Source organism: Schistocerca piceifrons, chromosome 7, assembly GCF_021461385.2.
Source record: "Schistocerca piceifrons isolate TAMUIC-IGC-003096 chromosome 7, iqSchPice1.1, whole genome shotgun sequence".
Classification (NCBI taxonomy): Eukaryota; Metazoa; Arthropoda; class Insecta; order Orthoptera; family Acrididae; genus Schistocerca; species Schistocerca piceifrons.
The window spans coordinates 546220593-546292681 of NC_060144.1; positions in this window are offsets into that span (position 1 = coordinate 546220593).

Consider the following 72089-nt stretch of genomic DNA (forward strand, 5'->3'; position numbering starts at 1 on the left):
TTAGCATTCTTTATAATACTACGTTTGGTCGCCGCGTTCACCTTTGAAGCCTTGACCGTGTTCCTATTAAGCTTATCGGATCTTCGTAATTTTCCAAAGTACACAGGTGGGCTTCAGTTATTGTAATTATTGTACTATTTGAAATAACAACTCACACGACCTTTCTGTTAATAAAACAATACTGTATTTTTCTAAACGGTGCACATATGAAATCCACACTCCTCACTTATTCATAGCGACCCCAACATGGCGGTCTACAATTACTCGCTACAAATTGACGTGCTTCTCACTCTTTCACTAGCTGAGCGCGAATCCCTCCTTCCTCCTACCGGTACCAGAAAAAATCCTCTGTTTATTAACAACTGAAAGTCAAAAAATACATGACGGTAGGCATAGGCTCTATGATGGGCTACCGCTTCATCTTGTCTCTTTGCCTTTAAGGAAGACGAAAACATAAAGGAAATGCAAAAGGTTTATCACAAGGCAACTGCTTCAGTGTCACTTTAAAGAGTGTTTTAATTGTTCTGAGACAACTAGAAGATTCGAAGGCGGACCTTTTACGTGAGTAGCATTAGTAGTCAGTGCTTCGACGACATAATGGCATGTGCGTGGGAACAGGCAAGCAGCATGTCCTTGCATCAGGCACTGCGTGAAGGTGATGATCGGATCTGTTTCAGACATTGGCACCAGTCTCTTGCACTTACTGTCATCGCTTGTGCCTAACACCAAAGTCATATAAAAGCGATGAGAGGATGGTGAAATACATTTAAGATCTCGCAGCAACATGTTCGACACGAGGAAACTATTTTACTTAAAGTCTTACAACATTTGCTTTGGTTGTGTCCTTATATCTCATTGGCTATCTCACGTTGTCTCAGGAATCAAATTATATGTCATCAACTTTCCTTGCTGCTGTGTTGTACCCCTTTCCCCAAATTAATAAACTTATTTATTAAGTATGTCTGTTTCTAAAAACATTTCTGTTTAGTATCTCAATTTTTTGCAAAGCCTGTGCTTTTAATCCAAAGTTTTGTTGGATCATTTCAACTGTCGTCTCCAACGTACTGTTATCGTACCGTCCTGGCCTATAGACGAAAATATTCACTGGCTTCTGCCGGCCGCGGTGGTCTCGCGGTTCTAGGCGCGCAGTCCGGAACCGTGCGACTGCTACGGTCGCAGGTTCGAATCCTGCCTCGGGTATGGATGTGTGTGATGTCCTTAGGTTAGTTATGTTTAAGTAGTTCTAAGTTCTAGGGGACTGATAACCACAGCAGTTGAGTCCCATAGTGCTCAGAGCCATTTTGAACTGGCTTCTACAGTACTGCTCGTCAGTGCCAGTCGCCAATCCTTACACTTTCTCTGTAATTCAGGTGGCTAAGGGTCACTTGTTGCACGTCAACGACACGTTGAAACCCAGATTTCCTTTTCCTAAACCAGGTCTACATAGAGACAAATACTACCTTGTTGTGCAAAACTTAAGGTCGAAAGTAACTTCGTATGATGAGTCACTGCCAAGTAACACAACTCGATAAAAGTGGACTATACACAGAGAGAACTGCTACAGTATACTACAGCACAGCACAGTACAGAAAGCAGCTGAAAGATACACGCAATGAGACGAACAGAAATTACACATTTAGTCAAAGACAATAATTACATATTGTCAACAATATTTACGAGGGACATTACAGAAGGTGGAAAATGGTCCTTATTAGGATGTGTGACAGACGGCAGTGCATGCTTTGCAATGTGTTACAGTGTTAGCCACGACTCTGGTAAAAAGTTTTTGCCGGAGAGCTGCCAATTTCTCCACTAGGACGGTTGACGACTGTTATTTAGTCGTTGATGCATGTGGACGTGCTATAATTCGTCTCCAAAACGCACACATGCTCAGTTGGATTTAAGTTGCGGGAACTTTCAGGCCAGTCCACTCGCCAAAGATCCTCTCATTCTAACAACTCCTCCAAGTACGCTGTTCGAAGTAGTCGCGCATTGCAGTCCATAAATATGATGTCAGGGGCAAAGCAAGCCCGCAACAGACGCACATGAGAAAGAAGTACTGAGTCATAATAACGTTAACCGGTGAGAGTATCGTATCCAGATATTTAGAAGTCAGCGCATGCATGCAACGCTATGCCTCCCCACACCGTAACACCTGGACCACCAAAACGATAATGTTCGATTGTCATGTTATACCAAAAATTGTATCAAATTTCCCATTACAACACTATTTTACAGCAAAATTCACTGAACGCCTACAAGCTGTTTTCGCGAGAGCTGCAGAACGGACCACAGGCCCAATATGACTAGTTGGTACAACTTCTGTGTCACCCACATACATCCGAGCGAGGTGGGGCAGTGGTTACTACACTGGACTAGCAGTCGGGAGGACGGCGGTTCAAACCCGCGTCAAGGCATCCTGTTTAGATTTTCCGCGATTTCTCTAAATCGTTTCAGGCCAATCCTGGGATGGTACTGCTAGGGATTTATCCTTGGTGGGAGCACTGACTTTGGGCACCTGGGACTGGGTTCTATTCTCACAAGGGAACCACCCCATCGCACCCCCCTCAGATTTAGTTATAAGTTGGCACAGTGGATAGGCCTTGAAAAACTGAACACAGATCAATTGAGAAAACATGATGAAGTTGTGTGAAACTGTGAAAAAATAAGCAAAATATACAAACTGAGTAGTTAATGGGAAGATAGGCAACACAAAGAGTTTGGAAATGCAGAAGCGCCGTGGTCTCGTGGTAACGCGAGCAGCTGCGGAACGAAAGGTCCTTGGTTCACATCTTCCATCGAGTGAAAAGTTTAATTTTTTATTTTCAGTTTATGTGACAAACTCTTATGTTTTCATCACTTTTTTGGGAGTGATTATCACATCCACAAGAAAACCTAAATCGGGCAAGGTAGAAGAATCTTTTTACCCATTCGTCAAGTGTACAAGTTAGGTGGGTCGACAACATATTCCTGTCATGTGACGCACATGCCGTCACCAGTGTCGTATAGAATATATCAGATGTGTTTTCCTGTGGAGGAATCGGTTGACCTATGACCTTGCGATCAAATGTTTTCGGTTCCCATTGGAGAGGCACGTCCTCTCGTCTACTAATCGCACGGTTTTGCGATGCGGTCGCAAAACACAGACACTAAACTTATTACAGTGAACAGAGACATCAATGAACGAACGGACAGATAATAACTATGCAAAAATAAAGAAAGTAAAACTTTCACTCGAGGGAAGATTTGAACCAAGGACCTCTCGTTCTGCAGCTGCTCTCGCTACCACGTGACCACAGCGCTCCTGAACTGAAATTGTCCATGATGTTGCCTATGTGGCCCATGGACTACTCAGTTTGTATATTTTGCTTATTTTTTCACAGTTCCACACAACTTCTTCCTGTTTTCTCAATTGATCTGTGTTCAGTTTATCAAGGCCTATCCACTGTGCCAACTTATAACTAAATCTGAGGGGGGTGCGACGGGGAGGTTCCCTTGTCAGTACTGCCAGGGATTTACATTGTTGTGAGTACTGGCTATTTGAAAAGGGGACTCTTTTTCTAGTACTGCCAAGGATTTGTTATTGGTGGGAGCACTTTCCATTGGGCAGGGGCTCCATGCCTGGCATTTATCGTTGTTGGGAGTTTTTCCCATGGGGGGGGGGGGGGGGAGAGCTCTATTCCTGGTATTCCGGTAGAGTGATCTTTGGTGGGAACACTAGTAGGGGGTCACTCAGCCTCATGAGACCAAGTGAGGCGATACTTCACACACTGGTAGTGGTTCTTTGGTGGAGGAATCCAACATTGACCAAGAGAGAGGTGTGGTCGCCACACGCCTTTCCATATTGCATCTGCTGACGCAATTGGCTAAAGGTTACACGGCAGTCGTTCGGCCGTTTACTTCTGAGTGCAATGACGACTTCATTTATGAATATTATACGTCTATATAATACATTGTTACTGGTAGTACATGTACTCGTTTGTAAAAAATGATGAAAGCAATGGAGGTCAGTAAAAGAAAAACTACGAAATTAAATAGATGACGATAAATTTGGTTAGTAAGTAGCGCTGTATTAGTACTTATAGAATTAATCGCAAAACATTATTACTCTGAAAGCATATTATAGATAAATTTATAGAATAATATTTGTTATAAACAGATAAGATATGACGATCTTATTTAGCGTCTATCAAGCGGTCATATTACTATCTCAGCAATAAACAGTAGTTGTGCGATAATACAGTGACCTTTTATTTGTTATGTTGCATTCTGTACTTATTTACGAACTACTGAACTAAACTCCGTCCGAATAGGCCTTGGGAGGCCCAACGGTACCGACCGGCCGTCGTGTCATCCTCAGCGCACAGGCGTCAGTGGATGCGAGGAGCATGTGATCAGCACACTGCTCTCCCGGCCGTATGTCAGTTTCTGAGACAGGATCCGCTACTTCTCAATCAGGTAGCTCCTCAGGTTGGCTCACAAGGGCTGAGTGCACCCCGCTTGCCAGCAGCGCTTAGCCGACCGGATGGTCATCCATCCAAGTGCTAGCCCAGCCCGACCGCGCTTATCTTCGGTGATCTGAGGGGAACCGGTGTTGCCAATGCAGCAAGGCCGTTGGCTTACAAAACTACACCACAGCCACTTTTTAAAATGGAAATCGTTATTGTCATTGTCAGCCATTTTTCATTGCAAAGATTCCCTCTCCAAAATTCACACATCACGATCTTCAATATTTTGTACGTCTTACCTGTTCCCTGAGTTTGCTTAGGTGCCTACCATTAACCAGAAGTCAGCAATAAAATATAAGAGATACTGAAAAATCGTTAACAATCTTGTAATGGTCCTCGCTTTGTAAATTAACCTGTTCTCTGCACAGACATCAAAAATTAAATAGTCGCTCTTTCAGCCGAATCTGGCATAGTTAAATATATTTCAGTTTCAGGGGTTCGATGTCGTTCATAACGATAATTTTTACTAAGGAGCTACTTTACGATTAAATGATTTTGCTTTAAAATAGACTGTACTGAATTAATCGATGGTAAGTTCAAGATCAACTGTTGTGTCTTGTGCATATTAGCCGACCACAACGTTGCTGCCCCTAGGAGCGAGGAAGCTTCTGTCAACTTACCATGAGTCTTTATCGTGATACTCCACGTGGAACACTGAACCACTTGATAGCACATGCAAGACTGTCTTGAAATCAACCGCAATGCTATACTCTTTCCTTAGTCACCACTGTGCTTGTTTATTGTAATGTCATCAGTGTTTCTTGTAACAGCTACGGGAGTCCAAATGCAATAATATCGTGGTCGGCTAGTAGAATCTCATGACATTTAGAGTGTGTGACGGGACATCCTCGTGCAGCATTACTTTCCTGAACAGTAGTTGTCGATACTAGTATTATTTTTCGAATTTATGTCGTTGCTTTTCTGAAAACGTGCATATAATTTTATACACAGTATGTTATATTTCAATCTAAAAAGTTTATGAAAAGGAATTACTTTATAATCTATTTTAGTTTCGATGTTACAATCGATAAGTGCTTGTTTTGAATGTACAGTTAAAATTATTTTTTTAGAAACATTTGAAATTACGATTAATTCGCACACTTAAAATGTCTATTATAATTACACAATTCTGTACTGTTTACTATGTTTATTTCTGTACTCATTTAAGCTATAATAATTGGAATTAATAATGTAACGAAAATTAGTAGGAATTCATTTTCTAAGAAAAACTGTAAACCCTTTGGAATATTGTTATTTTCGCAGAGTGTGAAGGTCGTAAGCTTGCGTCTGATGTGATCGGGCGTGTTTTTGTATAATAGGTGTGAACACCGTAATTTCGGCTTTGTTAATGTGAAAAATCAGAATACTGTATGATACATTAAAATGTGGGAAAATCGGTGGAAAATATATTTACATGAAAAAGTTCTGCAACAACAATCTTCCGACTAATTTAGTTCAAACCAACCGTGAGGGCCTAATGTTAGACTTTCAGGTTGAAGAATCAGACCCCTAGACAAGAACTGGAGCCACCTCTACATGATAAGCTCCTCTCAAATCTTCATAACAGACTTTGGTTATTAATTACTTGGACTAAGCATTGTTTAATGTAGACTACATATGGAAGAAGGAAGGAGGGGGGAGATCACAAGTGGAACAGCTAAACAACAACATTCCATTTGAATAGGGTTGTCAATATGAAATCATGCTGTCGAGGTACTACGTCAGTGTTGGTTGCATCTTATCTGATAGTACATTTATTAGATTGAGATATAAACATATCTGCTACAAGTGGATTCTCGTGGAACAACAAGAGGCCATCAATTCTATTTGTGGGCTGGCTTTACACCGCCTCAGCAGTTACTATTTACGTTTAGCGGAAATTCCATACGTGTCCTGGCGCACAATTCTGCCGAAACACTGTGCAACGGAACACCAGCTTGTGTAGAAACACATTAACAGCTGCGGAATGCCGTGTACGGCTCTACAATTACCGTGAAACGCGACGCAGCTTTAGCCGGGAGCCTTCGTGTTAATAAATAAATGTCCGCCCCCCTTCGGTGATGCTAATGGCAGTCGAGGCTCGAAGAAATGAACGAACCCAACTTCTCTGCGAGGGCAATTATAGTAGCGGGTAGCGCAGTTCGTGCTAAGCCGGAGAAACATGCAACGGAAGAGGCTAAGGAAATTGCCTAAAGCTCGTTTGTTGCATGACAGAAGACCGTTACGGCGATCCCCGTCGCGGTGAGGAGTTATTACTGGCAATTTCGACTATGGATTGTGGCGAAGAAACGCGAGTTCGTGGCCAGATCTGCTCGCGCCTTCCGACATGCGCGGACATCGACGGCCGCGTCCCTCGTATTTCACCCGACAAATGACAGCTGCCTCTTCTCAGTGCTGATTTTCCGTCGCTCGTCGGTTTCGTTCCGAAGTTGCTGAATGCCACTTCGCTTAATAAAGCCTACATTTGTCATCCGTGAGTGCGCTGTAACGCAGAAAAAAAAGAATGTTTTGAAAGGTAAGTAGCTAGGCACCTGTCAGTTACAATTTATTTGTCATTCCCTACTTTCTTTGGTAACGGTCATAATGCGTAGCTCTTCTGATGCTGAAGAGTGATACCTCCTGCGGGAGGTGTAATGCTGGTATAATAAGAACTTTCAGCATTGCAGCGCGAAATAATTATGAAAAATCCGCCTCGATTACACAAACTACCTGGTGTTTACTTAGGTTTCAGCGTGGGTAACCACGCCTTCTTCAGAACAAATATAAAACAGCTTGCCTAAATAGGCATAGTCAAAGGCTAAAATCAACACCTACTGCAGCAAGGCCACATAAAATTTTTTTTACAAATACACGGTACATATGTACCAAGTCAATAATATTACTTATCTCAACCCTGTGTGTGCTGCCTCACCCCAGCCACCGTACGATGGCCACAGGCTCTCCATCGAACTTAGGCACCGCATGCTGCTCACATGCGCTGCTATCGAAGTCACTGCGCATGCGCGCGGCCAGGAAATGCTCTTCTTGTGCATGGGAGCGGGATCACTAAGTCAACACGGAACGGGACCTAACTGATTGCAAGAAGTTGTCGCACAAATAGCAAATTGAGCTAATGATAAATGCGATGATGCGAGAATTAAGACATATTTAATGGCAACGCACGACAAACTTTGTGCACGGATGGTAAATCAGCCACAAGCTAATATGGAGGCCCTAGAACTAGGTAGAAATTACAACTAAACTAAAAAGATAGCTACGCTAAGGACGTTATTGTTAACGGATAAAACCGCACTAATAATATCTGCAGCAGAAACAACCATAGTCGCTACATCGCCATAATACTAAGCGGCCGACCAGGCCGTAATCAGAAGACGTTAAAGATTTATAACATACCTTGGCTCAATGATCTTATAGTTACATAGAAGCCAACGAAAATACATAGAATACCTCTTAAAAGCGCGCAGGAATAAGAAAATAAAAATGGTGTCTTCTTGGCTAATCAAACCCTCAACACAGTAGGAGGGAAAACGTACCAAAATGGGGGGGGGGGGGGGGGGGGGGGGAAGGGGGGGCGTCGTTACCATGCGTGAACAATCAACATCGTGCGCGTGCATGAAGTAACTTCCACGTCATGTAACTTAATGTGAAGAATTAAGTAAGGGACCGAAACCTTCAAAGAAATTTCTGTTTTTTAATTGGAGCTGGTGTTTAAAAATATGCAGTTCCTCTAAGATGTCTAATTTTGAACCCTTAACTTCAGCATGAAGCAACTCGATATTAGACGGAGGACTCGGCGCATCAGCAATTTGTATAAGGTGTTCTGCATAAGTGGAACCCCTCTTGCCATCACCGCTTCTAGTGGGGATGTGCTCTTTATATCTAGTCATGAGAGCTCGGCCTGTCTGACCTATAATACATTGCAGAATTGCATAAATTATCAGCACAAATATTGTAGGGTTATAACTTCTAGAAACAGATGTAATATTCGTCAATAATTTCGCCAACTGAAAATTTACTTATTAGTTATCGAATTTGAAATCTATATGATTATTAAACTGGGTAATAAATAGTAATCCCGTATTAAATAGTAATTCTGGCATTCTGTACTAAGCACGTGTCATTGTTTGTACCTGACATACATGTTATTTCCCGACAACAAAGAGAAATTAGGTTCCTGAAGGAAGATAACATACCACTATCCAGGAAGTACAGGAAGTAGACAAGAGACTCAGTTTTCTTGTTCACATGCGGCCACTCTCAGCCGAGATCGCGACACTACAATCAAGATCCGTCATCAAATCGTTTTCTGATCACCACTACAGACAAAAGATGTTCTTGATTCTACGAAGGAACACTGAATCGAAGCCGTCGCACATGGAAAGTTAGTACGGAGAGGAGGCAACTGTCAGTTGTACCATGAAGTACAGGGTCGGGCAAACAAAGTGGCCCAGACGAAAGGATACGATTGGCCGTGACTGTACGCACATAACCAAATCCCATGACACGCCCGCCACGTGATCCACACCGGTTCAGAGCGTAGAGCGGGCTGTGTCAGTGTGACTGGAGCAGTGCAAAGGGGACGATGGCATTCACAGTGGAGCATCTGGTGTCCATTGTGGAAAGTTACGTGGCAACAAAATCGTGGACGTTGTGTGGTCAGTTGTTTCCTTAGATGTTAAATGGTGCCAAAGTGCCAGCAAAGAGTTCCATGCGACTCTTAATCCGAAAATGGCGTCAGACATGATATGTTTTGAACAAGTCAAAATGCATTCATAAACGTGCCAGCACACCAGCACCAGAAAATGCTTCGTAGTCCTACCAAATCCAGGGACCGGCATATCATGTCAATCATGCAAACGAATGCTTCACCTGGACCTACACATCCATCCCTACCGAGTGTTCACCCATTAAACCGGCAGATGCTCCTCAGCGCCTCCAGTTCACTGAGATAACAAAGAATAGCTTCACCATGTATCTGTCCTTATGTCAGATGAAGCCTGGTTTCACCTGAATTGTTATGTCAACTCACAGAATCACAGGTTCTGGGCAGCGGACCCACGAAACAACACTGCATGATCTGAAGTTTGAGGTTTGGCTTGCAGTACCTGCACTCCGCATTATTGCTCCCGTCTTCTTTCATCAGACGCTGGCTTCAATACATTGACAACATTTTGAAACCATTTGTGGCAGCATTGACGGAGGAGGAAAAGACCTACAGTTAATTCAAAGAGGACGGAGCAACTGCCCATAGAGCTGGCCGAACCTTGGGGTACATTTGCACAATCTTCATGTGTGATAGATTTCTTAGCAGAGGTCAGTCTGGTCGCTACCTTAGGTGGCCACCCAGGTCACCCGATCTGTCAGTGTGCGATTAATTGGTGTGGGTAGTCCCCACGGCTATGGTGTATCACAACCCCCCCCCCCCCCCCCCCCCCCCCTCAGTGTCTTCAAGTACTGCAGCAGAACATTTCGGATGAGACTGCAGCAGTTCCAGCAATCCAGATTCGATCCGCCTTGAGCAGTTTGCTGACCGGAACCCAAAAGTGCCAAGAGATGAATGGTGATAACTTTCAAAATCTGCTGTACTCAGGCTGGTACTGTATTTCTTTTCCTCTGCTGTGTTTCTTCTTACCCTAGAACTCTGCTCTCCGGCCACTTTTATTTTCGCCACCGTGTACAAAGGATGAAGTCGTCGACATCCGCGCATGTCGGAGGGCGCAAGCATTCAATGAGAATGTGTAACGTCTCATGTACTGTGTATCGAACCATTGCGAGGAAGACTTAAATTCTGTATGTGTGGGACACACAGTAAAATCAACAGGTTCAGGACACAGCCTAAATGAATAACATACGTCTGAGCTATACTGACTCAGCGGAAAATGGGAAAGCGTAGTAAAAAAAGCATTGAAATAATGATCCACGAAAAGTACGTCAGTAGAGACAAAGGTTGTTAAATAAGTTGGGCATGGACTTCCCCGTTAGCAGATATACGCTTGACAGAAGGCCAGTAGTGGACAGCACGAGAAGAGAGGAGAGCGACATGTAGCATGTAAAAAATAAAGGAAACCGACCACCACTAGTATCATACCCATAGTTTTCGATTTTGTAGGTTCTGATGATGAATTTGCTCATTCTGGCTTCTCGTGAAGAAAGTAAAAATGTTGTTTACAACCAAGAGTCCTGTTAAACTAATACTGTAGGGCATTTGTAATGTGTTTCATTCTGTAATTTGCTAATTTTGTTTGTAGCTTCAAAAATATATAAATATACAAACTTTCAGTTTACGATAATGTGCATTTCTTTCCTTTCCTGTCAGATGAAAGGTTTAGGTAATCGAGCAACACAGGATAATGAGCTAGTAAACAGGGTGTTTCAAAAATACTTTTACGAACTTGGAGCACAGGTTCCTTCCACCAAAACAAGGAAAAACGTACATACACACGCATGTCAGAAAATCCTTTGTTTTTGAGTTATTAATGAAAGTTGACGCTCAACGTCTTTCCAAGTACATCCCAACAACTTCACTTATCTATGTAATTGTTTTATTCATTGTATGCTAGAGGCCATTATGTTGCCAGGGAGACTTGTTTACGTTCGTCACCGTCTGTCTTTACCATGTCCATTGTGTACATGTACTACAGGTAGTGAGTTAACTGAAAATGCTCCATTCAAACAAGGCATGATACTTATTCCGTGAAATGACAGAGATGATTCTTAAGCACGAGCTTGCACGGATGTATCAGACGGCGTTTGTATACTGAATACAGCCAAGTCATCCAACCGTGTCTGTGTGTTTATTTGGGACTTGTACTCTGTTTCGGTATCTGGTCTACTGACCACATCCTAGGTTGCCTTTGTGAGATTCGGTAGAACTCCAGTCGATCTATACCAAGCACGACACTCAACTCTAAGTTAAATATTCTACCACGCACATAAAGTATAAGTAACTACTATTTAAAATATATTATTTAACGATACAGTCCCCCGTGTGGAACTATTAAAAATGAATTAAAGATTCTAGGGACTCAATTTCTGTGCGATGTGTCCTAGGCAGAGCTAAAGTCTCTGGCTGAGACACTGCTTAAGGAGCAAAGACACCACGCACGTTCTGGAATGTCGCCCAAAGGAGGCCAGAACATTGTTACCAGTGAATGTAAGAGAGGGGATGTGGCTAACCTAAAGTGCACATCAAATTCTGTCCTTGTAAATAAGAAAACAGAGCTAGATAGTCATGGACATACAACTAGAATTAAATTTTATAAGACTGAAGTGCGAACTGAAGATCAAGGAAAGACCGAATGACATTATAGAAAAAGGGAATGTGAAAAAAACAACAAATTGTTAAATGTAATAGCAAAAGTGGGCAGCGTCTGAGGATGAAGCACTTACCTAGCAGGACGTGACGTTTTCGCAGCACTCGTTATCGTTTCCAAGAGAGAGATACGGTATGCCTCACTTCCATCAGGGTCGTGGTTCAGCTTACTTCCCGTGTAGGCTTGGTGACTTTCGTTTCTAACAGAAATGAAATGAACAGAGTGTATGACATTGTTGGCCGGAAGACCCCATCCGGGGAAGTTCGGCCGCCGAGTGTAAATTTTATTTCAGTGGACTCCACATTGGGCGTCTTGCGTGCCGGTGATGAGGATGAAATGATGATGAGGACAACACAACGCCTAGACCACTTACGGAGAAAATGCCCAACCCGGCAGGGAATCGAAGCCAGGCCCGCTTCATGGAAGGCAAACACGTAACCACCCAGCTAAGCACGCGGACGTTTCTAATGGAGATTTTATGGAACAGAGACGAATAGGCACAGTGGTATGACGTCGTGCCGGCCGAAGTGGCCGTGCGGTTAAAGGCGCTGCAGTCTGGAACCGCAAGACCGCTACGGTCGCAGGTTCGAATCCTGCATCGGGCATGGATGTTTGTGATGTCCTTAGGTTAGTTAGGTTTAACTAGTTCTAAGTTCTAGGGGACTAATGACCTCAGCAGTTGAGTCCCATAGTGCTCAGAGCCATTTGAACCATGACGTCGTGTTAAATGGTAGCCTTGTTGCAATCCATTTCTGCCCTCAAAGCTTAAATAAAGTTTATATTCTTATTAAAGCTACAGTTGCGTGATGTTTGGGCACGGAATTCATAGCAGTAACGTATAAGCCATGCTGTAGTTATCCTTCGCTAATGTTATGCCAAAAGCCTAAGTAACATTGAATTAATAAGAATAAATATAATAAATATTTCTAATTACATGTTTTATTGGAGTGGCGAACTAGTCATAGCTTAAGAATATTAATGTGTCGTATTTTCAGCCTTCTTCCTTTCGTTGACTGTCAGCTGTTACTTGCAGGGCATAGCGTTAATATAAACATATTCTCTAAAAAACAAAAAACAAAAAATAGAGTTGTTGGATGTTCTCATAAGTGGTATCTTGCCAAAGTCTGTCGATTTAGCGTGTTAGATCGTCAAGCCAGGGCTCTACCCATAATGTTAAAAACGTTCTCAACGGTGTCAGTTATAGTTGCATTCGAATCAGGATTTCTCATTTTAACGGTAAGATATGCGCCGATATTATCCCTAATATTGTCATTTAAAAGACGCTAATAGACTATACGTTGAGCGAAAAGCGGTCTCATCAATATTATCCATCTGATCTCCAGTCAATTTTGCACGGGTGGAGCAGAACGCGCCCCGTAGAAATGGACCGCACGTGTGGAGCCAGTCCACTGCTGGCGATCTCCCCGGCGGTTACGCGGCGACCACTGACCTCAGCACATCCACTGCGATTTATGTCGAACGCCAGTGAATTAATCTCTCGCGTCACACCAGAGATTTATGTCGTTACATGCAGTGTGAAGGCCGCCTTCAAACCGGTACAGGGCGGCACTGAATCTCGCGCGAACCGCCCGTGCATCAGCCGATTCCCTCCTCTCCCCCACTCACCAGAATACGAATCCATCGCGCGTGCGCAATAACAACTAAACATAATAAATCAGGAATAATTAATAAAAGAAGTAATATTCACTGAAGTTTCTATTTCCAGACTACGTTGTTTTTACTACTTAGGATTTCATATTGTGTCACAGCCGCTACTACCTGGAACTAACAAGTCTGGTCGATCGTAATCTTATTCCTGTCGTACTCGAACGATGACTCATAGTCTGTATGAAACTACTTGTTATCGTATGACTTCTGTAGGAGCGACGCAAGGCGCTACGCCTCAGACCATTACGCGTCTCACAAGGAAGGCACCTAACAAAAACCGAGGCCTCCACTACAAAATCACTGCCTTCGTTTAGCATGACCATCTGAGGCAAAGTGAATACGACGAGATCAACGTAAGGACGAAAATGTATAATGTACACTAATGGCATTAAAATTGCTACACCACGAAGATGACGGGCTACAGACCCGACATTTAACCGACAGGAAGAAGATGCTGTGATATGCAAATGATTAGCTTTTCAGAGCATTCACATATGGTTGGCGCCGGTGGCGACACCTACAACGTGCTGGCATGAGGAAAGTTTCACACCGATTTCTCATACACAAACAGCAGTTGACCGGCGTTTCCTGCTGAAACGTTGTTGTGATGCCTCGTGTAAGGAGGAGGAATGCGTACCATCACGTTTAGACTTTGATAAAGGTCGGATCGTACGTATCCTATTGCAATTGCGGTTTATCGTATCGTGACATTGCTGCTCGCATTGATCGAGATCCAATGACTGTTAGCAGAATATGGAATCGGTGGGTTCTGGAGGATAATACGGAACGCCGTGCTGGATCCCAACGGCCTCGTATAACTAGCAGTCGAGATGACAGGCATCATATCCGGATGGCTGTAACGGATCGTGCAGCCACGTCTTGATCCCAGAGTCGTTTGCAAGACAACAACCATCTGCACGAACAGTTCGACGACGTTTGCAGCAGCATGGACTATCAGTTCGGAGACCATGGCTGCGGTTACCCTTGACGCTGCATCACAACCAGGAACGCCTGCGATGGTGTACTCAACGGCGAACTTGGGTGCACGAATGGCAAAACGTAAATTTTTCAGATGAATCCAGGTTCTGTTTACAGCATCATGATGGTCCCATCCGTGTTTGGCGACATCGCCATGAACGCACATTGGGAGTGTGTATTCGTTATCGCCATACTGGCGTATCACCCGGCGTGATGGTATGGGGCGACATTGGTTACACGTCTCGGTTACTTCTTGTTCGCATTGACGGCACTTTGAACAGTGGACGTTACATTTCAGAAGTGGTACGACCCGTGGCTCGACCCTTCATTCGATCCCTGCGAACCCCTACATTCCAGCAGGATAATGCACGACCGCATGTTGCAGGTCCTGTACGGGCCTTTTTGGATACAGAAAATGTTCGACTGCTGCCTTGGACAGCGCATTCTCCAGATTTCTCACCAACTGAAAGCGTCTGGTCAATGGTGGCCGAGTAACTGGCTCGTCACAATACGACAGTCGCTACTCTTGATGAACTGTGGTATCGTGTTGAAGCTGCCTGGGCAGTTGTACCTGTACATCCAAGCTCTGTTTGACTCAATGCCCAGGCGTATCAAGGCCGTTATTACGGCCAGAGGTGGTTGTTCTGGGTTCTGATTTATCAGGATCTGTGCGCCCAAATTACGTGAATATGTAATCACATGTCAGTTCTCGTATAAAATATTCGTCCAATGAATATCCGTTTATCATCTGCATTTCTTGTTGGTGTAGCAATTTTAATGGCCAGTAGTGTAAAGCATAAGCCTGTTGGGGTGTTTAGTCCGACGTCTGTTTTGATGCAGCACTTCGCGGTAGTCTATAGTAGACCTATACTATCCAGGCCTCTTCGTCTCTGCATAACTGCTTCAACATAAATCCATCTGAGCCTGCTTACTCTGCTTTTGATTTAGCCCTCTTCTACAGTTTGTAACCCCCTCACCCCCCCCCCCCCCCCCCGCCTACACTTCCTTCCATTACCGAATTGCCGATTACCTGATGCTTCAATGTGTGTCCCATCAACAGACACCTTCTTTTAGTCAAGTTGTGTCATATCTTAATTTTTCTCTGTTGGATTCAGTACCTTGTCATTACTTATTCGATGTATTGAACTAACCACATCTCAAAAGCTCGTACTTTTTTTTTTGTCAGAAACGTTTATCATCCAAGTTTTCGCTTCCGTACAATGCTATACACCCCAGATATATTCCTTCGGAAAATACACTGATGTGACATAACTGACAGAACCGCGATATGCACGTTTACAGATCCCGGTAGTATCGCATACCCAAGGTATAAAAGCGCACTGAGTTGGTGGAGCTGTCATTTGTACTCAGGTGAATCACGTGAAAAGGTTTCCGAGGAGGTAATGGCCGCACTACGAGAACTAACAGACTTTGAGCGCGGAATGGTAGTCGGGGCTAGACGCAGGAGACATTCTGTTTCGGAAATCTTTAGCGAATCCAATATTCCGAGATCCACAGTGTCAAGACTGCGCCGAGAATACCAAATTTCAGGCAGTACCTCTCACAACGGGCAATGCAGTGGCCGACAGCCTTCAATTAACGACAGAGAGCAGCAGCGTTTGCGTAGAGCTGTCAGTGCTGACAGACAAGCAACACTGCGTGATATAACAGCAGTCATAGACGTGGGACGCAAGATGAACGTATCCGTTAGGACAGCGTGGCGAAACTGGGCATTAATGGGCGACGGCGCTCCTGCGCTCGTGACCACATCTGTTGGACACCAAACGACTGGAACATCGTCGCCTGGTCTGATGAGTCCCTGTGTCAGTTGATAAGAGCTGTTACAAAGGTACAGACGGTGTTTAGAAAGGATAGATTGCATGCAACCGGTGGTGGAGTGTTCGTCGCTGTTAGTAGTAGTTTATCCTGTAGTGAAGTAGAAGTGGATAGTTCCTGTGAATTATTATGGGTGGAGGTTACACTCAACAACCGAGCTAGGTTAATAATTGGCTCCTTTTACCGACCCCTCGACTCAGTAGCATTAGTGGCAGAACAACTGAGAGAAAATTTGGAATACATTTCACATAAATTTTCTCAGCATGTTATAGTCTTAGGTGGAGATTTCAATTTGCCATATATAGACTGGGACACTCAGATGTTTAGGACGGATCCGACTCGTGGAGATAACATCTTGGACCTACTGATAACAAACAGACCCGAACTTTTCGACTCTGTAAGTGCAGAACAGGGAATCAGTGATCATAAGGCCGTTGCAGCATCCCTGAATATGGAAGTTAATAGGAATATAAAAAAAGGGAGGAAGGTTTATCTGTTTAGCAAGAGTAATAAGTCAGATTTCAGACTAACTAACAGATCAAAACGAAAATTTCTGTTCCGACACTGACAATGTTGAGTGTTTATGGAAAAAGTTCAAGGCAATCGTAAAATGCGTTTTAGACAGGTACGTGCCGAGTAAAACTGTGAGGGACGGGAAAAACCCACCGTGGTACTACAACAAAGTTAGGAAACTACTGCGAAAGCAAAGAGAGCTTCACTCTAAGTTTAAACGCAGCCAAAACCTCTCAGACATACAGAAGCTAAACGATGTCAAAGTTAGCGCAAGGAGGGCTATGCGTGAAGCGTTCAGTGAATTCGAAACTAAAATTCTATGTACCGACTTGACAGAAAATCCTAGGCAGTTCTGGTCTTACGTTAAATCAGTAAGTGGCTCGAAACAGCATATCCAGACACTCCGGGACGATGATGGCATTGAAACAGAGGATGACACGCGTAAAGCTGAAATATTAAACACCTTTTTCCAAAGCTGTTTCACAGAGGAAGACCGCACTGCAGTTCCTTCTCTAAATCCTCGCACAAACGAAAAAATGGCTGACATCGAAATAAGTGTCCAAGGAATAGAAAAGCAACTGGAATCACTCAATAGAGGAAAGTCCACTGGACCTGACGGGATACCAATTCGATTGTACACAGAGTACGCGAAAGAACTTGCCCCCCTTCTAACATCCGTGTACTGCAAGTCTCTAGAGGAACGGAGGGTTCCAAATGATTGGAAAAGAGCACAGGTAGTCCCAGTCTTCAAGAAGGGTCGCCGAGCAGATGCGAAAAACTATAGACCTATATCTCTGACGTCGATCTGTTGTAGAATTTTAGAACATGTTTTTTGCTCGAGTATCATGTCGTTTTTGGAAACCCAGAATCTACTATGTAGGAATCAACATGGATTCCGGAAACAACTATCGTGTGAGACCCAACTCGCTTTATTTGTTCATGAGACCCAGAAAATATTAGATACAGGCTCCCAGGTAGATGCTATTTTTCTTGACTTCCGGAAGGCGTTCGATACAGTTCCGCACTGTCTGCTGATAAACAAAGTAAGAGCCTACGGAATATCAGACCAGCTGTGTGGCTGGATTGAAGAGTTTTTAGCAAACAGATACGTCTACAGACGTTAAAGTAACCTCTGGCGTGCCACAGGGGAGTGTTATGGGACCATTGCTTTTCACAATATATATAAATGACCTAGTAGATAGTGTCGGAAGTTCCATGCGGCTTTTCGCGGATGATGCTGTAGTATACAGAGAAGTTGCAGCATTAGAAAATTGTAGCGAAATGCAGGAAGATCTGCAGCGGATAGGCACTTGGTGCAGGAAGTGGAAACTGTCCCTTAACATAGACAAATGTAATGTATTGCGAATACATAGAAAGAAGGATCCTTTATTGTATGATTATATGATAGCGGAACAAACAGTGGTAGCAGTTACTTCCGTAAAATATCTGGGAGTATGCGTGCGGAACGATTTGAAGTGGAATGATCATATAAAATTAATTGTTGGTAAGGCGGGTACAAGGTTGAGATTCATTGGGAGAGTGCTTAGAAAATGTAGTCCATCAACAAAAGAGGTGGCTTACAAAACACTCGTTCGACCTATACTTGAGTATTGCTCATCAGTGTGGGATCCGTACCAGATCGGTTTGACGGAGGAGATAGAGAAGATCCAAAGAAGAGCGGCGCGTTTCGTCACAGGGTTATTTGGTAACCGTGATAGCGTTACGGAGATGTTTAATAAACTCAAGTGGCAGACTCTGCAAGAGAGGCGCTCTGCATCGCGGTGTAGATTGCTCGCCAGGTTTCGAGAGGGTGAGTTTCTGGATGAGGTATCGAATATATTGCTTCCCCCTACTTATACCTCCCGAGGAGATCACGAATGTAAAATTAGAGAGATTAGAGCGCGCACGGAGGCTTTCAGACAGTCGTTCTTCCCGCGAACCATACGCGACTGGAACAGGAAAGGGAGGTAATGACAGTGGCACGTAAAGTGCCCTCCGCTACACACCGTTGAGTGGCTTTCGGAGTATAAATGTAGATGTAGATGTAGATCGTAGGGTTCGAATGTGGGGCAGATCACACGAAGCCATGGACCCAAGTTGTCGACATGGCGCTGTGCTAGCTGGTGTTGGTTCCTCAATGGTGAATGCTGTGGGCTAGGTCCTCTGGATGTCAGGCTACTCAGAGGCCATTTGGAGCCATTGATTGACGTCAACGTCCCAAACAAAGAAGGAATTTTTATTGATGACAATGCGCTATGCCATGGTGGTCACAATTGTTAGCTATTAGTTTGAAGAACATTCTGGACAATTCGAGCGAATGGTTTGGCTAACCAGACCGCCCGACATGAATCCCATCGAACAATTATGAGACGTAATCAGTACGTGCTCAGAATCCTGCACCGGGCACAGTTTCGCAATTACGGTCTGTTACAGAAGCAGCATGGCTCAATATTTCTGCAGGCGACTTCCAACGAGTTGTTGAGTCCACGCCACGTCGAGCTCCTGCACTGCGCCGGGTAAAAGAAGGTCCGACATGTTATTAGGATGTACCCCACGACTTTTGTTATCTTTGTGTACAGCTTTAATTTATTTTAGATGTTACAAATCTCTTTTTCAGAAAAGTGTTTCTTTCTTTTGCCAGTATGCATTTTGTATCTTCTCTAGTTATTATGCTGCCCAAAAAGCAAAACTGATGTACTACTTACAGTACTTCATTCCTTAATCTAATTCCCTCACTAATTGTGCACAACAACCATTTCGTACAATAATGATTTGCTAGGTCGTCACAGAGTATAAAATCGGCACACCGAATAAAGTGCAAGTTACAAGCTAAAGCTGTAGTCAAAAATCACCGGGTACTGAAAGAAAATCAGGGTAGTTAAGCAGATCTCTGTTGGAGCATTGTGACACCTGCAGGTTTATTCTAGTCGGCTGCGTGTTGGTTGGCCATCACGACTGTAACGTAACGAAGTTTGTCACAGTAGCCATCGTGCGCTGACACTGGCGCTGAGATTTTAGTCGAGCTGACTGTGTATGAGGTTACGTCGAGGACGCCCTCGCTCGTGTCAGTCTCCATCTCCACATCCCCATCCATAGCATCAGAAACCACAGTAAGCGTACCAAGACTCATAATTCCAGGCGAACTATCTCCATCGCCAGATCATGTAATAGCTGTATTCCGTGCTTATGCTAATCTGTTCTCTGTGATGCACAATTAACAGAGGCGCCCGTGTGACCAGTGGTTCCTGTATTCTACAGTCAGAAATAAATGGCTATTCTCTCGTTGTTTTCCAGCGCTGGATTCGCGAGAGACTATCGACGCGGTTTCATGCAAATCTGCCATTGCCAGCACGTCCTCCGAACGTCCGCGGCTGAGCATCTCTCCGCGGCGCATTGTGGCGGCTCTCGTAATGTTAATATTTCTTGACTAGTAATATTGATTTATTTCCGATCTCAGGGCGTGGTGATTGTTAATTTTCTTTGCCGGAAGACGCCATAATTTACTGGAAAGTAATTAAAGTTCTCACAGTTTCAATTTTGAATTAATTCGTATCTACTGAAACTGCCTTCCTCAATTCCCTGAATTCACTTTAGAAACATTAATTATCAGTTCTTTTTAATAATAAAACTTTTCCCTTTCAGAAAGATAGTTACTTTCAGATAAGGTGGAAAAATTAAGGTTAGGTTAGGTTAGTGTTTCTTAACGTCCCGTCGACAACGAGGTCATTAGAGACGGAGCGCAAGCTCGTGTTAGGGAAGGATGGGGAAGGAAATCGGCCGTGCCCTTTGTGAAAGGAACCATCCCGGCATTTGCCTGAAACGATTTAGGGAAATCACGGAAAACCTAAATCAGGATGGCTGGAGACAGGATTGAACCGTCGTCCTAAAATTAAGGTTTTGAATACTTTCACGCTATATGCTTCCACAATTAAAAGTCATAAGATCTCAGACAACGGGGAGAAGATGAACTGAGACAATATAAGAAAATGAGAGCAAGGCAGTATTGACTCAACTATTTATATACTTACACAAAACAGAAGTTGGCGAAACTATAACTTATGCCTGAAAGTTCTTAGTACGCTACTTATTTTTTTTGAAGTGGTTGTTCTTAAATAATTCACAATTATACAAAAATATTAACTAAATTATTTAAAAAAATGGCTTATGGCCGTATAAGAGTGGCTTCATTAGCCCCCGGCCAAGGGGCGGTGAATGATTGTTTCACTGGCATCAGTCCAGAGGGAGCCACGATATCATACTTATGAAATTTGAGCCTAACAATTTTCTCTCTTAAAAATTCCATTCCTTAATTAATCTTAAATATTCCGACTTCAACATTAATTGAGCCTAACAGCGTTTGCTTCCTAAAACTTCAATTATATTATTTCTTATGTATGGCAACTTGAAACTGGGTGAGTCTAACAGACTGCTCACTACAAACTTCAGTTATTTCATGTCGTAAGTATGAGAACTTAAAACTAGGTATGCCTAACAGATTTTTCCCTGCAAACTTCAAATTTTACAAAGATCTTTACATTTTTCTTTTACGTCTCTTGTTGCGCTGTCTTCTTTACGTAGCCAGTCGGACGATATGAAGAACTCTGAGTGCACATATGTGCCAGGACCGAGCCGGGTGGGACCATTTTCTCGATGGTTTCTGCTAACCCAGGCCATCATCGGTTCTATAATCGGTAGCCTGGGGTGAACAGCTTTCGCTACTCCAGGACGTAAACATGTGACAAACGAACTTAGCATAAGAAGTTATCAACGCTCACAGCACCTGTAAACACGTGAAATCATGATTATTCTCTGTTATTCGAGATGTGGACTGTGTCCTTCTCATAACATTTATCACAACTAAATAACTTCATCCGCTCACTGGTTTATTATTTTTGAATACACGAGTCTAGTACAAATGGCGTGAACACTGTCATTACAGTTCCTTCACTTTACGTCCCGGAGATGTGTTTCTGCATTTCTCGTTCGCTGCTGCGGGCCAACGACTGACGCACTGTTGTGATGTCTGTCAGCACAGTGCTTCTCACAAATAATGCTGCGGAGGTGTCGACGAGTCTTTCTGCAGTCTTGTTTTAACGTATCGTCACAATTAGTCACTTCACACTTGACATCACTAGATTCTGATTATAGATGGTTAAGTAGGCATGAGTAATGACAGTCTAAATGGTTCATAGAGAGCTTGGCAGACACTGCTGCTCGCAGTTAGCTTTCATCAATAGATACCGCGAGCAAAATTACTAGCCCCGATCTTAATGAGAAAGAAAAATCTAATCTCGAAACACGTCAGATCCAAGAGACCACCCTTGATTTCACATTCAGACTTAAATCATGATGATTAAATATTCAGTTTGTCAATGACGATACCATACCTAAAAATCTTTTCTAGAGCAACAAGTGGAATATTACTGGTGCATTTTTGCTTTACAAATGTGGACATCAGAAATATTAAATAATGAATACATATATATTTGATCTAAAAGATCAAACAATGGAAAATCCAGGTAGGACTATCAATGTGGGAAAAGACAGATTGCTGCTTACCGTAAAGAAGACACGTTAAGTTGCAGACAGGCACAATTAAAAGAAACTTACATAAAACTGTCACCCACAGCCTTCATCAGCAAAAGAGAAACACAAACCATTCACACACACACAAGCTAGCACACCCCCTGCACACATGACAATAACTCTTGCGTTCTAGTTCAAGTTTTGCTGAAGCAAAAACAGATGAATATTCTAAATGCGAGAGAACAGTTCATTAACAGTAAAACCGTGAATAATAGCTGCAGTCTCAAACTTTATGGATATTTCAGTTAACGTAAGGCTAACACATTGAATAAAATGCTTTTTAGGAAACAAATGTCTACATCTAGATTCTAAATAATAAAAACAATTTTTCTTAAGAAAAATACTTCATTGTTAATTGCTACATCTACAACACAAGAAAATAAACGTCTTATTCATAATATTTTGAGCATCCTTATCAGGATATAGATCTCTTATCTTTTTAGTTCCTGGATAACAAAATATGTGGCTTCATTCATTCATGAGGGATATCTACAATAATGCATGGGCCACAATCCTGGGCTTGCCACCTTTTGTTCTGCTTTCCCAAAAAAGACGCTTTAAGGTGCGTTCTGAGAAAAATCTTGTCTCCAATTTTGTAGCGTGTTGTTTTTGTCCCAGCCTTTTATCAAACGGGGACTTTCCATTTTCAGCATTAAGCCCCAGTTATCGTAGGACTCGACGTATCTGCTCGTCTTTGTTGCCAGCTAACTCGGGTACGTTAGGCAGTGGGTCCATCCATTCATTCTTTTCTATTTCATTAAACATTATCTCAGACGGCCTGTGTTTCATAGACGAATGAGGTAAATTATTAAACACATTTTGAAATACAGTTATGCAGTCAATCCATTTTGACTGGTCTTTTGGAGCATATGATCTTATAAATCTATTAAATTCTCCAAACACCCGCAGCAGGACTGACATATGCTTTAAAGCGGGATATTAAAATATCCTTATTACTATGTTCTCCCACAAAGGATTAAATTTATGACTATGAAGTAAGATGCATTATCTGAAAAGGTAGTGTCAGGTTTTCCTACCTGTGGGAAATAATCTAGTATGATTCTTCTACCGATAGATGCAGCTGTTGCTACTCTTATGGGATACAGTTTAACATGTTTAGAAAACAGATCATATAATTCTACAGTATACTTAATGCCAGCTCTGGCAGACGGTAGGGAACCAGCCGTACCACAAGATACTAACTGTAAAAGTTTCGTAGGAATTATGGGATGTAATTGCATTCTGCCGCATCTGTTTATCTGATTAGCCTTCTGAAAACAAGTTCACAGTACAGCAGTTGCTTTTCTATTTAGACTGGCATAATAACAATGCCTACGCATTTAACTGTACATTTATCAGATCCAAAATATTCCCAGACATAATGAGTAAACCAAATAAAGCTCAAAAAAGGCTGTGTTGGAATGCAGACTTTCCAAGTTTTTACCTCGTCACTACTCTTACTACAAGATAATATTCCAGAATACTGTATAATTTATATTTTCTAGAAACAGTTTGATCAATCTGTTTATCTGATTAGCCTTCTGAAAACAAGTTCACAGTACAGGAATTGCTTTTCTATTTAGACTGGCATAATAACAATGCCTACGCATTTAACTGTACATTTATCAGATCCAAAATATTCCCACACATAATGAGTAAACCAAATAAAGCTCAAAAAAGGCTGTGTTGGAATGCAGACTTTCCAAGTTTTTACCTCGTCGCTACTCTTACTACAAGATAATATTCCAGAATACTGCATAATTTATATTTTCTAGAAACAGTTTGATCAATCCAGAATGAGATTTCCACTCTGCAGCGGAGTGTGGGCTGATATGAAACTTCCTGAGAGATTAAAACTGTGTGCCAGACCGAGACTCGAGCTCGAGACCTTTGCCTTTCACGGGCAAGTCTGGAAGGTAGGGGACTAGGTACTGGCAGAAGTAGAGCTGTGAGGACGGGGCGTGAGTCGTGCTTGGGTAGCGCAGTTGGTAGAGTACTTTCCCGCGAAAGGCAAAGGTCCCAAGTTCGAGTCTCGGGCCGGCACACAGTATTAATCTGTCAGGAAGTTTCATATCAGCGCACACTCCGCTGCAAAGTGAAAATCTCATTCTGGAAACATCCCCTAGGCTGTGGCTAAGCCATGTCTCCGCAATATCCTTTCTTCCAGGAGTGTTAGTTCTGCAAGGGTCGCAGAAGAGCTTCTGTGAATGTTGGAAGGCAGGAGACGAGGTACTGGCAGAAGTAAAGCTGTGAGGACGGGGCGTGAGTCGTGCTTGGGTAGCTCAGTTGGTAGAGCACTTGCTCGCGAGAGGCAAAGGTCCCGAGTTCGAGTCTCGGTCCGGCACACAGTTTTAATCTGTTAGTTTGATCATTGTCCTCAAGCAAAGCTTGCTTAAGTTTACTCCGTTTAGGATCGGCTTTTCGAAAATTTGTCATGTTTTTGCACATATTCATGTATTGTTGCCGAAATGGGGAATTGTTTACTATTGGAATTTTAAAGTTGGACAACATTTCACCTATTTCGTACAATCTCGTTAAATCCTGAGGTAGTGTCGAAAGCGCATCTGCTACAACATTGTCTTTCCATTTAACTTGTACTAATTCTATATCAATAACTTTGTAAAACTAATGCCCAAGGGGCAAGCCTGGCACGTAATAATTTGTAAGATAACAAGAAACTTACTGATTGGTGATTGCAGTATACATTAACTCTTTTCTTGTACACGAAATAATTAAATTTCTCCAAAGCCCATTTTACGGCTAGTACTTCTAATTTAATTACAGTGTAGCCTATTTCACGGTCGGGCAGAACCCAGATTTTTGTCTAATTTTACTACTTGAGAGAGAGAAGCGCCTAATCCTGTCAGTGATGCATCAGCAGCTAAACAAAAACCTCGTTCAATTTCGGATATTGCAAAATATCCAACTCTGTTAAAGCAGCTATTGTTTGCTCATATACTGTACTTCTGTAGAATGGGTAGACAATACCACAGCTTATTCTTTCCCAATAGACCCAAGAGATGTTCGTTATTCAGTAAGTGATTTGGTACAAATCTTCGGAAGAATGAGGCGAGACCAAGATATGATTTTAATGTTTTTTATTGGTGGGGTGTAGAAAATTTCTAATAGCATCTAATTTTTTTGAATATGGCTTTATTCCTACCAGGGATATGAACCAAAAACTTAACTTGATTTTTGTCAAACTTGGATTTCAGCACATTCGCAGTAACGGGATACTCTGCAAACTTTTAAAATACTCTTCCTAATAATTTAATGTGCTCTTTCCACGTTTCCGTGGCTATTAGCAAGTCGTCCACATATAAGGTCACTTTTTCAAACAGCTCTGGTCGTAATATTGTGCCCAGCGCTGCTATGAAAATGCCTCTATTCACATTCAAATCAAATGGCATCACTTCGGCCAAAGGAGATGAAGTCTCTGTACTTCCTGGATTCTTTGTCTAATTCTGTCTGCAGTGTGATGATCTTAAGTTCATGGAGGTTAAATACTTCATTCCACAGAATTTTGCAACAATTCTTCTAAATTCTCTGGTGGCATACAGACAAGTGCAATAATTTCCTTAATGTCCCGTGCATCCAGGACTAAGTCGATACTTCCATCTGGCTTGGCTACAGTGAACAGCGGACTAGTATAGGCAGAAGTGGATAGTTCAATTATCTGCCAGTACATCTTACGAATTTCTGTAGTCTTTGCTTCTTATGTTGACCGACAAAATGCTTTATTAGGTTACATCTCCATATTATACAGATAATCCTTAATAATGCTTGGCTTTTCATCAAATATCTTAACATAATTTTTTAACAGTTGGCACAGTTCTCTTTGTTGTTCATCCATCAGGTCGTCAGATACATAGATCCATCTACTTTAATTCAGCTTCAACAGGTCCAGCTTTATACTGTTACTGTTACTTTCTAATACTAATATTCCTTCCTCGGTGTTTATTATAGTTCTCCTCTGACACAGGAAATCCCATCCCCAAATGTAAGAGACCGAAAATTTATATAATACCAAGAAGGTGCTTTCTAGTACTTCCTTCTAGATCATAACGTCGACCTGTATTTGAAATTTTACAATCTTATTCTTCACTCTGATTTGTTTGCACAAATGGTAACTCATAAATGAAATATTATCCCCGGTATCTATAATTATGTCAGTAGGTATATCATTGATTGATGCCTTAAACATTACTTATATAATTTTGTCGTTGACTGATTTACTTTCTACATATTCTTTACTTAATTCGTCCTGGATTTTCTCGTCATCAGTGTATCTTAACACTACAATTCGGTTTTCGTATTTGCCTCCCTCTTCTTCTGCGACTAGTGTCGGGAGGAAAAGATTGGTGATGTCCCTGGTAAGTCTTTCGTAGGATTATTTTCATGACTGTTCATCTGAAGTGGCATTTGCAAATACTGTTCAGTTGCAACAGCAGCAGCAGAAAGCTACCAACAAAATGTATTATTATTATAATGCCACTGAGGAGTCATAATTCAGTTATCATTATTGTAATTACAAGCATTTTAATTGTCATTACACTTTTCTTTTTCGCAAATTTGTTGGTCTGACTCTTCTGATTTTGGCTTTGGTGGTCGTACAGACGGAAGTAAGGACTGAAATCTACGGGTGGACCTGAATCATGTATAGAATTTTCATTTCCGTTTCCATTGCCATTATCACGACCGTTTCTGTTTCTCTTGTAATTTTGGCTATTCCACTCTGAACAGAAAACATTATTGCTGTTATTATTATTATTATTGTAATTATGGTGATTATGTTTAGAATTACCTTTATGGTTTTGTAATTTTCGTTTACATTCTATTGTTTGATGTCCTCTTTAACCAGATCAAGGGAATCTACGATTGATAAGAAATTTTCAAGATAGGGGTCAGATACATAGATAAGTTTTTCGCTGATATTGATCGGTAATGTAACTTTGAAAATCCTGAGTACTTCTCCGGATGAAACCAGTTCATCTCAATACGGGTCTTACATATGTAGCGCTCAAAATATTTTCGCAAGCTATCTTTTTTTGCGACTGTAATACTCGGGACAGTATAGGCCCCATTCCTCAGTTCTTCTTGTTTGCTAGTGGACCAGAATTTGGTGCTAAATCTACGTTAGGAATCTTCATAGGTACTGCATAATTCCACGACTTGGTCCCACAACGCGGCATATCGATTAAGTGAGAGACAACGAACCGGACTTTATGCTACTCATTCCAGCATCGTAAAAAAATATTCGTAAAACTTTTGATGAACACTGTTGGGTGCGGAACATCTTTTTCTGAAGAGCATGTCTGGTTGGTTGGTTGGTTTGGGGAAGGAGACCAGACAGCGTGGTCGTCGGTCTCATCGGATTAGGGAAGAATGGGGAAGGAAGTCGGCCGTGCCCTTTCAGAGGAACCATCCCGGCATTTGCCTGGAGTGATTTAGGGAAATCACGGAAAACCTAAATCAGGATGGCCGGACGCGGGATTGAACCGTCGTCCTCCCGAATGCGAGTCCAGAGCATGTCTGGGATTGCCGGTTTTTGATTATACTTTGCTCAAGTTTCTGTCATGATAAAGACGGACAACTACTTCTTGGATCGTCACTGCTTTCGGAATAAGGTATGGACATTGTTGTGTTTTCATTGTCATATCTATATCTAAAAGTAGGTGAATCATTTTCAGATAATTTGTATCGATTTGTAAACACGCTCTGTTCATTGTTGGTTCCAACAGGAACCTTGTTTTCGTGTGTGGTAAAAAGAAGACTAGTCTGACGTTGTCATTTCGGGAGTTGAAGTATGACTTTATGTTTTATTTCCTTGAACTGAGCCTTCATTTATTCCATAATTTCCTGCGTACTGGTATTTGAGTTCTTATTTACTGTTTGAGTGGTGCAACTTCTTTTCAAGAGACCTTGTACTAAAGTCGGTATTTTTGGCTTCCATCCATTCGGACATATCCTGTTCTCACAGATTACATTGTTTAACCAAATATTCACCTATGTGTTTTCTCTTGTGTACTTCCAAGTTTTCGATTTTTTGTGTAATTGATTATAATATTACTTATACTAAAATATTATATTATGATTTTTTGGAGGCGGTTGAGTTTATTTCAAACATTGAGTGTAATAGTAGCTGTGGAAGTTAATTTATGATATCTTCTGTAAATATTGCTGATTAAAATTAGTTTAACTCCCCAAAAGACATTTAATGATTCTTAAACAGTTAGTAATAATATAAAACCTTTAATCACGTCTGCTGGTGGGAAAGCTTAAGAAATAGTAAAACGGTGCAGAGAAAATGTTTACTTGCTTATTAACTGATTTGCATTCCGCCATCCAGCATCAGATTCCCATCAGAGAGATGAGAAAGTTGACCGTCGACATTGTTAGGAGACCAGCGACTAATCTCAAAATTAAGCTGTTCGCATAATTACATTCCCGGATACTGATAGAAAAGATCGGTAAAAGAGATCTCAGGACGCTGAAATAAAAGTTTGATAAAGTAAATGCCGATTGAACACTAGTAGCGTTCGGCCGTGGCCACCAAACAATTCGTCGGCAACTCTCCTTCACTGCAGCATGAAGAAGTTGTAAAATGCGACGTAATAAATTCAGATGTGGCATTAATGGAAGAGGAAAGTAGGTTTCTTGATTCAAACACGGCTGTTCCCATTAAATTTACGTAATTATTTCACCAAAAAATGAGATCGACAGGAAGTGCAAAATGGCTAAGCAGGGATGGGTAGAAGACATATGTCAGGATGTAGAGGCGTATATCACTAGGGGTAAGATAGATATTGCCTACAGGAAAATTAAAGAGACCTTTGGAGAAAAGAGAACCACTTGAATAAATATCAAGAGCTTTGATGGAAACCCAGTTCTAAGCAAAGAAGGGAAAGCGGAAAGGTGGAAGGAGTATATAGAGGGTCTATACAAGAGCGATGTTCCAGAGGACAATATTATGGAAATGGAAGAGGATGTAGATGAAGATGAAATGGGAGATGTGACACTGCGTGAAGAGTTTGACAGAGAACTGAAAGACCTAAGTCGAAACAAGGCCCCGGGAGTAGAGAGCATTCCATTAGAACTACTGGTAGCCTTGGGAGAGCCATTCCTGACAAAACTCTACCATCTGGTCAGCAAGATATATGAGACAGGCGAAATACCCTCAGACTTCAAGGAGAATGTAATAATTTAAATCCCAAAGAAAGCAGGGGTTGACAGATGTGAAAATTACCGAACTATCAGTTTAATAAGCCACAGCCGCAAAATACTAACACAAATTCTTTGCAGACGAATGAAAAGAATGGTAGTAGCCGACCTGGGGGAAGATCAGTTAGGATTCCGTAGAAATGTTGGAACACGTGAGGCAATACTAACCCTACGACTTATCTTTGAAAATAGATTAAGGAAAGGCAAACCTACGTTTCTAGCATTTGTAGACTTAGAGAAAGCTTTTGACAATGTTGACTGGAATACTCTCTTTCAAATTCTGAAGGTGGTAGGGGTAAAATACAGGGAGCGAAAGGCTATGTACAATTTGTACAGAAACCAGATAACAGTTATAAGAGTCGAGGGGCATGAAAGGGAAGCAGTGGTTGGGAAGGTAGTGAGACAGGGTTGTAGCATATCCCCGATGTTATTCAATCTGTATATTGAGCAAGCAGTAAAGGAAACAAAAGAAAAATTCGGTGTAGGAATTAAAATCCATGGAGAAGAAATTAAAACTTTGAGGTTCGCTGATAACATTTTCGTTCTGTCAGATACAGCAAAGGACCTGGAAGAGCAGCTGAACGGAACGGACAGTGTCTTGAAAGTTGGATATAAGATGAACATCAACAAAAGCAAAACAAGGATAATGGAATGTAGTCGAATTAAGTCGGGTGATGCTGAGGGAATGAGATTAGGAAATGAGACACTTAAAGTAGTAAAGGAGTTTTGATATTTGGGGAGCAAAATAACTGATGATGGTCGAAGTAGAGAAGATATAAAATGTAGACTGGCAATGGCAAGGAAAGCGTTTCTGGAGAAGAGAAATTTGTTCACCTCGAGTATAGATTTAACTGTCAGGAAGTCGTTTCTGAAAGTATTTGTATGAAGTGTAGTCATGTATGGTAGTGAAACGTGGACGATAAATAGCTTAGATAAAAAGAGAATAGAAGCTTTAGAAATGTGGTGCTACAGAAGAGTGCTGGAGGTTAGCTGGGTAGATCACGTAACTAATGAGGAGGTACTGAATAGAATTTGGGAGAAGAGAAATTTGTGGCACAACTTGACTAGAGGAAGGTATCGGTTGGTAGGACATATTCTGAGGCATCAAGGGATCACCAGTTTAGTATTGGAGGGCAACGCGGAGGGCAAAAATCGTAGAGGGAGACCAAGAGATGAATACACTAAACAGATTCAGAAGGATGTAGGTTGCAGTGGGTACTGGGAGATGAAGAAGCTTGCACAGGATAGAGTCTCTGGGCTGAAGACCACAACAACAACATCTCACCAAAAGCTACAGATACGAGAATGGTACTGACATTTTATGGGACAGCAATCAATAACAAAGGTGAAAGAAAGAAAAGGAGCGCTGCTCCTGCTTTTATACTGTCAAAACAAACTACGGCGACTGCCTTCAACCTGATTTACAGAGTGTCTTCTATAAAGTTTCGTTATGTAAATATTTCTCTAACATTCTTTATGTGAACAGTAAGAAAGATACTTTTCATATTAAGTTATGGCCTTTTCTCCTTAATTTACAGATTTATGTACACAGAGAAAATTTATTCTCAATGTCTTTTAGCATTAATTAAACGTTTGTGGCATATTTATTATTCAAAAAGCAACGTTTCATGATTCTACAGGATTTTTGATGTTAGTCTCCTTTCACCTGGAAACTTCCAAAGTCTAACTTTAATCGTGCGACCAGATCAGGCAAACTCTCATATTTACGTTTAACTTTGTCCAGTACTCGTCACTTATATGTTTCTGCTAATTTTCAGTCTGTTTTTTTTCCTTTTCCTCAAGGTCAGCTTATCCCTTTCTGCCTCTCTCTTCTCCCTTTCCTTACCTCGCTCATCTAATCTCATTAAAAAGCGCAGTAAGTAGGTCAGAAGTCACTTTCCAAGTGGGTCCTCTTCCAGTCTTACTATAGATTCTACAGTTTTATCAACACATTGATGGATAACCGCTTCAGGACATGCTTCGTTTTGTTCAATAATTGATTCAGAGGCACTTAGGTTCGAAGACTCACGACTGTCAGATCTGCTATTTACGGGCATTGGAATATTTTCTACTTCTATGTCCTCTAAATCGGTTAAATTTTCCAGTGATCCAAGATCAATCAATATCTCAGACGCTATCATTCCCTTACGTGTTATTACCATTTCCGATAAAAACATAATAACGTTACCAAAACTAATGGGATCGTCTTAAACAGATCACTATAGTTTCTACAGATGCTCCCAGTAAATGAAGCTCCCTATGCAGTTGAATGCACCCTAACTGATGAAATCACACAAAACTACATACTATTGCAAACTACAAAATATCTTGACTTAGTTAACTAAACTAATTACTGCTCTATTACTCATTAAGCATAATGCGTCATCAAAAGGCAAGATCGTAATTGTCAACGTGTTTACCTTTTTGTAGACTTGAGTAGCTCTGCTAGGGTACATCCATGCTCAGACAAGGCCTCAGTGATAAAAATTTCTCTCTCAGTGAGGTTCAATCAATAAAACAGGTACATGTAACAGAAAAGCACTGATTAGTCACAATCACAATTATAACACTACACAGTTTAGTTAATCAGACTTTCACAATTAGTGCTCAGAAATCGATAACACAATAAAGTCACAATTGGCACTAATTATCTAACTGTTCGCTTTTTTATTTGGACCCCACGTTAATCTGCTAACTGTGGGCTCCAATTCTTGTCTTTGCCGCGAGGGGTAACCGCGCGGTGTATGCGCCTTGCCACGGTTCGCGCGGCTTCCCGCGTCTAAGGTTAGAGTCCTCCCTCGGGCACGGGTGTGTGTGTTGTCCTTAGTGTAAGTTAGAGTAAGTGAGATTGCGTTGTGTTAAACCTAGAGTCCGATGACCTCAGCAGTTTGGTCCCATAGGAACTTACTCAAATTTTCAAATTTAGTCTTGTCCTTTGTTCGTGCCCCGTGCTGGGTCCATTTCTGGCGGCTCTCGTAATCTCGGTATTTCTTGACTAGTTGGTAGTGGTTAGTCGTTGTTAACATTGTTTTTTTTCTGATCTCAGGGTGTGATAATTGCTAATTTTCTTTGTGAGAAGGCGCCACAATTTATTGTCTTTAAATTTTGTTCTAAAACGTAATTCATAGTGAAACTGAATATTTCGTAATACTTTTGTCTCTTTAACTTTGATGGATTAATCAATGAACAGAGACGATAATGTTTAAGTAAGTCCTGTCCAAATTAATTTTAAATTCTTGCAAGTAAGTTAAATTCAAGTCAAAAGTTAATTTTTTTGAGTTACTATAAAGTCAGTGTTCATTAATACTGGCAGTCAAAGATCCTATGCCTATGTTAACTATCGTTCGATCTGATGAAAAAATGAGGATCGCTGCGCTGCGCTGCAGAATCTAGCGATCAAAAATAATTAAACTTTTCACAGTTTCAATTTTGAATTAATTCCCATCCACTGAAACTCCCTATCTCAATTCCCTGAATTTACTTTAAAAACATTATTAGTTATTTTTACTAACAGAACTTTTCCCTTTCACAAAAATAATTACGTTCATATAAGGGGGAAGTTACTTGCGAAATTAAAGTTTTGAATACTTCCACACAATATATTTTTGCAATTAAAAGTCATAAGCGCTCAGACAACGGAGACTAGATGAGCTGAGACAAAATGACAAAAAGAGAGCGAGACACTATTGTCTCGACTATTAAGACTTACACAAAACAAAAGTTGACGTAACTGTAACTTCTTACTCCTAGAAGTTCTTAGTACGCTACTTATTCATTTGAAATGGTTGTTTTTAAATAATTCACAGTTATACAAAAACAGTAAGAAAATTATTTAATAGCATGACTTAGGCCTACGTCCGTGTAAAGAGTAGCTTCAACATATGGTCATAAAGTGCTGTATGCCCATCGGGCACTCGAGTACTGTGCCGACTGGCGAGGTCTGACAAGATCCTCGTCTCGTGAAGCGCCGAAGTAATTCATGAGCAGTTGCTGCAGGATGTTCCCCTCCCCCACCCCCCACCCCGACTCTTTCTCCCAAACACAACAACTATTTCTAAGTCAGATGCTCGTTAATAGTTGCGACACACTGAGCCACATGCTACGCCAAACGTCGTTGTATCCTCTGTTGATGTGAGTGTTTGATGTAAAAAAGTCTAATGCACATTATGAACTCTTTCATACCCGTGGTTGCCGATCTTTTCACCTGTAAGACGATAACTTCATACATAACTGTTTTTACGTAACTGTCATATTTTGTGCATTACTGCTTACACTCCATGTGATTGGAAACATAACCATAAATTTTATAAAGTTATTTACAACATTTCCTGTAATTTTTTAATCTTTACGAAAAGAATGTATATAAGTTATTTCAAATACCGTTTTTTTCCCTGTGAACTGTATAATTAGATTATTTGCCAACAAAAGCAATCACTCTTCTTTTTCCCTTGTTGGGAAGAGTAGTAGTAACAGAGAGTTGTGTCAAGCCCTTTGTAAAGAGTAGACATGTTTTACATTTAATTGGAGACTGTGGCTCATGGGAAAAGGTGGAATTTATTATTTCTTTTTGAGCGATCCATCGAACATTTACAATCATGGGAAGTTTCAGATTTCTTCGTACATGTAAATTCGGAGACAACAGTCATACTCTGAAGACAACGAAAGCAACTGTAACTGGTCACTGTAACTGGTCACGAATGTATGGTGCTTTAAGATGCTGATGGTGTTTAGCCCATTTGAAATTTCACTCTGTAGCAGCAACACATAGTCTCCGGAAAAAGAGGAGCGGTTTTGTTTGTTTATTCACAACCGCAGAACCTGCTTTATTTCCACTACTCCCTGTAAATGCACGTGTGAATCACTGCGAGTGTGAGAGTATTTTGAAGATGCGTCCTGTATGGCCAGACGTCATGAAAATGTGGGGTCGCATTACTAGTCTAACTTGGCAGGCGGTCGGTCAATGACAGAGCGATAGTCATGCTAGTACACCACAGGAATGCAGTTGGTACTCTGCCGTTGCTCTGATGGTGATTTCTGCCACCATTGGCAGTGGGATTCACAGGCCGAACAAGGCGCCTTCTGCCATTATTACGCTGGACCTTGTGAGTTCTGAACGCTTGAATTAGTGATCCACTGGTAAATGGACAAAGGTATTAATGATAATTAAGTTTAATTTTGGGTGATGGTCAGCTTCATTTACTTCTGTGTCGCGGTCTCTTTTACCCTTATACTTCGGCATACTTACCGGTGTTTGTGTGAACTTGAAATAACACCTTTTGTTCTGATAGTATACCCATCAGATCTGTGCTTTTCTCTACAATGTTGAAGTATCCTTAACATATTTCTTGATAATGTAATTTCACTTTTCAGTAATCCGCCTGTTGATTTGTGAGTCTTGATCTTCGAATATCTTGAAGTGTCTTCGTGTACGGCGGGGAAACATTTGACCGTTAACTTCTCCATGTTCTCGAAAGGTGGTTGTTATAGTTAAATGGTATAACTCAAATTGTAGATCATAAAACGTAGAGCCAAACGAATACCTATACAAGACATGAATGTCTATCTGCCGTTCAGAACATCATGTTTCTCGTATGTGTGTGCCTATTCACGTTATACGGTATATAAAGCAAACTGACTTCCAACTTGTGTGGAAAAATTCTTCCAGTTGCTGATTTCAGTATTTTTATCTGTTTTTGAATGTTGATTGTGGAGACCCCACTCCATACCTAATGTAAATCCTCCACACCCTCGATGGCTCTCTGGTCACTTGAATAATAGTAAGTTGTGGAGTAAGTGTTGCTGGACTTCTGCATATTTAAGTGATTGGAGTGCTCTCTGCTCTCTGTATTACGTAGTTCTCATTTCCTAAAGTCAGGCTGAGACAGTTTATGTATCCTCAATTCTCTTAACGATTGTCGTTACCTAAGTGTTAACTATGGGGTCCTTTTTGGAAGGATTTACTATATAATCGAGATGTCTGTCGAACATAGTACATCTTCAGCCTATAAAAGAATGATTAGCAGAGAGATGCTCTTTGATGCTAGCTTGTTTAAGATACGCATGTTGTGATGATAGAACCTCGACCTGTTCAAAATATATCCCTCATTGTATCACCTTATTTCCTACTTCGTCCCTACTTATTTCCTACTTCATGAAGCCCCAAAGTGTTGATGTGCACCACGTCTGAGATTCTGGAACTGAGAAAAAGTCAATGACCAACAAGCAATAAGGAAATTTAAAGCCACATCTTCTGTAACGCCACTTTCCTCCTCCTCCATTTGCTTCTCACCGATGAAGTCACTTTCATCCTAGTTGTTCGTCGTCGCACGTAATAATAACGTAGTTACTGAGCTGGTTCTATAACTTGAATCTAATTAATTTGATGGCACGTAAGGCTATGAATGTGGCATAGGCGGAAGCGGATGCTATCTGAGACCAGCACAGAAGTGTAAGAACAGCTCCGAAAATACCCGTATCAAGGAGCGACTTTTTTTTAAAAAAAAAAGAACTAACGAGACGGATAAAACATCTTCCTTTCAAAACCCTTAAATCTGCTAAGTAGTAGATGGAAACGCTTTTAAAATTCCACAGATGGCAGTGCCAGTAGGAAAGTTACTGTTTTACGTTTTATGTTTTATTTGTAATAATACGCGTATGGAAATAAGATGGTAATGTTTTAACTAGGAGGACTGTAGTCGACAAAAAACATACATTGCGCAACTTTTAAATTTATTATATGACAATAACAAAACTAAATTCAAGAAAAACATATCTGAGCATTCATCTCAGTTTGGTACAGAAAATGGTTCTTGGGATCAGATATTGCAAAGTGTACTGCTCAACTCCCTGTGCTGTTGAGAAAGAAATGGCAACTGATAAACAAGGTTGGTCTTTGAGATGAACTAGGACATGGCATGCGTCTCCCGTGGACTTTCCTCTTTTGAATATATTGACTGTTTTCCATCTTCTTTTTCCGAGTACGAATCTTTAGTAGCTGTTTGGGATGGTTGAATATGAGAAACTTTGATCATACTCCATCTGGAGATTTAAACGCCAGAACTGACAACAGCAGAATCGAAACTTCCTGGCAGATTAAAACTGTGTGTCGGACCGAGACTCGAACTCGGGACCTTTGCCTTTCGCGGGCAAGTGCTCTACCAACTGAGCTACCCAAGCACGACTCACGCCCCGTCCTCACAGCTTTACTTCTGTCAGTACCTCGTCTCCAACCTTCCAAACTTTACAGAAGCTCTCCTGTGAAACTTTACAGAAAGTTTGGAAGTTAGGAGACTAGGTACTGGCAGAAGTAAAGCTGTGAGGACGGGGCGTGAGTCGTGCTTGGGTAGTTCAGTTGGTAGAGTACTTGCCCGCGAAAGGCAAAGGTCCCGAGTTCGAGTCCCGGTCCGGCACACAGTTTTAATCTGCCAGGAAGTTTCATATCAGCGCACACTCCGCTGCAGAGTGAAAACCTCATTCTGGAAACATCCCCCGGGCTGTGGCTAAGCCATGTCTCCGCAATATCCTTTCTTCCAGGAGTGTTAGTTCTGCAAGGGTCGCAGAAGAGCTTCTGTGAAGTTTGGAAGGCAGGAGACGAGGTACTGGCAAAAGTAAGGCTGTGAGGACGGGGTGTGAGTCGTGCTTGGGTAGCTCAGTTGGTAGAGCACTTGCCCACGAAAGGCAAAGGTCCCGAGTTCGAGTCCCGGTTCGGCACACAGTTTCAATCTGCCAGGAAGTTTCATATCAGCGCACACTCCTCTGCAGAGTGAAAAGCTCATTCTGCGAACAGCAGAATCTTTAAAAGCAGTTGTACACGTTGGGTACGGGCGTGTATCTTTTGCTGACTCAACAGTCCTGTGCGAATTTTGCAGAGCAAGGGCTTACGGTTACCGTCCTTCGTTTCTCTGTAATTGCAAAATCTCTATCGCAGCTCAAAAAGCTGTGCCCACTGACCAAAACTTCCGTGTTCTCTTCAAGGCACTCCAGGACAAATGAAAGAGATCTTCACTCATGGCGCTGGTAACTCGAAAGAAGGAAAATTCCAGTTTAGTTGCCCGTCGGCGACGAGGTCACTGGAGAACCCGGGAGCGAAGCAGTTACAGGCACATAGACCATGAGCTATATACTGACGCACGTCTGAAACACTTTAACCGTGTTTTGGCACCTAGGTCAACTCTAGGTACATGCAAAAGAGTATCGAGAACAGACTAGCATTGAATACTCGTTTTGTGAAGAGTAGGCACTCAGTAGGTTTTCCAGTTTCCATTCTTCAGTTGAACTGAAGATGAACAGCGCCATTTTGCTTGGTTCTTCTGGCGCCGTACTACGATACTAATACAAGGGAATTTCCAGTTTAACAGTCTTGTAGACACTTACCAGCAAAACAACAGAGAACAGATTATGTAAATATATTTTTTCGACGTAATATTTGAGACTTTTTTCTGTCTTTCATACTTGGTCCACTGTATGGATGGGAGGAACCATTTCCTTTGGGTCCCCTAGCGGTGTACTGCGATATGCGAACACTGGGATTTCGATGTGAAGTGAGATGTCACATGTATATATGCAAATAAATAAAAAATAATTATATAACACTATTTTCTCGATGAGATAACTTAAAATTTAAGACTACTCGGCCGTAATTGGAGTAATAGAACTGCCATCATAATACTACAGGAATAGCTTTAAAAGTGCAATAAGCTTTCTACGGGTAATTCGTACAGTCTATTCCTATCAGAATGTCACTGATATTTGAATCTATGTGTATAGAAAATGCAACTGAAGACTTTCTCGAGTCAAATAAGTTACCTACTGTGCTTATACATTTAAGAGACATTGTTTTACATCTCTGTTAATCATAGTTTGCCTGATGGAAAAATATGAAATTTTTTCAAAGAAATCTCAAACTACAACATTACTAACAATTCTTACGAACTGAAGATCCTTATCTGAGCACAATCCTGCTTATCACGTGATAAAAAAGTGGAGCAAGGTCACATGATGTAATATCCACGACACTATGTTCTAGCCACAAGATGTTAAAATGAACTAAGTGTACAAACTTCAACAAATATTATCGATACTACGTATAAAAAAGACTGTTTCGTGTAAAAATGACGATAATTATTTCATTATTTCTGTAATAATTTAATTTCTGTGTGAATTAAAACTATTACCAGAGAACTACAATCATAGACAAACACAATTACAATCTTTTTTTGTTATCTGTGATAATTGTGGTTCAGTTGTTCTTCCTGTGCTAACTGATGAACTGTTAGGATGTGAGACGTGTGAGATCTGTAGAGAGAAAACCTGTAACTATATTGTTAATTGTTATTTGAAAATTAGAGTCGTTATTATCTAGACGTGGATTTGTATTTATTTCAATTGTAATCCAATCTAATTAATGTTTTTAAGTATTAATTTTCAGCTCCGCAATTAGGAGCACAGAGATTAGCGCTAGTAACTTACAGCGGAGTTAACTAGTACCTGGTATCAAAAATAAGAAACATTTTTCATTGAGAATAATTTTAAATGTTAAGGAATAGAGAACAAAAGGCTAAAAGACTTTTATCTGCATATATTAACTTGATATAAAAGTAATCGAGCATAACAATAGACAAATTGACTATCGTTTTCTGCTGCCATCTTAGAAAAAATAGCTCCGCGCAGTTTTGAATTGAGAATTTTAACAAACATAAATGTTGTTAGATATAAATGAATGGAAATAAATGAGCACCGGTGGCCCCGAATCTACTTTAAAAGACAGAATTCAATTCAGATTGAATCTTTAAAAATAGTGCTCATAGCACGTTAAGTAATATCAATTTCTTATTTGCTGATGTATGAAGCCTAATTATTTTGGACGATTTACACGAAATATTTTAATAGGAGACATACGTCAGTGTTGTGCTCGGGTAGTATTCTGTGACTAAATGTTCCTTTTGCTGGAGAAAAGTGCTTCCATCTTAAGTAACAGTTGTGTACAATCTGATAAATGATACGCAATTTACTGCCACTCACACGACTTCAAAGACAACATTTCTACACAACGTCAAGTGGATATACCTTTAGCAGAGTGACAAATATTAGCCGGGATAGTCATTTTTGAGATCAAACGAATTGTTACACTGACAATAGGTAACTGGTTTTATATATATATTTTTTATCTACCTGAAATATCATTTATAAATAATTAATTGGGCGCCGCCGGCCAGAGACCGAAGGGGGAGCGCCTGCAGGGTTCGCTACCAGCGCAGCCGCCAGACGAGTTGTGACGGTCGCACGTCAGCATTGCGCACTGGAATCCTCTGCATCGTTCTCGCTCCGCGAAGGTTACGCTTGCCGATAAGGACTGTTCAGTGACTTCTTACAACGAACTTGCTTATTAACACACTTGGCCTGGACTGTTCTCCCCAAGGTTTCTGTCCGCGTGGGACATAGTGTATACTGCTCCGCCGCTGCACTTACACGCTACTGGACATTAAAATTTCTACACCAAGAAGAAATGCAGATAATAAACGAGTATTCATTGGACAAATATATTATACTGTAACTGACATGTGATTACATTTTCAAGCAATTTGGGTGCATGGATCCTGAGAAATCAGTACCCAGAACAACCACCTCTGGCCGTAATAATGCCCTTGATACGCCTGTCATTGAGTCAAACAGAGCTTGGATGGCGTGTACAGGTACAGCTGCCCATGCAGCTTCAACACGATACCACAGTTCATCAAGAGTAGTGACTGGCGTATTGTGACGAGCCAGTTGCTCGGCCACCAATGACCAACGTTTTCAATTGGTGAGAGGTCTGGAGAATGTGCTGGCTAGGGCAGCAGTCGAACATTTACTGTATCCAGAAACGCCCGTACAGGATCTGCAACATGCGATCGTGCATTATCCTGCTGAAATGTAGGGTTTGGCAGGGATCGAATGAAGGGTACAGCCACGGGTCGTAACACATCTGAAACGTAACATACATCCACTGTTCAAAGTGCCATCAATGCGAACAAGAGGTGACCGAGACGTGTAACCAATGGCACTCCACACCATCACACCGGGTGATACGCCAGTATGGCGATGACGAATACACGCTTCCGATGTGCGTTCACCGCGTTGTCGCCAAACACGGATGCGACCGTCATGATGCTGTAAACAGAGCCTGGATTCATCAAAAAAAAAAATGACGTTTTGCCATTCGTGCACCCAGGTTCGTCGTTGAGCACACCACTGCAGGTGCTCCTGTCTGTGATGCAGCGTCAAGGGTAGCCGCAGCCATGGTCTCCGAGCTGATAGTCTATGCTGCTGCAAACGTCGTCGAACTGTTCGTGCAGATGGTTGTTGTCATGCAAACGTCCCCATATGATGACTCAGGAATCGAGACGTGGCTGCACGACCCGTTGCAGCCATGCGGATAAGATGACTGTCATCTCAACTGCTAGTGATACGAGGCCGTTGGTATCCAGCACGGCGTTCCGTGTTGCCCTCCTGAACCCGCTAATTCCATATTCTGCTAACAGTCATTGGATCTCGACCAAAGCGAGCAGCAATGTCGCGATACGATAAACCGCAATCCTAATAGGCTACAATCCGACCTTTATCAAAGTCGGAAACGTGATGGTACGCATTTCTCCTCCTTAAATGAGGCATCACAACAACGTTTCACCAGGAAACGCCGGTAAACTGCAGTTTGTGTATGAGAAATCGGTTAGAAACATTCCTTATGTCAGCAAGTTGTAGGTGTCGCCACCGGCGGCAACCTTGTGTGAATGCTCTGAAAAGCTAATCATTTGCATATCACAGCATCTTCTTCCTGTCGGTTAAATTTCGCTTCTGTTGCACGTCATCTTCGTGGTGTAGCAATTTTAATGGCCAGTAGTGTATTTATTGTGTACTCCTACTTTGTTACTTGCAGTAAAACTACAGATAAAACACCGTCAACTATTTATACGTGCCTTCTGATATTTAGCGAACAGAAGCATATGGCTGCTATTTGAAAACTAGACAAAATGTGTGACTCGACGTCGAATTGAGTCTCACGGCGTTGACGAGCTCATTTTATTTCCATAGCATTTTGAGTGATGTGCAGTATAGCTTACGTATGCATTAACCTAACAAAGTATGCGGCACTGCCGCTCTTCGTCCTATGTGGCATACATGTACAATAAATCTGACTTTGCTAGTAAAAAAAGTTGCTGTTAATCGCTAGCACGGGCTTCGTATTGGAAATGCAGGGAGCTATGTCGCTCAAACAAAATGATAATTAATGACCGTCAAAAGTAAATATCTAAGGTAGAATTATAATACACAACACACTACAAAATTTGAAAGAATAGACTATAGCCTTAACTATTCTTTCTCCTTCGTATGTTAGTAAAACAGAATTCATTACTTCTTTATTAATTTGAAAAATATCCGTATCATTTTAATAAATTATGTACACGGACACACTGGAATTCACTTTGCTTATTTTAGTGTCTCGAAAAACATTAACAAGTCAGCAAATTGTCGTTGAATGCAGAATCCAGAATGAATGATACCAGCATCGTCTTTTATATATGTGTTAATTTTTTTTATTATTTAACGGTGTCAGCAAATCGGTACGAGTGTCAGGAAAAACCGCTAAGGGATCTTTAGTTTTCAACGCAGAGATAAGACAAGGGCGCAAATATGAGCTCAAAATAATATACTATAGCAATTTTGTACTGGAACCATAGAAAATACCCTCACTTTCAGCTATCCAGTTTGTATATAGCTTTGAACATTGGTGTGCAATTTTTGTGAACGCAGACAATGTAATAATTGCATTAATCAACAGACACTCACACACAAACACACACACACACACACACACACACACACACACACACACACACACACAGAGAGAGAGAGAGAGAGAGAGAGAGAGAGGGAGAGATTCCCACGAGTTTTACAGCGTTGCTTATGTCGTCAATTTGTACTGCTTAAATTAAAATGAACTCATGTTATAGTATAATCATACACTGACATAAATTAACCACACGATACTAACAGTAGCCGGCCGCGGTGGCCGAGTGGTTCTAGGCGCTTCAGTCCGGAACCGCGCGACTGCTACGGTCGCAGGTTCGAATCCCACCTCGGGCATGGATGTGTGTGATGTCCTTAGGTTAGTTAGGGTTAAGTAGTTCTTAGTTCTAGGGGACTGATGATCTCCGATGTTGGGTCCCATAGTGCTCAGAGCCATTTGAACCATTTTTTACTAACAGTATATCACATTATATGCAAAAAGGTGGGAATTTAAGGAGATGGGACCTGCATAAACTGAAGGAACCAGAGGTTGTACAGAGTTTGAAGGAGAGCATAAGGGAACAATTGACAGGAATGGGGGAAAGAAATACAGTAGAAGAAGAATGGGTAGCTTTGAGAGATGAAGTAGTGAAGGCAGCAAAGGATAAAGTAGGTAAACAGACGAGGGCTGCTAGAAATCCTTGGGTAACAGAAGAAATATTGAACTTAATTGATAAAAGGAGAAAATATAAAAATGCAGTAAATGAAGCAGGCAAAAAGGAATACAAACGTCTCAGAAATGAGATCGACAGGAAGGGCAAAATGACTAAGCAAGGACGGCTAGAGGACAAATGCAAGGATGTAGAGGCTTGTCTCACAAGGGGTAAGATAGATACTGCCGACAGGAAGATCATAGAGACCTTTGGAGAAAAGAGAACCACTTGTATGAATATCAGGAGCTCAGATGGAAACCCAGTTCTAAGCAAAGAAGGGAAAGCAGAAAGGTGGAAGGAGTATATAGAGGGTCTATACAAGGGCGATGTACTTGAGGACAACATTATGGAAATGGAAGAGGATGTAGATGAAGATGAAATGGGAGATATGATACTGCGTGAAGAGTGTGACGGATCACTGAAAGACCTGAGTCGAAACAAGGCCCCGGGAGTACACAACATTCCATTAGAACTACTGACAGCCTTGGGAGAGCCAGTCCTGACAAAACTCTACCATCTGGTGAGCAAGATATATGAGACAGGCGAAATACCCTCAGACTTCAGGAAGAATATAATAATTCCAATCCCAAAGAAAGCAGGTGTTGACGGATGTGAAAATTACCGAACTATCAGTTTGATAAGTCACGGCTGCAAAATGCTAACGCGAATTCTTTACAGGCGAATGGAAAACCTAGTAGAAGCCGACCTCGGGGAAGATCAGTTTGGATTCCGTAGAAATATTGGAACACGTGAGGCAATACTGACCCTACGACTTATCTTAGAAGCTAGATTAAGGAAAGGCAAACCTACGTTTCTAGCATTTGTAGACTTAGAGAAAGCTTTTGACAGTGTTGACTGGAATACTGTCTTTCAAATTCTGAAGGTGTCAGGGATAAAATACAGGGAGCGAATGGCTATTTACAATTTGTACAGAAACCAGATGGCAGTTATAAGAGTCGAGGGACACGAAAGGGAAGCAGTATTTGGGAAGGTAGTGAGACAGGGTTGAAGCGTCTACCCGATGTTATTCAATCTGTGTATTGAGCAAGCAGTGAAGGAAACAAAAGAAAAATTCGGAGTAGGTATTAAAATCCATGGAGAAGAAATAAATACTTTGAGGTTTGCCGATGATATTGTAATTCTGTCAGAGACAGCAAAGGACTTGGAAGAGCAGTTGAACGGAATGGATAGTGTCTTGAAAGGAGGGTATAAGATGAACATCAACAAAAGCAAAACGAGGATAATGGAATGTAGTCGAATTAAGTCGGGTGATGCTGAGGGAATTAGATTAGGAAATGAGACACTTAAAGTAGTAAAGAAGTTTTGCTATTTGGGGAGCAAAATAACTGATGACGGTCGAAGTAGAGAGGATATAAAATGTAGACTGGCAAAGGCAAGGAAAGCGTTTCTGAAGAAGAGAAATTTGTTAACATCGAGTATAGATTTAAGTGTCAGGAAGTCGTTTCTGAAAGTATTTGTATGGAGTGTAGCCATGTATGGAAGTGAAACATGGACGATAAATAGTTTGGACAAGAAGAGAATAGAAGCTTTTGAAATGTGGTGCTACAGAAGAATGCTGCAAATTAGATGGGTAGATCACATAACTAATGAGGAGGTATTGAATAGGATTGGGGAGAAGAGAAATTTGTGGCACAACTTGACTAGAAGAAGGGATCGGTTGGTAGGACATCTTCTGAGGCATCAAGGGATCACCAATTTAGTATTGGAGGGCAGCGTGGAGGGCAAAAATCGTAGAGGGAGACCAAGAGATGAATACACTAAGCAGATGCAGAAGGATGTAATTTGCAGTAGTTACTGGGAGACGAAGAAGCTTGCACGGGATAGAGTAGCATGGAGAGCTGCAAACCAGTATCAGGACTGAAGACCACAACAACAACAACATATCACATTATAACACCTCTATCTATTTATCGCCCTTGCCTGTCTGTACTTGTTGTATTTACCAAATACTTCTGGTGTCAGACATAAAATTGGCAGAAACAGTACCCTCTACCAGTGAAAGTTTTAGCTGTTATTCAGGTGGCCTGATTGCACGCAACAGCCATACAACCTCGTCATAGGGCCAAATGTGTAAATGGCGTTGGAAAACTACTGCGAAATCGAAGGCAAGACAAATTAGCAACAATTTGCTGTAATTTATGGAAAGAAAATACACATTAAGTGTCTTATGTGTGAAGATGACGCATGAGAATGTCGTTGAAAGTTTACTTGCACTTACCTGTGGATGCGCGCCCCGATAGGTGAGTGGTCAGCGTGACAGATTGCCGTCCTACGGTCACGGGTTCGATTCACGGTTGTGTCGGAGATTTTCTACACTCAGGGACTGGGTGTTTTGTTGTCTTCATCATCAGGTCGCCCAATGTGGCGTCGAATGTAATAAGACTTGCACCAAGGCGGCCGGACCTCCGCCGCAAGGGGTCTCCCGGCCAATTACGCCAAAAGGTCATTTCCATTTTTTTTCCATCTGTGGATACTGCTCAGTTCCTGAATCTAGTGAATTACGATTCATATAACTAGTACAAAAACTGGGCTCTTTGTGGCTGTAGGTACGCTCTGATGCGATATTCAGACACGGTGTTCATACGAACTAATTGTCGATACCCTCTGTCGGAATGGAGTCGTGGGTCTGCTTGTATGCCCTTTTGCCGGAGTCACGTTCACTTCGGATTTGTTTGCGTGTCGTAAGGCGGAGGTATAATACAGCTCGTGCTATGTGCGTCCTCTGTGGCATATGGACATAACGATTTTGCACCTCTCGAGAGTCTGGCCTTGCCGTTTAGGCGTCGTCTCTGTACGACTGCGTGTTGTCTCAACTGGCTGACACAGCAAGGCGTATCAGGGGCCGAAATTCATCGAAGACTTTCTATACAGTACGGGAACAGTGTTTTGCCACAACTGAGTGTCTACGAATGGATTGAAAAATGTGTTACGCACGATGTTGGAGCCGGACGACCGTTTACCGCCACAAATGGAGAAACCATTGAGCGTTCCCGTGAAATGATTCTCTTAGACAGACGATTAACTATTGACGAAGTGGCAGATCGTCTGCAAATTACTCACGGTTCTGCCTACGAAATCATCACAACAGACTTGGGTTTCATAAAGTTTGTACAAGATGGGTCCCAAAACAACTCACACAGTTGCATAGCCGGCCTGTGTGGCCGTGCGGTTCTAGGCGCTTCAATCTGGAACCGCGTGACCACTACGGTCGCAGGTTCGAATCCTGCCTCGAGCATGGATGTGTGTGATGTCCTTAGGTTAGTTAGGTTTAAGTAGTTCTACGTTCCAGGGAACTGATGACCACAGATGTTAAGTCCCATAGTGCTCAGAGCCATTTGAACCATATGAACCACAGTTGCATAAACAAACACACTTGGACATCTGCAAAAAAATTTGGATCGCTATGGTGACGAAGGGGAGAACTTCTTAGACAGGATCATTACTGGTGACGAAACGTGGATCCATCATTACGAGCCGGAGAGTAAACGGCGGAGTATGGAATGGTAACATACAAATTCGCCGTGTAGGAAAAAGTTCAAGACCCAACCTTCCGCAGGAGAACTGATGCTTACGGTTTTTTGGTACGCACAAGGTCCAGTACTGGAACGTTATGGGGAAAGGGCACAGCAATAAACCGTGTACTTTACAGTGAGACGCTTACTGCCAGGCTAAGCCTGCAATTCGTAGCTAAGGCCGAGGAATGCTGTCGAAAGGTTTGTGTTGTTGCACGACAATTCCCGTCCGCATACTACTGCCCATACTGCTGTAACGCTCCAGAAACTCAAATTTGAAGTACTGGATCATTCTACATATAGTCCCGATCTTTCCCTTTCTGACTATCACTTGTTTAGTTCACTCAAACAAGCATTAAGGGGCCGTCAATTTGCCTCGGACGAAGCAGTGAGAGAAGCGGTGCATTCCTTTCTCGCAGCTCAACCGAGAACCTTCTTTTATGAGGGTATCAGGAAGCTTGTACAACGATGAACCAAGTGCGTTGAAACGCAAGGAGACTATGTCGAAAAATGATGTAAGTTTCCTATTTGATAACAATATAATTTTATGAGTACTTTGCGGATAATAGTTGACTTACCCTCGTAGTATATGTATAAGCGTAAATAACTACATTATTCTCTTTGTTTTTACGCAAGTTCTCGCTTACGCTCTTTTTGTATTAAAGATGTATTAATCTCTGTCTGCATTCATCAACTCAATGAAACTCTCCTCCCACAAAAGAGCAGCTAGTAACTCCTTATTAACCCTTATGATCAGCAAATTAACTAATCAATAAATGCTTTGCTTATTTAGGCTACGTAAGGTCGTGCAGATCTCGCGCTTTTCGTCTTTTCGTTGTTGGGGCAATTCGCTCTCGCAGACCCGTTGCGACCATTGCACTTACGGAACCGCTGATAACTAAATCAAATTCTTCCCTTCCGTATAAGGGAAATGTCATGGCTCGCTGCAGGTCATGAACAAAATTGCACTTGATGTGATGAAAGCTGGTTGCCTTATCCTGAATAATTGATAGACAGTTTGAATTAAATATCTATCGCCTGTTCACTAAATTTATTTGTTGAGGAATCTTTCCCCATTTTACCAATGATAGGTAATTTAAGACAAACAAGGCGCCGCTTTTAACATCGCAAAAGGCATTTAACAGCATTTAACAGGCAATTGACTGCTCGCGGAGGCACAGTACGTTAGCCATCTCGTTCCCCCCTGCATTAATCCCTCTGAGTTTTGATTTTGGGGACACTTGAAATCTTTGGTGTATACAAGGTACATTAACGCTATACAGATACTACAGGAATACATCATCAATGCCTGCCAGGGCATCTTTGAAAACCTTCGTGATTCTCAAACACACAGGACAGAAGGAATAAAGACTATCAAGAGTTGCCCAGAAAGTAATGCAACGCATTTTTTTTCTCAGCTGAAAACAATGCTACGTTGTGTATATATTATTTGAAGTCTCCTGAGTGATCACGCCAAGTTCCCGTCACTTCCGACAGATAGCGTAGCTGCATGACAGTTTCAAAATGACATCTGTAGGTGACGTACGTTACAAGCAACGTGCCGTCATTGAATTTCTCACTGCAGAGAAAGAAACTGTGGGGAATATTCACAAACCCTTGTGCGAAGTCTATGGAGCACCTGCTGTCGACAGAAGTACAGTTAGTCGCTGGGCACGGAGGGTGAGGTCATCAGAAGGCGGTTCAGCGGAGCTCCACGATTTACAGCGGTCGAGGAGACCATTCACGGCTGTCACACGTGACACATTGCAGCGAGCTGATGTTGTAATTCACGAGGGCAGACATGTTAAAGGATGCCATTGGTGGGAGACACTTTGAGAACGATGGCGAGCCGATTGACACAGTGAAGCAGTGGCTCCGCCAGCAGCACAAGGATTGGTACCGACAGGACAGACACGCCCTTGTTTCGCACTGGAGGAAGGCCATACAATGAGATGGAGACTACCTGGAAAAATAGGTTGGTGGTGGTTGTTGGGATGTTTAAGGGGGACTAAACAGCTAAGGTCATCAGTCCCCTATTCCAAAAACAGGCGAGACAAAGTCGCGGATCAGATAAACCCCCCCCCCCCCCCCAGGCACTAAAGAACACAAATTAGGCAACGAAAACTACAGAAAAGAAGAGTACAGACGAACACAAGACAGAAAGAAACAGAAGAAAAGAAGATGGCCAGAGACTGGCTGACTGACCACAAGAACAAAAAAAAGGGGGAAAGAGTCAACCATCCGACGACACACCAAAACAGCAACAAATATTGAGAGACGCGAGGACAAAAGACACAGAAAGGGAAAGGTGCAGGACCCCCCCTAAATGGAACCATAAAAAGGACTACCACGGATAAGACGTAAATCATTGTCAGCCATGAAGGCATTGTTGCATAAAATCAAAGGCAATGTTCCCAGGAGATTAAAAGACTGCCGGAGGGCGCGCAGTCGGGGACACTCCAATAAAATGTGGGCGACCATCAGCTGGGACCCACACCGACACAGGGGGGGATCCTCCTGATGCAAAAGATGGCCGTGCATCAGGTAGGTATGGCCGATGCACAGCCGACACAGGATTACAGAGTCCCTGCGAGAAGGCCGCAGGGAGGAGCGCCACACATCGGTCGTCTCCTTGACAGCCCGCAGTTTATTCGGGGCTGTCATGCCACGCCACTCAACAGACCACATCCCAAGCACCTTACGGCGCAACACCAGCTGCTGATCGCGAGCCGTAAGGCCGATCTCCAAAGCGGGGCGCCGATCGCCCCTTTGGCCAGCCTGTCAACACGTTCGTTCCCTGGGATGCCAACGTGACCTGGCGTCCAAACAAAGACCACCGAACGACCAGAGTGGGTAATGGTGGAAACAGACTCCCGAATAGAGGAAACCAGGGGAGAAGAGGGATAGCAGCAGTCGATGGCCTGGAGGCTGCTCAGGGTATCACTGCAGATGACGATGGACGTACCTGAGCAGGAAAGCATATGCTCAAGAGCGCGCAATATGGCCACCAGCTCTGCAGTAAAAATACTGCAGCCAGCCGGCAAGGAGCGCTGTTCAACATGGGCAGCGTGAGCAAAAGCATAGGCAGTGCGGCCATCAACCAGGGAACCATCAGTGTAGAGAGGCTCACAGCCTGGAAATGAGGCGAGGAGCGCAAGAAAACGGCGACGGAGGGCCACAGGCGGAACCGAGTCCTTGGGTCCCTGTGCCAAGTCCAGACAGACGGACGGCCGGGGCAAACACCAGGGAGGCGTAGGTGCACGGATCCGGAAGGGAGGCAGAAGAGGGAATGACCCTAGTTCGGACAGCAGGGACTGGATGCGGACAGCTATGGAAAGCCCAGACCTAGGTCGCCGTTCGGGCAGATGGAGGACCACGGCAGGAAAAAGCAGGCGATGATTGGGATGGCCGGGCGAGCAATGCACGTGGACAGCATAGTCGGCGAGCAGTCGATGGCGGCGAATCCGCAGCGGGGGAACCCCAGCCTCCACCAGTAGACTATCCACGAGGCTCGTACGGAAAGCGCCAGTTGCAAGCCGAACCCCACAGTGGTGTATGGGGTCTAATGACTTCAACACTGAGGGTGATGCAGACCCATAAGCCAGGCTCCCATAAGCTAGCCGGGACTGCACAAGGGCTCCGTACAATCGCAGCAGCGTGCAGCGATCTGCACCCCAAGATGTGTGGCTAAGGCAGCGGAGGGCGTTGAGGTGCCGCCAGCACTTTTGCTTCAGCTGAGTAAGATGAGGAACCCACGTGAGCCGGGCATCAAACACGAGTCCTAAGAAGCGGCAAGTCTCCACCACTTCAAGCAGGTGGCAGTCGAGGTAAAGTTCAGGATGAGGGTGGACCGTCCGACGCCTGCAGAAGTGCATAACTCGAGTCTTGGCTGCAGAGAACTGAAAACCATGAGTCAGAGCCCATGATGCTGCCTTGCGAACGGCTACTTGCAGCCTGCGTTCGGCGACTCCAGTAGTCGTTGAACTAAAGGAGATGCAAAAGTCGTCAGCATACAAAGAAGGAGACACCGACGACCCCACGGCTGCAGCCAGACCATTAATGGCCACCAGAAATAAGGAGACGCTCAACACCGAGCCCTGTGGGACCCCATTTTCCTGTATATAAGAGGAACTAGAGGCGGCACCCACTTGCACCCGGAAAGAGCGGCGCAATAAAAAGGTTTGAAGAAAAGCCGGGAGCTGACCACGAAGACCCCAGTCATGTAACGTAGCAAGGATGTGATGCCTCCAAGTGGTGTCATACGCCTTCCGCAGATCGAAAAATACAGCAACGAGATGCTGACGTCGGGCAAAGGCCGTACGGACAGCAGATTCCAGCCGCACCAAATTGTCCGCTGCAGACCGGCCCCGACGGAAGCCACCCTGGGATGGAGCGAGGAGACTGCTCGACTCAAGGACCCAACACAAACGCCGCCCCACCATATGTTCGAGCAATTTGCACAAAACGTTGGTGAGGGTAATGGGACGATAGCTGTCCACCGCCAGTGGGTCCGCACCAGGCTTCAAGATGGGGACAATAACACCCTCTCGCCATTGTGACGGGAACACGCCTTCGCTCCAAATGCGATTAAATATCGCGAGAATGTGTCTCTGGCAGTCCCTGGAGAGGTGCGTCAGCATCTGCGCTTGGAAGCAGTCTGGTCCTGGTGCTGTATCAGGGCAATCAGGGAGGGCAGCAAGGAATTCCCTCTCGCTGAAACGAGCATTGTATTTTTCAGAACGACGCGTGTGGAATGAGAACGGCGTCCGCTCGGCTCGCTCCTTTAGAGAGCGAAAGGCGGGGGGATAAGATGCAGTCGCAGAGCTCTGAGCAAAGTGCGCGGCAAGCCGTTCAGCAATGGCGGCAGCGTCCGTGCAGACAGCGCCGTCCAAGGAGAGCCCTGTGACACCCATAGGGGTCTGGTATCCATAAATCCGCCGGATCCGGGACCACACGAGCGAGGGGGAGACATGGGAACCCAAGGATGAGACATACCTCTCCCAGCACTCCTGCTTACGCCGTGCAATAAGACGACAGGCCAAGGCACGGAGCCTCTTAAAGGCGATGAGGGTCTCTAGAGACGGGTGCCGCCTATGACGCTGGAGAACCCGCCGACGGTAGCGAATAGCCTCAGCAATCTCTGGCGACCACCAGGGTACAGCCTTCCTACGAGGGAGGCCTCGGCCGCCAAAATAATTGACGTGGTTAAGACGCGGACCACCTTGTCAATGTCACCCTGTGGGGGAGACTCAATGGTTGCAGCGGAAGTAAAAGCCACCCAGTCAGCCCTATGGAGAGCCCAGGACCATGTACAGCAGGCGGTGCTGAAACCGCTGGAACGTCCTTCTTCTTGGACACATGCCGTTCCTTCTTCTCACGTCGGCCCTTAGGGTGAGAGGGCTGGGAGAGCTTCTCTGAAGGAGCGTCGGAGGCTGACGACGACGCAGAAGTCCTACGACCAGCAGGTGGCGGAACCTTCAGCCACTGGCTGACTTCCGGCTGGGTAGGAGAAGAAACGGAGGAAGGGAGAGCCCCGAGGGACCCCTTCCGCGAGAGAGGAACCGGCGGAGGCAACGCCGGCGGAGAAGGAGGGGGAGGGATCGAGCCTCCCGGTTGTGGAGCAGATGTCACTCCCGAAGTAAGCATGGGGTGAGCGACAGAAGAGGGTTTGCCCCCAACTGCTAAGGGGGCAACAGAGGAAGGCTTGCCCCCAGACACGAGGGGGGCAGACAGAGATACACGGCCCCGAGGGCCCACTGAAGGCTGCACAGATGAGGCGACAACCGTCGCTCGCGTGGGCGACGATAACGTGGCTGCAGCATAAGATGTTCGAATGGAAGCAGGATACAACCTTTCATATTTCAGTTTTGCCTCTCGATATGTAAGCCGGTCCAGAGTCTTAAATTACATGATCTTCCGCTCCTTATGAAGAATGGGGCAATCCGGCGAGCATGGAGAGTGGTGCTCCCCACAGTTGACACATATAGGCGGAGGCGCACATGGAGAATCGGGATGAGAGGGGCGTCCGCAATCTCGACATGTAGCGCTGGACGGGCAACGGGAGGACATATGCCCAAACTTCCAGCACTGGAAGCACCACATCGGGGGAGGGACGTATGCCTTGATGTTGCAATGGTAAACCATCACCTTGACCTTCTCGGGCAAGACATCACCCTCGAAGGCCAAGATAAAGGCACCGGTGGCCACCCTGTTAGTCTTGGGTCCTCTATGTGCACGACGGACAAAATGTACACCACGTCGTTCCAAGTCGGCTCTCAGCTCGTCATCGGATTGTAACAAGAGGTCACGATGGTAAATAATCCCCTGGACCATATTTAAGCTACTGTGGGGAGTGACGGTAACAGGGACGTCCCCCAGCTTATCACACAAGAGCAACACTCGTGACTGGGCTGGGGAGGATGTCTTGAGGAGGGTGGACCCATTCCTCATTTTAGACAACCCCGCCACTTCCCCAAACTTATGCTCCAGGTGTTCCACAAAAAACAGAGGCTTCGTCGTAAGAAAGGAGTCACCATCAGTCCTGCTGTAGACAAGGTATTGCGGTACGTAAGGCTCCCGGTTGGCACTAGATCGGCGTCCCTCCCATGGCGCAGCCAACGAAGGAAACGACTGAGGGTCATATTGCGCAGCATCAAAGTCTACTCTACCTCGCTTAGAGACGCTGGTGGCCGTGCGACCACCAGCTTGGTGTGATTTATTGCGCTTCATTGCGCCACATTCGCCCAGATGCCACCTACTTCGAACGAGGGCTCTCCCCAAGGGCACCACCCAGCCAAAGCAACGGGTACCTGGCTGATATCCCGTTGCCTGGAGTCCCCGTGCCCCAGACAAGATGGGCACATACTCCTTGGCATGCATGGGGAGGAAACAGCTCTGGCATCTGTAGTGCGATCCCTGCATGGACAGGGGGCTAACACCAAGAGGGTACATGACGACCCCACCACAACGGACTGGCTACCGTGCTGGATTTTAGGTGTTGAAAGGGCCCACAGTTGTCGTGGGCGCGAAGAAGAAGAGTGCGCACAAGGCGAGAAGGAGACAACCCAGAAGATGTTGGGCGTAGTCCCCCCCCACACGACAATAGGTAACATGCAAGATGGTGGAGCATGATGGACCAATAGAAAAACACCACGTAAGGTGTCCTTCCCCAAATGGCACGCACTAACAACGGAAATTTGGAAAAAAAATGGAGGTCAAACCCAAGAGGGGACCATCACAGAAGACCGAAACGTTTGAGACTCCTTTTAGTCGCCTCTTACGACAGGCAGGAATACCGCGGGCCTATTCTTACCCCCGAACCAGCAGGGGGATGGAAAAATAGGATGTGAAGATAAAACACCGTTCTTTCGTGTGTGTAATTCTCATTATGTTCATAAAGAATTGTTGAAAAAATGGTTCAAATGGCTCTGAGCACTATGGGACTTAACTGCTTAGGTCATCAGTCCCCTAGAACTTAGAACTACTTAAACCTAACTAACCTAAGGACATCACACACATCCATGCCCGAGGCAGGATTCGAACCTGCGACCGTAGCGGTCGCGCGGCTCCAGACTGCAGCGCCTAGAACCGCTCGGCCATTCCGGCCGGCAATTGTTGAAAAAATGCGGTGCATTATTTTCTGGGCAAACCTGGTATTTTAACGTCCCGTCGACAACGATGTCACTAGAAAGTGAGCACATGGTCGGATTACGAAAGGATGGGGAGGAAAATCGGCCGTGTCCTTTTCGGAGGAGCTATCCAAACATTTGCCTGGGGTGATCTAGGGAATTCAGGAAAAACCTAAATATAAATGGCCGGACGCGCATTTGAGCCGCCGTCCTCCTGAATGCACGCTGGAAAGTAGCAGGCCTTTCTACTTTTATACTGAACACGTCCTTTAGCGATGGCTCACAAGTGCAGGTCGGATGCGATAGCAAGCTTGTTACGTTGGAAGCACTGCTGTTTCACAGTGACAAAATGATGTTTTCTCATCTGTTTTTTGCGCTCTGTTTGTCGTTCGTAGCAGCACATTGCTTGCAGTAGAAGTTTCACAATAGCGAAGATGAACTAGTGCTCGTAGCTCTTAAAGTATATATTAGGAAAACTGTAACTGAAAATATCGCAGATAGCAGAAAGGGGTGGTTTTACCACTGTAGTTCCTTAAACGTGCATGATTACACGATTATTAATTGCGCACTTGCTTGATGGGGCGGCACTAGGACACAAATATGGTAGCACAAGAAGTTTTCTACAAGGCAGAAAGGATTTTCACGTCATAAACATTTTATAAAAGTGGTTCTGCTGCAATTGTTAATGAATGGGGAAGACACCTCATAACAACAGTGATAACTGAGGAACATAATATGTGGGTATGTTTAGCTACGACCCAAAGTGCGGTAAAATCAACCAGACGAGTAGCAGCTGAGCTGGATTTATCACGAAGGTCAGTGCAAAGAATTTTACGCAAACAGATGTTTAAGCTATACATTCCACACCGAGCGAGGTGACACAGTGGCTAACACATTGGACCCGCATTCGGAATGAATGGCTCTGAGCACTATGGGACTTAACATCTATGGTCATCAGTCCCCTAGAACTTAGAACTACTTAAACCTAACTAATCTAAGGACAACACACAACACGCAGTCATCATGAGGCAGAGAAAATCCCTGACCCCGCCGGGAATCGAACCCGGGAACCCGGGCGTGGGAAGTGAAAACGCTACCGCACGACCACGAGCTGCGGACCCGCATTCAGGAGGACGACGGTTCAGCGACCGGCCATCCTGACTTAGGTCTGGCGTGATTTCCCTAAATCGCTACATGCAAATGCCGGGATGGTTCCTTTGAAAGGGCACTGCCCACTTCCTTCCCCGTCGTTCCCTAATCCAATGAGACCGATGACCTCACTGTCTGGTCTCCTTTCCCAAACAACCCAACCCAAACCCACTCTGGTGTCTAGACAAAAAAAAAAAAAAATGGTTCAAATGGCTCTGAGCACTATGGGACTCAATTGCTGTGGTCATAAGTCCCCTAGAACTTAGAACCACTTAAACCTAACTAACCTAAGGACATCACACACATCCATGCCCGAGGCAGGATTCGAACCTGCGACCGTAGCGGTCGTGCGGTTCCAGACTGTAGCGCCTTTAACCGCTCGGCCACTCCGGCCGTGTGTCTAGAAAACAGCACAGTCTATACATTCCACGTTTACGACATGGGCTACCTGAAGATGATCCAGATCGACGTCTTCTGTTTTGTGAATTGATACTTGATAAGCGAACAAGCAAACAGACAAGACTGCACTTACTGGTAGGCTGCAATCAAAATCTTTTCTTAGAACAACCTGTACATCAACCTGATGTGACTGTTTGGTGGGTAATATCATCATTTGGTGTACTTGGAACATATTTTTTGATGGAACGCTGACAGGAGGTAACTGTATATGCTTCAGAATAACATTGCATCATGACTTGTGTGCTGAAAACTTTCAAGAAATTTACTTTCAACAAGAAGTAATTGGTCGGATGACAGAGACTGACATGCCTTTAGTTTCACCAGACATCATACTCACGGATTTTTTCCTATGGAAACCTGTTTATTCTCAAAAGCCTAAGACTGTTGATGAACTGCAAACACGACACATTTCATGATTTGGACAGTGATACCATTCTGTGCCACAGAGGGTGTAACAGTGTTCCCAAAAGACTTCAAAGATATGTCAATGAAGACGGAACACAGTCTGAACATAAATAGTATTTGTAAGCATTGTTTGTATTTGTAATGAAACATAAATTGAATTTTTTGTTTAAATCAGTGCTCGGTTTCCAATGACCTTCGCGCCACCCATCTCCGGTGAAATGAAACAGAAAGATTACTGGCGCTGATGGGGAAGTCTACACAGGGGGCTTCTCATTAATGTTGAAATACCCTCGAAGCGACGTAGATAACGCTCAGACACTAATGTACACTACTGGTCATTAAAACTGCTACACCAAGAAGAAATGCAGATGATAAACAGGTATTCGTTGGACAAATACATTATACTAGAATTGACATGTGATTAATTTTTCACGCAATTTGGGTGCATAGATACTGAGAAATCAGCACCCAGAACAACCACCTCTGGCTGTAATAACGGCTTGATACGCCTGGGAATTGAGTCAAACAGAGCTTGGATGGCGTGTAAAGGTACAGCGGCCCATCCAGCTTCAACACAATACCACAGTTCATCAAGAGTAGTGACTGGTGTATTGTGACGAGCCAGTTGCTCGGCCACCATTGACCAGACGTTTTCAATTGGTGAGAGACCTGGAGAATGTGCTGGCCAGAGCATCAGTCGAACATTTTCTGTATCCAAAAAGGCCCGTACAGGACCTGCAACATGCAGTCGTGAATTATCCTGCTGAAATGTAGGGTTTCGCAGGGATCGAATGAAGGGTAGAGCCACGGGTCGTAACACATCTAAAATGTAACGTCGACTGTTCAAAGTGCCGTCAGTGCGAACAAGAGGTGACCGAGACGTGTAACCAATGGCACCCCATACCATCAAGCCGGGTGATACGCCAGTATGGCGATGACGAATACACGCTTCCAATGTGCGTTCACCGCGATGTCGCCAATCACGGATGCGACCATCATGATGCTGTAAACAGAACCTGCATTCATCCGAAAAACTGACGTTTTGCCATCTGTGCACCCAGGATCGTCGTTGAGTACACCATCGCAGGCGCACCTGTCTGTGATGCAGCGTCATGAGTAACCGCAGCCATGGTCTCCGAGCTAATAGTCCGTGCTACTGCAAACGTCGTCGAACTGTTCGTGCAAATGGTTGTTTTCTTGCAAACGTCCCCATCTGTTGACTTAGGGATCGAGACGTGGCTGCACGATCCGTTACTGCCATGCGGATAAGATGCCTGTCATCTCGACTGGTAGTGATACGAGGCCGTTGGAATCCAGCACGGCGTTCCGTATTACCCTCCTGAACCCACCGATTCAATATTCTGCTAACAGTCATTGGATCTCGACCAAAGGGAGCAGCAATGTCGCGATACGATAAACCGCAAACGCGATACGCTACAATCCGACCTTTATCAGGTCCAGGGTTCGCGCCTGGCAGGCAGTATTTTTTCCATTGCGTTAGACAATTATGTGTTTACAATGGGGTAAAATTTATTGTTCTATTTGCCGGTCTTGCAGTGTCCGCTGGTGTAGTGCAAGTACACTACGTGAAAACCCTTCGGTATTGCGTCATAAGTAAATGAGTACAAACTTGCGAATGGCGTCGTTCCAGTAAATGACCTACGCTTTCTACACTAAATAAAGTTTGTAAAAAAAGGGGACAAAAGGAAAGAAACACGAAACGAAAAGAGGTCTTGCTTGATTACAGTGAGGGCAATAATTTTGTGACTTTCACATTTACAGTAGATCACCTTTACAAAAAGTATTCGAAATTCGCATCATTTGCTTGAATGCAGGTACTGTATCGCTCAATCATCCCTTCACGCACGCACCTACACGTACGGCGACGTCGGAAATTTAACATTCGTCATCCGCCTTTGGGGTATTATTCGGCATTCGCGGTCCCATGTGTCTTACATTAAATTACTTGTCTCAGTGTCATCTAAGTCACTTCGGGTTTTTTTAAGCTGTACTAAGAATCACCCTGTACATGAAACACTGTGACACGATACTTTTCAACACGGAAAATTCCTCTTAATAACCATAAATAGATATCTGAGGTACTTATATATGAAAAGCAACCTTTCCTCCTTTAACGTATTTGGAGTATGCATCCGTGGTAGCAACAGTTATAGACCGTTGCTGATGCTAACAAATAAATCCGTAAAAACAGAGCAAGTACGTGTGATACTAAAGTTTCGATCTTAGCGCAAAATATAAACATACAGCGTTATAGGAAAGTCACGTCACAATCCCATTTTGATGTTGGCGACCTGTGTAGTGCCGTACGTCTGTTCCACTGATATTCTCACGGATAACAGAATACACGGTAGGGTCAATCGCACCCGAGCTGTGAGCTGTGGCCGGCCGGAGTGGCCGAGTGCTTCTACGGTCGCGGGTTCGACTCCTGCCTCGGTCATGGATGTGTGTGATGTCCTTAGGTTAGTTAGGTTTAAGTAATCCTACGTTCTAGGGGACTGATTACCTCAGAAGTTAAGTCCCATAGTGCTCAGAGCCATTTGAACAATTTGTGAGCTGTGACGCCACCGTGAACTCTCTCGCCACGTCGTACTGCATTGAAGGTTATAGGTAGACAGCCCACTCATGTCTGACTCATACGCAGATATGAATGTACTCGAGATATTCCAGGTTTTAGTGTATTATTGTAACTTATTATTATGAAGATTAATATTAGTTGCTCAGAGGCGCAGCAGTTTTTAGTTTTCAGGTGTACGATTACGGAAACCGTTCGACGCAGCCCTGTTGTAATGATCCCATTACGCCTCTAATATTTCCACAGGGGGGGAATCTCTGTCCAAGTGGTGCTCTCAGTGGTGCTGGCGGGGGAGCAATAACCGCCTCAGCCACGTGGCCGGAAGCCGCCGAGGGCCCGCCCAGCGGCGCTATTGTGGCCCCGACTACGCCGCGCCATCTGGCTGTTAATTACCGGCTAATCGAATGAGGCCGGCCCGGCCCCCTTGTCGCGCCGGCCGTGTATCGCTGCGGTTATTGGTTTATCAGGCGACTCGTCGGCCGCCGCCGGCGCCCCGCTGTGCCAATATTTGTGTTCCCCACTCCAGGGCGGGCCGCGCCACCCCCGCTCCGCCCCCGCTCGCGCCCGCCAGATTGCTTTATTCGGTGCGCGGCGTTTGTCTTAATTAGCCTGCTCTGTGCTCCGACGCCCGGCGCCGGCGCCGGCGCCGCCGCCGCGTGCCGTGCCGTCTCAGCGCACTCCTCGGCGACGCGTCTCCGCGGCTCCGCTTCCGCTCCTTCCTTCTCTTCGCCTCCTTTCCCACTCCTTCCTCTCTCCTTTCTGCCAGCCCCTGCCGCCTCTTTCCGACGTTCCTGTCCCCCAGCAGAGCACCTCGGCCCGGATGCGACAACCGCTCAGCGCTCGTGCTGTGTCAACACACTGCTTCTTGCTGCCCAATCACTACCTGCAGAGGTCTGCCGCTGGATTCCAGAGTGGATGCTGTGCGCTCTTTGACAGAAGAGCGGATTGTTGTGTATGACTTCGCACACAACGGTCACAAGAGAGATGGGCTACAGAGTGGTGCGTCAACTGTCGTTGTAGGGATGCTGGATAGGAGCAGAAGCGATTAGCAAACACGTTAACAAAGTAAACAGAATATTCCAGAATGAAATTTTCACTCTGCAGCGGAGTGTGCGCTGATATGAAACTTCCTGGCAGATTAAAACTGTGTGCCCGACCGAGACTCGAAATCGGGACCTTTGCCTTTCGCGGGCAAGTGCTCTACCATCTGAGCTACCGAAGCACGACTCACGCCCGGTACTCACAGCTTTGCTTCTGCCAGTATCGCCGGCCGAAGTGGCCGTGCGGTTAAAGGCGCTGCAGTCTGGAACCGCAAGGCCGCTACGGTCGCAGGTTCGAATCCTGCCTCGGGCATGGATGTTTGTGATGTCCTTAGGTTAGTTATGTTTAACTAGTTCTAAGTTCTAGGGGACTAATGACGTCAGCAGTTGAGTCCCATAGTGCTCAGAGCCATTTGAACCATTTTTTCTGCCAGTATCTCGTCTCCTACCTTCCAAACTTTAGCTCTCCTGCGAATACTGGCAGAAGCTAAGCTGTGAGTACCGGGCGTGAGTCGTGCTTCGGTAGCTCAGATGGTAGAGCACTTGCCCGCGAACGGCAAAGGTCCCGAGTTCGAGTCTTGGTCGGGCACACAGTTTTAATCCGCCAGGAAGTTTCATAAACAGAAGATGTACTTATCTTGTATTTCTCCAAGTTTACGAAGTCTCTGAGCCGTGGCGCGGCTGGTGTCAGTGTTCTTGTACTTATAATGGCATCGCTGCCATCGATTATAGTGTCACCATCTTTGCCTTGCGCGATTCAGGCCGGTGTTCGGGTGGTTAACGGGAGAGAAAAGGGACAGCGGAGTGGATATTCCAGGGTTTGAGGTGGCTTGTTGACGTTACCGTGAGGCATGTGGTACGACGCTATGGGCAGGGTCAGCGAGAGATCCCGGCTGGACTTGATGGGACCTCGGGTTTGGTATCGGGGTGGTGCAATGTTGTGTTTTGGGACTTTTCTGCTGCGAGGGCATGTATAGGCTCTTGTTACTGGCCATTGAAATTGAGATGTGTCTATGGCGTGACGGAGGAAATGTGTGATGCTCGCCGCTGTTGCATGTGAAAACGCTTCGTCTGCCTTGTGTCTGTGCAGGAAATTATGTGAAGTAAATATCTGATACCACGGCGACGTCTTGCTCTCACGCGTTGTTGAATATATTTCGGATATTACTGAATGGTGAAGATATCCCACGTGTAAAGCAAATGAAGCCATTTGTACCGTACTAAGGTACTGTTTTATTCTGCTTAAATCTGTGTCAGTTATATGTGCATTTATATGCCCTTCTTTAGTTGCAGAAGTTATAGAAGTGTGTAAAGAGAGAGCTGTGTGGAAAGGGATATAAAGTTGAAACTCTTCCAATAAGTGAATAGACTCGAACTCTGTATTACTAAAGGTGCCTTTCGATACTAGCACCTGTTTGTTGTTGTTGTTGTGGTGCTGTAAGTAGTTATTATATACAAAATTGTTTATTCTGATTATACTAAATTGTAGATGTAAGGTCGGTTGTGTGCCGCTGTAAATTACTATTGTCTCCTCTGTGCGGCAGCCTAGCATTGTCAGTGGCTTCAATCAGTATTCCTGTCGTATTTCGAGTTTTGTATTTGCGGGTTTGCTTAAGCTGACACTGTTGAATTGTAAGATCTATAAACAGGCAAGTCAAAGTGAGTATTCTATGAGCTCAAGACGATGTTCTATTACGTGGTACCTTAGTTTGTTATAGGTTAGAAGTATTTTACGTGTTATTAATATTATGCTCTTTGCTTTGTCTAAAGAGGAGGTAGTTCTGTGAAGTAGTCGTTTATACCTGTGTTACGCGTTGTGCCTTTTCATGTTAATTGTTTTTAAGAAGCTACAAATGACTCTGTGTATGTTGCAGGTAGCTGAAACTGACGTGTTCAGGGGGTCGCGACCTGACGGGGTTGATAGTGGCCCTTTTTACTACGGCCCATCCGGCTATCCTCCTTCAGTACATTTGTCTCACTTTTATCGTTACTACTTTTGTCGAGTGGAATTAGGGCTTACTGTAATCACCTTATATGTTGAAGTTAAGTATCTCCCTTGCCAGGGCGAAAACCTTCGTGGATATAGTCCTATTCTAATCTGTAAAGGTTGATAGTGTTATTCATTTGTTATCGTCACATGTATGATTATTTATCTTGTTATATTTAATGTCAGTAAAATGTAAGTGTTAGCGATGTACGAATTGGGACGTTGTATTCTCCTCTTGTGGAAACAAATTTAAGTGATTTCATTCCTTTTCTGGTTCAAATGGCTCCGAGAATTATGGGACTTAACTTCTGAGGTCATCAGTCCCCTAGAACTTAGAACTACTTAAACCTAACTAAACTAACGACATCACACACATAAATGACCGAGGCAGGATTCGAACTTGCGACCGTAGCTGTCGCGCGGTTCCAGACTGTAGCGCCTAGAACCGATTCCTTTTTTAAGTAGCCTTTAGATGCGTACATTTTTCCTCCATGTTTGGTGTTTTTATGGCTTCCACGTTAATTAAAATTACAATAAAGGTAAATTTGGCAACGGAGAGTTTCGTGTAGTTATTAGTTGCTAAGTGGGTCCTGAGTTAAGTGCAGGAACCCTACCAGACTCATTACAAATAATGCATTAAGAAATAAAGTCCATCTCTCTCTAATCAGCAACGATGAGGCTCACTGAACTGAAGCACTAGCGAAGGCATTGAAACTGCGACTATTCGACGTCTGCATAGAGATGAGGCTCTGAGTCTGAGTGGGCTGTCGTCAGCCACGCTATATTGCGGCTGCGGAGGGCCCCCGTAGTCCAGAGCCACTGGAGGTGTGGCGCGACAAGCGTGCTTTGTGGGGTCCGCCGGATCCCGTATGACTGCTCTCGGCGTCGGATGGAAAATTGCAGTTCCACCGCCAACTATGACGGCAAAGGGGTGGTACTGGTACGTGATGCCACATGGATAACACGAGCTCTCAGTACGAATGAGATTTCTAATTGCCACTCCACGTTTGTGACTGAATACTCATAGACTCTTGTTTTTCGTTGACTGTAAAGCTTCTGAATCATTAGAGTCAGATGTACAAAATACGCTCAATAGCTTAAAATGGCTCAAATGGCTCTGAGCACTATGCGACTTAACTTCTGAGGTCATCAGTCGCCTAGAACTTAGAACTAAGTAAACCTAACTAACCTAAGGACATCACACACATCCATGCTCGAGGCAGGATTCGAACCTGCGACCGTAGCGGTCGCTTCGGTTCCAGGCTGTAGCGCCCAGCTTAAAATGCTTTAAACTATTAATGAGCATAGTTTTTTGTTCTTTTCTGTTCGAACATACAGCACTCAAAGGGAAAATAATTGAAATCCCTACTAAACCATCGTAAATCTTACAAACTAAATGTGAAATGTCTTGTTTCATAATTCGTAACGAAAATTTTCTGCTCACAATTTTATTGGTAAAGAAGTCATGATTTATGTTACATATGTGCTATGTAATGAACCTTACGACCTTCGAACTTTTATATTTTAACCGAAATGTTCGATTCCGTATAAATTGTCGCCAGACTTGGTTTAATCTTCCTACTTAAATTATATATTTCTCATCTGAAGATACCTCTGAACATATTTAATTACTAAAAATTTTTTTCTCTTATACCATGAAAATTAGTACTCACAACTGACAACTCAAATGATCTAAAATCAAATTTTCAGAAAACATATTGCTGCTTTGCTTCACTTTTGACGCAATTAAAATTTCTATCTTCCTTTACAGTTTTCCTGATTTTATCAATGGTTCAAATGGTTCAAATGGCTCTGAGCGCTATGGGACTCAACTTCTGAGGTCATTAGTCCCCTAGAACTTAGAACTAGTTAAACCTAACTAACCTAAGGACATCACACACATCCATGCCCGAGGCAGGATTCGAACCTGCGACCGTAGCGGTCTCGCGGTTCCAGACTGCAGCGCCTAGAACCGCACGGCCACGTCGGCCGGCTCCTGATTTTATCATCGATAATGAAATCGATTTTATAAAATTACAGGAAGCATCTGTTTTTCATATTGTCAAAATTTGCAGCTCTTGTTAATAATCATTAGGCCTATCAATCTTCACTTAAATAATTATTTTCAGAAAATATTACGAAAATTAAATCTGCAAAAGAATTTCATATGAGACAGTTATGTTAATGCTAATTGGGACTACATGCTGTTCTACATTGTACTGGAAGCTGGACTCTGTAACACATAATGTATTTTTGGCGTCAAGCATTTCCGAATAGCTTCAGATAGCGTCAGAGTAAGCTCAGATAGTAAAAGAGTGGGTCTAGCATCTATTGAGTTTGGTACACGTTGTTTTCTCATCGATTATGTTCTCTTATAACTCAAGCAAGTTGCATAACTTATACCTGAAAAATGTCGAATATCTAATGATAGCCGGCCACTGTGGCCGAGCGGTTGTAGGCGCTTCAGTCCGGAACAGCGCTGCCGCTACGGTCGCAGGTTCGAATCCTGCCTCGGGCATGGGTGTGTGTGATGTCCTTAGGTTAGTTAGGTTTAAGTAGTTCCAAGTTTAGGGGACTGATGACCTCAGCTGTTAAGTCCCATAATGCTTAGAGCCATTTGAACCATTTGTAATGATAAACTGTGTTTCAAGAACATGCAAGTAAAAGATGAAATGGTTAAAAGCGATGTAAAGTTCCAACAACTTGACATTTTAACGATCCTGAACAAAATCGTTTCGGTACGTTATACAGGAAAAAAGGAACCAGCCCTGACAGTAACACCAACTTTGCAAGATAAGTACTATTTATCTGCAAATATAATGCATCTGCTCTTACTTAAGGTAAGGATACGGCGTGGGCTGGGAGATCTCGACACTTTTAACACAACACTGATCTAGAAAGCAGTGCACTGCAACAGAGAGGGCTAAAAGTACATTTCTCAGTAGTGGGACATCTCGTTTTAACATATGTGTATTGTTTGGTTTTCGAGTATAAACGACGAAAAGAAGCCTCGGAAGAAAATCCTGTGCGTACATCATATGCTACAACAATCCAGTTATAAGAATAACGACGAAAATAACAATGTATGTTGTAGATATGTTTGTCAATGAATGATTTCTAACGGTTGTATTGTTGAAAGTGTGGTGTTAGCTTTCTTGTCTCGGAAGATGAAAGTTCTGCGACTCAATGGCTGATTACAATGCTATCTCTTATTCAGCTGCATAGCTTGGTCAGATTTCGTCACTCTCGCATGTTGTGGTGCCGAAACGTCGACTCCTCCCAAAATTTCGTATTTGCTGCTTTAAAGTAACGTGAGGTTGGAGGTTGTAGTAGTCGCTATTCAAGAAGTGAGAGGCAGCAAAATGCGCCTTGCAACTGATACCAAACGATTCCCAGTACCGATAAAGACTTTGCGTTAAAGAGTTCTGAATGGCAACGTGTCTAATCGACAAAATGTGAATGGAGCCACCCTAACTGTAGAGGACGAACTCGTAGGACTGCTGGATACCAAACGATTTGGGTTAACTGTGACTCAACGTTAGATAAATCGCTTTCGAATATGATGAAAGAATCGAGCGTTAATCATATTAATTGTTCTAAATAAATGGCAGGATGTGTTTGGGATTATTCTTTCCTAGAAATATGTCCAAATTTCAGTGTGAGAAAAGCTCAGAGGCTTTTTTATTGTCACTCAAGGGGACTCAGTAACGAAGAAGCGAAGAATTTTTTTACAAATCTCCGAACTATGTACGATACGGTTTGATTATGGGAATATCCGGGAAGAATTTTCAATGGGGACGAAACTGGACTTCAGCTCATTTTCAAAACGGGAAAAGTCATTTCTCCGAGAGGAAAGAAGGACATTTATCACGTTACTACAGGAGAAAGGGTTCTAGTATGACTGTAATGGTTTGCAGCAGTGCGACGGGGAATCCGATTGCACCATTTGTGATCATGATGGGTGTTAGACAGAAACCCTCATGTTCGAAAGGGTTGCCAAATGGATCATCGATTTAGATGTCCGAATCTGGATACATGGTCAGTGAGGTGTTTTCTTCGTTTCTGGAACATCTGAACAAAAACAAAACTCAAGGGAACGTTTTACTTGTTTTGATGGTCACGCTTCCCATTATAAAGAACCCACCGTGTTGGATAAAGCATCACAGTTAGGGATTGAGGTGCTGTGTCTTCTTCCGCACGGCACGCATAAGCGTCAGCCGCTTGTATCGTATTTCAGAGCCTGAAACACTACTACAACGATGCGTGCCGAAACTTCGTCCAGCATGACCCGGGAAAGGACATCACAAAAGAAGATTTCGGCGATGTACTCAAACAATCTGGGGTCAAGTCAACAACCATAGGCAATCTAGCGAGAGGGTTTAGAAAATGTGGGGTCTACCCGTATAATCCAGATGTATTGGCTGACGGTGTCTCTGAATATGAGTTGGTCGCTATACCACACGATATTGTTCAACATAGAGTAGGAGATGACATCGCTGTGGATAATGATTCCGTCCGGCCATTACTACTCAGCCGTCATTTGAGGTAATATCATCCAGTGCAGATGTACAAAACACTGTTTCTGGAAGAAAGTTGTCTAGAAAACAAGAATCTGTCGTTCTCACACCCGAAAATCAACGAAGACAACTTCGGGAGAAAGCACTCACTCAGGAATCAGAGCGACGTTTAGGGAAGAATGTAATGTGATCGTCTGCAGACTCTACTGTGGTGAATGGGTTGGTTTTTATTATGATGATACTGCTGGACAGAAGTGGGCAAATGTGTTGGCCAGTGGTACAAATGGATCCATAAGACGTGTTGAAAACGGTGATTAACTCAATTATACATGCGAAAATTATTCATAATCACTTCGTATGATTTATACTAATTTTATAATTTAACCAGATGACTACGATTCCTGTCTGTTTTGCAAAAGTTCATTTTATTAAGTTTTATTGTTATTTGTTTATTTTTGTTTCCCATATTGTCTGTCACGTAAAATCAAGTGTCAAGATTTCCCAAACTTTAGGGAGAAGTGGATATTTTGCTTTAGTCTCTAATGATTTAAACATTACATGACCTGTACTAATTAAATTTTTCGTTCTAACAAAGTAAGTATAACAAGTACTTGAAAAAATGTATGTTGCACAATTTTTTGAACAGTGGCCCCGTAATTTCAATTTCCGTCCTAGGGTGACAAATTATCCGAAAACAATCTTACATATTTTTCTAACGTTGTTTAAACTGTGAGGCAGTTATTACAACATAATAATTGTGCTTCGTAATGTATAGGCTATAAGTAGGCTAGTGTATTATAGCTAGTTCCAAGATATTGTAACTCGAAGACTATGTTATGCACAAAATGAGTAAAGAGTCTTCTGTTTTGGACACTATTATTACTCCCGAAGGTTCACAAAGAGGGGGTACCATTACGCCCCATTGTCAGCAACATCAGGGCACCTACATATTTGTTGGCCAAATACCTGACGGGAATATTAAGTCCTTATGTGAGTAAATGGCCTCATCACATCCGTAATTCCGTGGATTTTGTTAAACGCCTTGATAGCTTCAGGTTGGATGAGTCAGATATCATGGTGAGTTTTGACGTCGTTTCCTTGTTTACGAGGGTACCCCTGCGAGAGTCACTAGAATTGATTAGTCAGAAGTTTGACGAGAAGACCACTGAACTTTTTAGGCATGTCTTGACTTCCACGTATTTTCTTTTTCGTGGAGAATACTACGAACAAACGGAGGGAGTCGCCATGGGTAGCCCACTCTCACCGGTGGTGGCGAATTTGTACATGGAGAACTTCGAGGAGGAAGCCCTGTCGTCATCCGAATGGAAACCTACTTGCTTTTTCCGTTACGTGGACGACACGTTCGTCATCTGGCCACATGGTATGGATAATCTCCTTGACTTCCTTACACATCTAAACTCCATACACCCAGCCGGCCGAAGTGGCCGTGCGGTTAAAGGCGCTGCAGTCTGGAACCGCAAGACCGCTACGGTCGCAGGTTCGAATCCTGCCTCGGGCATGGTTGTTTGTGATGTCCTTAGGTTAGTTAGGTTTAACTAGTTCTAAGTTCTAGGGGACTAATGACCTCAACAGTTGAGTCCCATAGTGCTCAGAGCCATTTTTCCATACACCCCAACATCAAATTCACTATGGAGACTGAAACGGTGGGTAAATTACCTTTCCTTGACGTCTTGGTCAAGAGAAGGGCTGACGGCACCCTAGGTCATGGGGTGTATCAGAAGACAACGCACACTGATCTGTATTTTCACGCAGACAGTTGCCACCACCTTACACAGAGGAATGGGGTACTTAAAACTCTAGTACATGGGGCGCGCACTACCTCTGGCGCAGAGAGTCTACCCCAGGAATTGGAACATCTGAGAACTGTATTTCGAAAAAATGGGTACTCAGAGTGGCAGATTCAACGTGCTCTTCGTCCAGCCACTACAGCACAACCTGTGGAGATGTATGAAATCACGAGGGAGGAGGTAAGCACTGCGTTTATTCCAGATACAGGCGCACTCTCGGGGAAAATCGCCCGCATTATGAAGAAACACCGGGTCGGAACACTCGTACACTGGTGGGGAGCGCCAAAGATGACCTCGGTTTGAGGGAGGCCGGCGTGTACCAGATTCGGTGTCAATATGGCGAGTCGTATATTCGTCAGACGATGCGTACTGTCGAGGATCGATGCCGTGAACACCAGAGGCACACTCGACTGATGTATCCGAGCAAGTCGGCGGTCGCTGAACATTGTTTGTCGGAAAATCACGCTATGGAGTATGAACGCACGAGGATTCTGGTACAGACATCGAGATACTGGGACAGCGTTGTTAGAGAAGCCATCGAAATTCGCACCAATGACGACCTCATAAACCGTGACTGTGGCTATAATCTTAGCAAGGCTTGGGAACCAGCGATTGGGTTAATCGAGAGTAAATCGAGCAAACGTGTAGTTGTTGCGACCACGGTGGACAGAGCCATCACACCGGCGTCATCTCAGACGCCGTCGCAAATCTGTTCCACCGCGCGACCGTGGCGCGGGGCGGGGACGGCGGAGGGAGCGCGCCGCGGGCGGAGGGTATTTAAATCGACCGCCGCCGCGACCGAACCCAGTTCCCCCTGAGCAGTCATAGCGTACGGATCTCCGTACCGGCACGTTCACTGGAGCTCAGTCCGTCAGTTCACCTGATGATGATGACATGTACGATCGCCGAAATATTGTGCCCGTTGGACACTGTAGACCGGCAGTACACCCGTGGATATTTTGATTACTATTATTACGGTCTAAGCAAGACCTAACTCGATGTCCTGTACAAACTGCTTTTGGGCAGTGGTTACAAAATATCATCGTTACTCTTAGTTTACTCGAAGGGCAAACCAAAAACGGTGAAGATTCCACATTACTGTGAAAATAGTTTGCAGTACCATTTTGATGTATGACATATGATTTCAAGATATTTCAGCAGACCATATACCTGAACATTAGTGGTAATACGGTATTTGGGGTGTACTACTGCGGACTTTTCCACCTACGTGTTACACGGCAAAGTACAGGGGTTGCACAAAAATAAGTAAACGCGGCGAGAAATGCGTTCATGAACATAAATGCTGATGCTAGGCAATCCTTTAGGTTGCGGTGTTGTATTTGACCACAAATAGCACTTGCAAAATACGTTGCAAATATGAGTCGTGGTCAGAACAGCGTTCTGTGTAACTGTGAGTGCATTATGTCGCAGCTAAGTGTCTTCTAACGTGCACAAATCGTTGGTGCTCGTATGGTGTGTGCTTTAGTAATTAATTGAGCCCAAGTGTTTTTTGTTTCAAGAGACATCGTATCGGCGGTTTACATCGCGTACAGGGGAAGCGGAAAAACATTATCCGCTGAGTCACAACGGGGACGTAAATGGGTGTTGAGTGATCCTGACGGACGGTCGTGACGACAATAAGGAGACGACAGCTGCAAAAATCGCTGCATAACTGAATGGTGCACTCGCGAACCCTGTCACCACCAAAGGAGCTCCAGAAGAAGAGCGAACTGGAAATCCAAAGCCACTCATCATCGACGCAAACGTTCGTAACAGGGAAACACGGCGCCGAAGCCATAAAGCCGCCACTGTGGAGCTGTGGAAGAATTTCATTAGCTCGGATGATTGTTTTACAATGACCACTCCCAAGAATGAAACATGGCGGGGTCAGCCATATCCAGGGTATTCCAGGGGCAACTCTAAAAGGTCGCACTACTTCTAATGGTTATGTGACCATTTTCGCTGATAATGTGCGTCCCACGGTACAATTTGTTCCCCAGTGGTGATGACAGGAATCCTGAGGCGACAGCGCTCCAGTGCACTGGGCTCGCATCGTCCGGGACTGGTTTTGAGAGCGCGAGGATGAATTGATGCACCTCCCACGGTCGCCACAGCCACAAGATCTCAGTCTCGTCGAGCCTCTGTGGTCTAATTTGGAGAGAAGTGTGCGCGCTCGAAATCAACCTTCGTAATCGCTACCAGTTGCCACTGTTTTGCAAGAAAATGGTATAACATCCATTTGAAAACCATACAGGACTTGTATTTATATATTCCCGAACGAATGAAAGCCGCTTTGAATGCCAAAGTGTTTCCTGCACGTATTACGCGCAGTAATATGTTGTAGTCTTTCCATATTTTTGTCCACATTTTTTATAATAATTATAATACGTGATACATAAACGTTCTTAATTTTACAGTGGGAACAATTTAACATAAAACTACAAATTGTTTGTTTTGCGTTTTCTTTGTTGCATTAGCAGGGCTTAACTGAACATACTTAGAAAGCACATACTTCATTTCAGTGATAGCGAAAAATAAAAAGATGAGTGTGTAACCTCCCCCTCACTTATCGACCTTAATGACAGTGAAAAATTGAACCGCGTGCACCTAAGGGAAATTTGGGAAAAGTAATCGTCACCGAAGTTAATTTGTCGATAAAGAGGGAGGAAAGGGTTACATCTAAATCAAAGGAAAAATGCAAATGAAATTGGTGGAAATTAATTTTGAGAAAAGGGTAAAATTAATAAAGAAAGTAAATGTCCGGTCGTTACGTTAACAGTTAATTGGCGTTAATTAGATATTTGAGATTTGGGGAAAATTACGGTCGCCAGCCCTATGGACAACTATTATAATAGCTGAAAATGAAAGATTAATGCACATATAATTAGCACGAAAAGCGTGGCAACTGAAGATTGACACGTGCTGTGTGAAAACTGAATGTCTGTCAGAAGTAATAAATTTCGCTACACTCTGACTTAATTTAGCAAAAGAATTAATAAAAACGGAAAATTGAAAGTTAATTTAGTGACTGAAATTAGTAGTGAACTTTGTTTCTGAAGCATTACGAAATTGAATAAAATAAGGTTAGTCTTGGGCTACCTCAACAATCATTTCAAAAGCTACTTGAATCTACGCAATTTAGAAATAAGAGATTTAACTTTGAACTTGAATTAAATGATTCTGAACAATTAACAATAGTAAAATTTAGTACGTACCAAGCTGAGCTGCAGTCACAGTTGAGCTGCAGTCACAGTTAAGCTAAATATGGTAACAAATCTCGCACTCTTACTTTTTGCTTGTGTAATCTAAATATTGTAGCCAGCTATGAATACCTTAACTGAACTTTGAAATTAAAGCAGTGAAATGGAATGATATTACTTTAATGCTGGCGTTTGAATTTCAACGACACTTGAGTTGTTTTTGGAAAAGGAAGGGACCCTGCTTGGTAATGCAATTGGGACAATGAGCAACAAAGGTTCATGCTAAGTTGTTGTATTTTGCTAATGGAATAGTGTGAAAAGCTAAGGTCTGCAATACAGTTCTAAAACTTTACGTGCTTCCAGTCTTCCTTGTTGGCTGATTGAAGGTTTGAAGTCGTCGATGGAGGAGGTGGCGACAGTCACTCATTGTCGGCCGTCCTGTTGCAGAAGCTGGATGTTGGCGCGCCTTCTTCTTGACACGATCACGAGGCGAAACGGGCTCTTGATGTGCGCCAGCTAATGCTTCCAGTCCGCGACATCGTGTCAGAAACTATCATAGCAAGTCTAGCGCAATTACATGCTGCCAAAACCCGAAAGCGCGGCAACTCGCGGGAGCGTCACACAACACACCTACTCCACTGCCCTACTCGAGCCACACTCCCTCTGCTC